Source organism: Salvia miltiorrhiza, unplaced genomic scaffold (genome assembly GCF_028751815.1).
Source record: "Salvia miltiorrhiza cultivar Shanhuang (shh) unplaced genomic scaffold, IMPLAD_Smil_shh original_scaffold_233, whole genome shotgun sequence".
Classification (NCBI taxonomy): Eukaryota; Viridiplantae; Streptophyta; class Magnoliopsida; order Lamiales; family Lamiaceae; genus Salvia; species Salvia miltiorrhiza.
In genome coordinates this window covers 116,020-187,266 of record NW_026651507.1, presented here as the reverse complement: position 1 = coordinate 187,266, position 71,247 = coordinate 116,020, and the positions used below count along the sequence as shown (strand labels likewise).

The window sequence follows — 71,247 nt, the reverse complement described above, 5'->3', positions numbered from 1 at the left end:
CCTCTCTCTCTGACTCCGACGTTGGCTGCAGCAGCACCGCTGCCGCCGTGCCCCAACCCGACATCCACTTTGATTTCAGGCGACGATGATCCCCCGCCGCCACCGTGAATCCCTAATCGACCTCTCTTTCTCCTCCAACTCCCGGTGAGCAGCGGCGAAATTGCCACCGCCGGTCCACCTCTCTCTTTCCGCCGGATGGACAGAAGCGCCGTGCCACCGCCATCGACACCAGACTCATACCCGATGTTGGGTATCTTCGCCTTGCCGGGATTACTCCTCTTGTTTCCCGAACCTCCGGTCCTTCTCACTCGACACTCTAGTGCCAGGATCCGCTTCACGTTCCTTCTTCTTCTTCGTCTTCACTCCTCTTGTACCTGTACCTGTAGAACACCAATAAACCAACAAGTAAACTGATACAAAGTGAAGAAAAGCAAAATGAGACAGAAGAGCAGGAAAGTGCAGAAATGATTGAAGTGGGAAAATGTGTCCTCGGGACACTTTGGCTCAGATTTTCCCACGGTAGACTCGACTTCTTCCGGCAGCGTTAATGATCAAGGCTTCAAGGGAACAGGGAGATCTAATCGGCACTCAAATCTCAGTTGAACAGCAACCAACAGCAGGAATCCTAAGGACAGGAATTCCGATGGCTTTACAATCAACCAGAGTATCACCAAACAGGAATCCGGTGGGCAGGAATCCGGTGATAACTCTCACAGCAACAGAGAAGGTCTCGTTCACACACAGGAGAGAGAAACACGAAGGAATAGCAGAGCCTTCAACGTTGTGTACCTCTTGAACGGAACTTCCCACAATCGAGTGCTTTATAACCAAGCTGGGGACAGATCAGGGAGGTGAAGGGAGGCATCGGGAAGGGGGGGAGAATTAAAGGCGGAAGGAGAACCGAGGGGTCGGGCGGCGGAGGGAACTGGAAGGGCGCAGATGGGAGAGAGAGATAATAGAGCGGCGCAAGGGAAGTGAGGGATTAAGGGTTTGGCTGAAAAAGGGGGGTGGGATAAATAAGGGGATGGGCTTGGGCTTGGATAAAAGAAAAGGTTTAAAGGGAAGATGGGCTTACGGGGTTTTGGGCTTGAGCTGAAAAATAAAGAGTATTGGGCCAACAATCCACATATCCACCTTTGGCACAATAGTCTTTATGTCACCAGGGAGTGTGTGCCTTTGATACGAGCTTATCATCACAGCCATTTTTACTATCATCCTATCACAAAGACAAGATAATAGAGGGTGAGAAAAATATTATACATATTTAACTCAATCTCAAACCACAGAGACCAACCCAGGGAAATCACCATTTCTCAAACCCAAGGGGTTATCATTGAAGACACAACAGACACACACACACATGCACTCAAGCAACATCACACAAGACACACACAGAAGGGACAAACATACCAGAGCAGAGCTCACAACAGATCAGACACTCAGAGCAAAAGAAACCACATGCAGAACACACAAACATAGGACAAAGCAACAGTCTCAACACAAAACACATGCAACAAACAAGGAGACAACAAAAGAAAGGAAAGCAAGCAGCCACAGAGGCTGATCTTGCCACACACACAAGCACAGAGACTGAACTTTAACCATGATCATAAAACACAACAGGAGCAGAAACCACATTGCAATCAAGGCCTTCTTTCTTAGTAAATCCCTTAACAACAAGCCTAGTTTTATATCTGACATTTTCAGTATCATGCTTGACCTTAAACAACAATATGGACTCAATAACATAACAATCTGTAGGCTGTTCCACAAGAATCCAAGTTTCTTCAGTAGGTTCATTTATAATAGGCTCAAGCAAATTTTTTTGGTTCAACATGCATGTTGGGTTGAGGATCCACCTCAAAAGGAACAGTGGGGGTAAACTCATTCTTGTTTTGATCAACAATATTCAGATTCTCCACCTCACTTGGAGCAGCAGATTGTGAGGATTCAAGCAGGCAAGGGACTGACTCAGCACAAACGGCATATAAATCACCTTTTCTTGGTGCAGAAAAGTACACCACATAATCCTTCTCAAATTGAAATCTCAAGTGATTCACAGAGCCATTTAACATTTTGTCAGCAAGTTTAGACACAGATAGCAGGCTGAACTCCAATTTTGGCACATATCTGACATCATTTAAGGTAAGTGAACTCCCATTTTCAAATTTCAGACAGACATCTCCTTTTCCCAAGATATCACATTTTTGGCCATCAGCTAAAGCCACATGACCAGAATTGGCAGACTCCAGATTGTGAAACATGTGTTTGAAAGGAGTGACATGAAAAGTGCAGCCAGAGTCAATCAACCACTCATTAGATTTAACAGATTTTGACACATCATTGGAGTAGTTTAAGAACTGAAAATCATGCTCATGCACCATATAAACTCCATCATCTTCAAACACATTATTAGCATGCTGTTCAGGTTCATTAAGAACAAAACTCTTGTTTTTCTTAGGCTGTTTACACCTATTTGAAAAATGACCAGGTTTTCCACAATTCCAACAAAGCTTTTTAGGCTTTTGATCAAACCCCTTTTTATCTTTGTTAACAAACATGACCTCACCATGCAATGGTTTTGATTTAAGAATCTTCAGTTCACTTTCTTTAGCCTTTAAGCCATTCACAATCATATCACATGTTACTTTAGACCCTCCATACTTTAATGCAGACTTAACTTCAGCAAATGACTCAGGAATGGAACTTAACAAAATTTGAGGAGCATATTTCTCAATATTGTCATCACCAGAAAGTTTCAAATCATGCAGCAGTTTGTTAAAATCATCCATGTTGGTGTCAATATCCTTAGAGGAGTCCATTTGAAAAGTCATGAACTGATTTTGCAAAGACCATGCAGAAGTTTCAGATGATGCAGAGTACAAAGAATTCAGCTCATCCCATAAATCCTTAGCACCTAGGTGATGAGACACTTTCCTAACCACAGTACTGCCCAGATTTAACAAAATGGTGGCCCTAGCATTATCATTCATATCATGCAGCTTTTCATCAGTCACAGACTTGTCAATTTTAGTTAATAAAGCCTTATTAACCTTCTCCTTAACAAGAATGCATTCTATTTTGGTTTTCCAGTCCTGAAAATCATCCCGGCCATTGAATGGCACCAAATGCATGTTGTTCATGGTGAATGCAGATGCAGCACTTAAGCAAACACACTTTTCACAGAAAACCACAACAACCACACCAGAGTAGAGTAACAGAGTAACAGGTCAGTCAGACCACAGATCAAGTAACACCACAACAAAAGGTCACTAGGACCTCAAGGAAGGGAACTTCTGGAGTTCAGGAGCAGGGAAGAGCCCAGATCTCAGCACAGATTGATCTGTGGAGCAAGGTTTCACACTGGTCCCTCCAAAGGTTCCAACAGGACTTAACCAAGTCCAAAAAACTCTCAATCCCAGGGAGTTTTTCAGGGCAAACGGAAACACCAGAGAAAAAAAAAAAAGAAATGACAGCAGAAACAGTAAGGAACCAAATCACATACAGCCTATCTAGATAGCCCCCTTTCTCCCTTGATTTCCAGGGTACTCGCACGAGGAGACTCCTTTAAAGGAGAATCCAGACGAACTGGACCAAATGCAAGGGAGAATCTCACTTGGCTTTGAAATGCCAGGGGTATATCGAGATGACAAGGCAACACGCGGAAGCAAAAAGGGTAATAGGATCGCAAGATACCAGACAAAAACAGGTAAAAGAACAAAAAACAGCAGGCAACCCAATCCTAATGACTAGGAGTTTTAGTGATTAAGCCAATTTACCAGAGCCGACTTCCCAGGTAGGGGAAGAGTCGGTCTTACCAAAAACCTTGCTCGTCGGGAGCGAGTCGGCGCAGCCAAAGGGCGACGGGGTGAGAGGGATGTGTTCGGGGGGAGCCCCGGCAAGGTCCCCGTGGCTCTGATACCACCGTTGGGTATCTTCGCCTTGCCGGGATTACTCCTCTTGTTTCCCGAACCTCTGGTCCGTCTCACTTCGTGCTCAGGCACTTCTTCTTCTACTGTTTTTCTCCTTCACAGCTTCTGCTTCCTATTCTTCCTGCTAGTACCTGCAAATCAACAGAAAAGCAGCAAGTTAACAGTTCAAAGAAAGAAACTAAAGAAATCAGAAAAGTAAGAGAGTCCAGAGAAGATTCAAGGTGGGAAAAGTGTGCCCTTTCGGACACAGAGGCTCAGATTTTCCCACAAAGCACTACACTCCGGCAGCTCAAAGACCAAGGCTCAAAGGTGGAAGCGGAACACAAATCGGAGCCCAACTCAGTTAATCTCAGCCGCCCAAACTCAGGAATCCGATGGACAGGACTCCGGCGACTCAAAGAACACAGCTCCGTCACCAAACAGGAAACCTTCTCAGGAATCCGGCGACACAGGGAACTCAACAATATCACCAAGCAGGAGACCTTCTCAGGAATCCGATGATAATGCTCTCAATAGCAGGAAGCCCGCTCCTCACAGCCACAACACCGGCGATCAGACCGGAAACACGAAGGAATAGCAGAGCCTTCAACGTTGTGTACCTCTTGAACGGAACTTCCCACAATCGAGTGCTTTATAACCAAGCTGGGGACAGATCAGGGAGGTGTAGGGAGGCATCGGGAAGGGGGGGAGAATTAAAGGCGGAAGGAGAACCGAGGGGTCGGGCGGCGGAGGGAACTGGAAGGGCGCAGATGGGAGAGAGAGATAATAGAGCGGCGCAATGGAAGTGAGGGATTAAGGGTTTGGCTGAAAAAGGGGGGTGGGATAAATAAGGGGATGGGCTTGGGCTTGGATAAAAGAAAAGGTTTAAAGGGAAGATGGGCTTACGGGGTTTTGGGCTTGAGCTGAAAAATAAAGAGTATTGGGCCAACAATCCACACCCGACACCCCTACCCTGACTCTGGCTTCGACGGACAGCAGCGCCGCCGTCGAAACACTCTCATCCTCCTCAACTCTCACCCTCTGTTTCGACTCAACAGCAGCCACGCTCACCCGATTCAACTCGGTAGCCACCGACTCAGTTCGACTCAAGCATCACGAAATAGAGTTGAAAAGCTAAAATCCAGATTATTCAAGTTAAAGTTCTTTTCTTTAAAACTATTTGTGAAATTGTCAAATCTTTGTTCTGCTATACACAAATTATACATATATGCAATTGTTATTCATGTATGTGTAGACAATTAAATTTGTCGTCGAATTAAATCGTGCCACGTGTAAATTCATGAATTAAATATTCAATTATATTTTCTATTTTATTAAATGGGATTTTATTCCTAATTAAATAGATATATATGATTAATATTTAATAAAATGAATTAATGGGCTTATTGGCCACTTAAGGCCCTAAGGCCCATGCATGAAGGCCCAAAGCTCATAAAGCCCATGAAGCCCATCTCTAAAATCTATAAATAGAGGTGTTGGGGTGCTCGTTATCACGACTGGAAGGGGTGGAAGATCGAAGAGCATAAAGAATCCTCTCTAGTATCGTAAGTTGAAGTGGAAGATTGGGGAGTTCAAAGAATTCTATCAAGTATCAAAGTGAAGTCTTGCAAGAATTGAAGAGCTTCAAGCATCTCTAAGAATTCTATTCAAAGCTTCAAGTATTCTTCAAGTGTCTTCAAGAATTCTATCAAAGCTTCAAGTATTCTTCAAGTGTCTTCAAGAATTCTATCAAGTCTTCAAGTATTCTTCAAGTATCTTCAAGTGATCAAACCTTCAAATCTTCAAGTGATCAAGATCTTCAAATCTCCAAGATCGAAAGCTTCAAGGTGTTCTTACAAAATTCTAAGGACGTTCTTCTCCAAATCAAATCAACTTCGACGTACAATTCAAATCATGGCTTGAAGCCCTTTGGATTTATCGTCATCAAATCAAGTATTTCAAGAACCTTCGAGTTTGTTCAAGAATCAAATGGAAGAGAAGAATCAGAGGATTAACTAGAGATTGCAACTCGCATAAATCTATCTTCAAATCTATCAAATTATCTTTGTAACGCATTTTGTATTTTATCAAATTGAAATACAAAATTTGTGTTTACAAATTTTGGCACGCCCAGTGGGACCTCTCTACCTCTCATCTCTACTCTTCACCAAAAATCTTGAACGATGTCTACTCAATCAAATGCAGCTGCTCCAGCTTCATCCAAAGCTTCTTCGGCAAGCGTGGGTATGATCACGCGAAGCAAATCGAAATCGATGCAAGGAGTGTCCAAGCCGATCTTCCATCTTCCATCTATCCATGAAAAAGATAACAACTCTGAGAGAAGCTTCACATTCCCCACTGAAAATTATCAACTCCATGCAAGTGTCATGATGACAAACACTTCCACCATGGAGGAACAACTCTTGAACTTGACAAAGATGGTTGAATCTCTAACTAAGCACATCCAAGAGCAAGATGCCCAGATTGCAAAGCTCAAAGGAGAAAAGAGAGAAAAAAGAGATTCAAGCCACGCCAACAACGATAGGGAAGACGAAGAAAGCGAAGAAGATGGAGAGAATAATGATGACGAAGCCTCCAAGGACAAATCAAAGAGTGATGGAAAAAGGCCTTCAGGAAAAGACACTCTCTTCTCATCTGGTGGCCTCATTCCCATTGACCAACTCAAAGAGTTCATCGAAGCAACAATGAAGAATAACTCCGGTGGAAGCTCCAAGTCATCGTTAACTTACTCCAAGCCATATACTCGGCGAATTGACAGCATGAGGATGCCTCTTGGTTATCAACCACCAAAATTTCAACAATTTGACGGCAAAGGAAATCCAAGACAACATGTGGCTCACTTCGTTGAAACATGCAACAACGCTGGTACTTATGGAGATCACCTAGTTAAGCAGTTTGTTCGCTCATTGAAAGGTAATGCCTTTGATTGGTACACCGACTTGGAGCCAAACTCGATTGACAGTTGGGAGCAATTGGAATATGAATTCCTCAACCGTTTCTACAGTACTAGAAGAATTGTCAGCATGGTTGAGCTCACCAGTTCGCGCCAATTTAAAGAGGAGCCAGTTATTGACTATATTAACCGGTGGAGAAACTTTTGCCTCAATTGTAAGGATCGGTTGTCTGAGTCATCTGCTATCGAAATGTGTATCCAAGGAATGCACTGGGGATTGCAATATATTCTGCGAGGAATCCAGCCAAGAACATTCGAGGAACTAGCCACTAGAGCTCATGATATGGAGTTGAGCATGATGGCAAGCGGGATCGAAGGACCACCAATCCAGGAGTCTAGCAAATTCAAGCCAGAATTCAAGAAAGGAGGAAAACCATATGACAAAGCACCAAAGAAGGAATCTATGGCAGTAAAAGCAACTTCTGTGAAATTTCTAAAGAAAGAAGCTAGTCAGGAAGGCAACCAGAACACTTCACAAGACAATCAGAACTCTTCCCGAGACTTGGGGCAAAGAAGACCTACCTTGAAAGAAATGCAACAAAAACAATATCCATTCTTAGACTCTGATGTTTCAGGAATTTTTGATGACCTGCTCAAGGAAAAGCTTATCGAGTTACCAGAAATGAAGCGACCAAATGAAGCAGGGAGGACAGACGATCCAAGTTACTGCAAATACCATCGTCTGGTTGGGCACCCCATACATGATTGCTTCATCTTCAAAGACAGGGTCATGCGTTTAGCTCGAGAAGGAAAGATATCTCTTGAAGAAGACGTTGCTGCTATAAATATGGTCTCCGCCGACTTGAATGACATCATAGAAGGTATTGAAGCTCTGTATGATACATCCAACCAAGTAGATGAAGAACCTGAGATCAACATGGATGAAGACAATGATGCATTGGCAATCACATTCTCCAATGAAGACTTGCAGCTTGGATTCGAACCTCATAACAGGCCATTGTTCGTGAGTTGTTATACACAGGAGCAGAAGGTCAATCGAATTCTCATCGATGGAGGCTCGGCAGTCAATATCTTGCCACTAAGGACTTTGAAGCAATTGGGAATCCAAGCAGAAGAGCTGTCAAACAGTCGATTGATGATTCAAGGTTTCAACCATGAAGGGCAAAGAGCTCTTGGAACTATAAGGCTGCGATTGCAGATGCAGGACATGGAGTCCACAGCGTTGCTTCATGTGATTGATGCAAGAACATCCTACAACATGCTTCTGGGTCGACCATGGCTTCATGAAAATGGTGTTATTCCTTCTACATTGCACCAATGCTTCAAATACTATCAAAATGGCACCATAAGAAAAGTGGTTGGTGATCACAAACCTTTCACAGAAGCAGAGTCACATTTCGCCGATGCTCAATTCTATTTGGGAAGAACTAAAGCAACAATGGTGGAAAGGGATGTACCACAGGAGGAGTCAGGATCCCGACAAGAGAAAGAATCTCGCCCAGAGATGGAAGGTTTCACCATCCCTTTGACTAAGATTGATGCCAAAAAGCCCATTCCCCAGCCACTCAAAGATTTTGTCCGACCAAAGCAAAGTGGCGCCACAGAACATGGAGATCTCTTAGACAAAGAACTCTCAAAACACTTTGGTCCGAAGGCATACAAACTCCTTGTGAATGCTGGATATAATCCCCAAGAAAGCTCCACGTCAAAGTCTCATGTGAGAAAAATTGCTAACACAAGCCAAAATCCCAAAGCAGGCTTGGGATACATGGTGCAAAGCCCCATTCGTATTGCCATCAAGAGAGCCACTGCTAACTATGCTAGCACCAAGCAAATCCCGGAATCTTCAAGCAATCGGAGAACCCAAAGGGTTTCTGTTTTCAAAAGATTGGGTGAAAGAAAAGCTCAACGAATATCTGTCTTTAAAAGACTTGGCACAGGCAAGTCATGGAAAAAAAACGTGGCAAAAAGGGCCAATGAATTTGGCATGACAGAAAAGCTAAGGAGCTCGATTCCTTCTCGTATGAAGAGGTGTACCACTTTGCTCATATCATGTGGAAAAGAATTGAAGGCCAAAATGAAGACAGTCATCTTTACACGGGATACCGAAGACGATGAAGATAGAGAGAGTATGGCTTCATCTTACTACATTACTGATGGTGCTAACAATCCAATTTCTCATACTACTCAAGGTCAAGTGCGTCGCGAAGATGTTGTTACATCAAACCATATCACCTCATGTGAAGAAGTGGTTGTCGAAGAGGAAGACGCTGAAATAGCTCCTCAACAGTTTGAAGAAGGAGTTAAGGCTACTGTTGATGAATTGAGAGAAATTAATTTGGGCACTATTGAAGATCCACGACCCACTTACATCAGCGCGTTGTTGACTGTTGATGAGGAATACTCATATATCGAATTGCTCAAAGAATTCAAAGACATCTTTGCATGGTCTTATAAGGAAATGCCGGGGTTGAGCTCCAAGATAGCTGTTCATCATTTAGCCGTTAGAAAGGATGCACGACCAGTCAAGCAGGCCCAGCGCCGATTCCGACCAGAATTAGTTCCTCTAATTGAGGCTGAAGTGAACAAACTCATCAATGTGGGGTTTATTAGAGAAGTCAAATACCCAACATGGATTTCAAGCATTGTTCCAGTGAGAAAGAAAAATGGGCAAATTCGTGTATGTGTTGACTTCAGGGACTTGAATGAAGCATGCCCCAAGGATGACTTTCCATTCCAATTGCCGAATTGATGATCGATGCCACAACTGGGCATGAAGCATTAACCTTCATGGATGGATCTTCCGGTTACAATCAAATTCGCATGTCACCAAATGATGAAGAGTTAACAGCATTTCGAACCCCGAAAAGAATCTATTGCTACAAAGTGATGCCATTTGGGTTGAAGAACGCCGGTGCCACTTACCAAAGAGCCATGCAGAAGATATTTGATGATATACTTCACAAAAATGTTGAGTGCTATGTAGATGATTTGGTGGTTAAGTCTAAGAAACAAAGTAATCACCTACAAGATCTACGAATGGTTTTTGAGCGATTGAGAAAACATCAGTTGAAGATGAATCCACTAAAATGCGCATTTGGTGTCAAGTCTGGCAAATTTCTTGGGTTCATCGTTCGCCATCAAGGGATAGAAATTGAACAAGCAAAGATTGATGCCATACTAAAAATGCCCGAACCTCGAAATATCCATGACCTGAAAAGTTTGCAAGGGAAGTTAGCATACTTACGAAGGTTTATTTCAAATTTAGCTGGAAGGTGTCAACCATTTAGCCGAATTATGAAGAAGGGTATACCATTCGAGTGGGATGAGTCATGTAGAAATGCTTTCAAGAATATCAAATCTTACTTGATGCAGCCTCCTGTATTAGCAGCACCTGTGCCAGGACGCCCCTTGATTTTGTATATTGCTGCTCAAGAACGATCCCTGGGAGCTCTGCTTGCGCAAGAGAATGAAGGTGGAAAAGAGAATGCATTATACTACTTGAGCAGAACAATGACACCAAATGAGTTGAAATATGCTCCAATTGAGAAGCTGTGTTTGGCATTGATTTTCTCCATCCAAAAGCTTAAGCATTATTTCCAAGCTCACACTGTCCACCTTATATCCAAGGCAAACCCTTTAAAGTTTGTGATGTCAAGACCTGTTTTATCTGACAGGCTTGCACGTTGGTACCTTCAACTTCAACAATTTGAGATTGTGTATGTTCCCCAAAAGGCTGTGAAAGGACAAGTGTTGGCAGACTTTTTAGCAGACCACCCAATTCCAGCTGAATGGGAGTTAAGTGATGACCTCCCGGATGAAGATGCACTTGTAATCGATGTCGCCCTACCATGGTGGATGGTTTTCGATGGAGCATCTCATAGAGAAGGTGCTGGTGCCGGGGTCGTGTTCGTGACACCAGAACGTCAAGTGCTGCCATTTTCTTTCACTCTAACTGAGAATTGCTCTAACAATGTAGCAGAATATCAAGCTCTGATCCTTGGTTTGGAAATGACGTTGAATATGCAACAATCTCACCTCAAGGTATATGGTGATTCTAAATTGGTGGTTAATCAAATACTTGGATTGTATGAAGTAAAGAAACCTGAATTATTGCCATACGTCAAGTATGCTCGAAAGATCATTGAGTGGCTCGGAGATGTGGAGATTGAGCATATTTCAAGAAGTGAAAACAAGCAGGCAGATGCCTTGGCCAAACTTGCATCCACTATAGCTATGATCAGTGGTGAAACTCAAATCCCAGTATGCGAAAGATGGGTCATACCACCCATTTTCGAAGAAGAAAAAGACGAAGAAATCGAAAGCCATCTTGTTGAAGTCTTTGAGATTGAGGAGGAAGATTGGCGCCAACTGTTGGTCGATTACCTCAAATATGATAAATTACCAAGTAATCCACGCCGAAGGGTTGACATCCGACGACGCGCCACTCGCTTCATATTTTTCAAAGGAATACTTTATAGAAGGTCTTTTGATGGAGTATTTCTAAGATGCTTAAGCAATGAAGAAGCCGCCAAAGCTATGGAAGAAGCGCATTCTGGCGTGTGTGGTGCTCACCAATCGGGACCAAAGCTGCATTTTCGAATCAAGAGGATGGGCTGCTACTGGCCAACTATGGTGAAAGATTGTTTGGATTATGCGCAAAGATGTCAAGCCTGCCAATTTCATGCGAATCTGATTCATCCAGCCGGCGAACCAAAAAACTCGAGCGAATTGCCATGAAGAAGCATTGCTCAATCTCTCTTGTATTTTCACCATCGACATAGAAAATGTCATCTTCCTTGGTGAATGTGGTACAATTCCAACGAATCGAGTTGTACGACTGAATTCGTTCGCGGCACGCAACAGGCAGATAATACTTCGCAGCTCCTTCGCCTGAGTATAGAGTCATCTTGGCGACACCAAGGCTTCTTGGAAGGGGAATGTGAGTGTTGAAATAGAGCGCTATCCAACCATATATGAAATGAAAGGGTAGCATCACCGGGACAAGAGAAGGCTCCATAGAACTAGAAATAGTGTTCAACCCTTTGTAGATGTTGGCTAGAACTGGAGCTGTAAGGGCAACTTTCTGTTTGCACGCCATCAAACTTGCCATTTTGAAAGAGGTTGGTCTAATCGACATGGCATCACCATCTGGAAAAACAAAGATACACAACCAGCAAGCTATATGAGCTGCCAAGTACATAGTGGTGTGATACTTGTCACTAGCATCAAGCTCGATGAATGGAGCTCTTTCTTCAGAAGACCATGGTTGATGCGCTTCAAATGAACCACTCGGATTATGAGTCGATTTGGGGCGTTGAGATTTCTTTGCCCTGCGAGCAGGAGGATGAGAATACTTTGAAGCTTTCTTCGACCAAAATTTGATCCATTCATCGATAGAAACTGAGCTCTTAGGATCCTTGCCATCACGATGCTTAAGAGAATAGTAAGCAGAGAGTAAATATCCACAACTCAAGGGAATGAACGGGTTGCCAAACTGATCTTTGCCAAGAATCTCTTTCGCGCAGGGTACAACCTCATCATACAGTGTCCCGGTACACGGAAGCCCGGATAGATACTGTAAATCCCATAGAGAAATAGACATCTCGCCAGATGAAGTGAGAATGGTGTTCGTCGCAGGACACCAAGCTTCACAGAACGCTTTAACCATCTCGGGCTGGCAATCATAAGTGAAAAGAGAGGCATAAACTGCATCATAGATACCAACAACTCGGAGTTCATTCCCGCAGCGGCTAAGGATATCTTCAGTCCACTCCCAATAGCTTTCAAAGAAATGAAATTCCCCACGAAAGCTTGTAACCCTTCCCCATTTGGCATCTTTATCGATGATTCTTCGCCTCAAAGTCAATAGAAAATTGGACTCTTTGCTTCGCCAAGGACGAGCCGGATGCAATGTGTGAGCCCTCGACACTTTGTTCAAACTAATCTCGCTAGTCCACTCCGACTGATATAGAGAATTCAAAAGTTTGGGCCAAGGTTTCACATAGTGGCCTATCAATGCCGGAAATACTCTTAGATGCGTGCCCATTTCCGTCTCTTGCTCATCATCACTCAAGATTAGCAAATAGTCTTGACCATTGACCACAATATCTTTGAAGACCACCATCGTGACACTGCAAGGAAGCAACACATCCAGACTTAGAAATTTATTTGCATTTAAATAAAATGTGAATTAAATTCTAGTCAAGATAAAAGTAGACGAGCATGAGCAAGCAAGATGTCTAAAAAGCAATATTATAAAGAGAAAGCAAAGATGAAAGACAATGCAGTAAGCTCAAGAAATAATCACATGGATGGGCCCAATCTGCAAGATGTCTAAAAAGCAATATTATAAAGAGAAAGCAAAGGTGAAAGGCAATGCAGCAAGCTCAAGAAATAATCACATGGATGGGCCCAATCTGCTCTACTTTGGACATATTGTAAGAAATCAAATAAATACCATGTTGATTGAGCATGCCAAGCAGAGAAACAAAAGAAATCCGCTCTCGCTCTCTCTCGGTTCACACAGGGACAGCCGCCGACCTTCTTCCCCGGTGGAAACAGCCGCCGGAGGGCCGCCTCCTCCGTTTCCCTCACCCTCTTCTCTATCTCTCTCACTCCGATCATCAACGGCCGCCGCGCCAACTGCAACCTCGCCGGCCACGGCGGCTGCCGCTGCACCTTCCCATCACCGTCGCCACCGCCGCTGCAACCATGGGCTCAGCCGCAGCATATTACTACACCGGATGCGAGCACGACTACCAACCGCACTTCCTCGATTCTTGCTCGCTCTGCCGCAGACCGCTCAGCCAAAACAGCGACATCTTCATGTACAGAGGGAATACGCCGTTCTGTAGCCAAGAGTGCAGACAGGAACAGATAGAGATGGATGAGGCGACGGGTAAGAAATGGAAGATGTCGTCGTCTTCCTTGTCGTCTTCGTCGAAGAGATCGAGCGCTGTGAGATAGACCTCCGATTCCGCCAAGGAATCCGACACGAATAAAGCTGTACAGAGGGGAACAGTGGCCGTGGCTTGACTCTTGAGATTAAAGTTAACTGCAAATAAGTATATATATATTGTATTTGAGAAGAAATTACTGATCACTTCCTCGATGAATTTCGCAAGAACTGGAGTTTGATCTGTAGAGAGAGATGGGTGCAGAAGAACTGGGCGACGTGATTCGGCAATACTTGAAGACCGCGAGAAAGCCGACAAACGGCGCTGAGCTTCGGAGGTACGGTGGTGAACGTGAAGCCGTCGCCGGTGGCGGAGAAGCCCGCTGCCCCGGAGAAGGACGTGCCCCCGTAGCCCGAGCCCGAGCCGGAAAAGGTAGCGACGCCGGCGAAGGAGGAGGAGAAAAAGGAAGAAGCAGAAGCAAAACCAGAAGATAAGAAAGATAAAAGAAAGAGATGAAGTAAAGGAGTATTTGCTGCTGCTAAAAAGAAGGAAGAGCTACTCTATTTATAAGCAAACTTTTCACCAAATCTCTAAACTTAGCCGCCCAGTGTACGAAGAGTGGAGTTCCAGCTGTTCTTCCAGCTATGAATGGCCCTTCAAAACAAGCTGTCAAAGCTTAAAAGGGACTACATTTAATGTAGCAAAGGACTGTGTTTGTGTTGGCACGTACGAAATTTGCCTTAAAAAAAAGAGGTGTTGTTAAAAGAAGAATGAAAATGGCATATATGTTAGCTGAAAGTAGAATTCAATACTTGTAGTGACTGAAACTGCTTGAGAGAATCAGTGAACATTGAGCTGGACGGTGGTGATTTAAGCTTACCAGATGAACGATGAGGATGGAGAAAAGATTGTGAGCTGGAGAATCGTGCTTTTTCTTTGTTGGGTTTTCATTTAATGGCTGAGTGGTGATGGGCCACTCATCTTTAAATTGGAGGAAAATTGTTGGATCATTTTCTAAAAGTCTGGAAGAAAGGGAATTGGCCGAAAAAAAAAAATTATATGGCTTTAAAAAAAAAAACGTGAAGTTTGGAATTATAGCTATGATTTTGCCCACTTCAAGTGAAGCATTAATTAATAGGCTGCAATGTCTAAAGTTGCGCCAAGAATTTGTAGCCAATTCACAAAGTTCATGAAATTCAAACACTCCTGAATACGAGTATAAACTATTTACAAATTCAAATTCAAATCAAGCACTCCTAAATACGAGTATAAACTATTTAAAATTCCAAAATTCAATTCAAAAACTCCTAAATACGAGTATAAACTATTTAAAATTTCAAAATCAAATGAAGAACTCCTAAATATGAGTATAAACTATTTATAAATTCAAAGAAAATGAAGAACTCCTAAATACGAGTATAAACTATTTACAAAATTCAAAATCAAGAACTCCGCGATAAGAGTTTAAACTATCAAGATATATTTCGAGACTCGTCTATTACCAAAGGCATTTCGTCTATAAACAAGTCTCGATGGGGCAATTTGTAGACAATTAAATTTGTCGTCGAATTAAATCGTGCCACGTGTAAATTCATGAATTAAATATTCAATTATATTTTCTATTTTATTAAATGGGATTTTATTCCTAATTAAATAGATATATATGATTAATATTTAATAAAATGAATTAATGGGCTTATTGGCCACTTAAGGCCCTAAGGCCCATGCATGAAGGCCCAAAGCTCATAAAGCCCATGAAGCCCATCTCTAAAATCTATAAATAGAGGTGTTGGGGTGCTCGTTATCACGACTGGAAGGGGTGGAAGATTGAAGAGCATAAAGAATCCTCTCTAGTATCGTAAGTTGAAGTGGAAGATTGAGGAGTTCAAAGAATTCTATCAAGTATCAAAGTGAAGTCTTGCAAGAATTGAAGAGCTTCAAGCATCTCTAAGAATTCTATTCAAAGCTTCAAGTATTCTTCAAGTGTCTTCAAGAATTCTATCAAAGCTTCAAGTATTCTTCAAGTGTCTTCAAGAATTCTATCAAGTCTTCAAGTATTCTTCAAGTATCTTCAAGTGATCAAACCTTCAAATCTTCAAGTGATCAAGATCTTCAAATCTCCAAGATCGAAAGCTTCAAGGTGTTCTTACAAAATTCTAAGGACGTTCTTCTCCAAATCAAATCAACTTCGACGTACAATTCAAATCATGGCTTGAAGCCCTTTGGATTTATCGTCATCAAATCAAGTATTTCAAGAACCTTCGAGTTTGTTCAAGAATCAAATGGAAGAGAAGAATCAGAGGATTAACTAGAGATTGCAACTCGCATAAATCTATCTTCAAATCTATCAAATTATCTTTGTAACGCATTTTGTATTTTATCAAATTGAAATACAAAATTTGTGTTTACAGTATGGCATTTTGGTTTCATTTGAAATATACATGTATATATATATCAAGATGAATGTATGTGTGCGATAGTTAAAATTAGAACTAAAGTAACAGAAATTTAATAGCCGAAAACCTTTTGAAGGTATGCTGATGGTTGGTTTGCTTGAAATTTGGTGGAGGCTTGAATTAGCTCAGCACTTGAAACTTCTCTTGCTTGCGAAATGAAGTGATAATTTATTGAATGAATTTGTGAGAAATGAAGAAGGATGGATTGATTTTGCAGAGAATGTTTTGATATCTTAGTTGGTGGAGAGTAAAGGGTGATGGTTAGTTTGGAGTGTGAGGAAAATGAGGAAGGTGATTTGACGATTAAAATCCCTCAGGGTTTGAATTATCGGACTTGAATTAATTCCTCATGGTTCATTAAATAAATGATTAATTACGCCAAAAATCATGAACTATACCCCAATTTCATGGTTCATTAAATAAAGGATTAATTACGCCAAAAACCATGAACTATACTCCAATTTCTAATTTTTCCATGAACTTTTTTTTAATAAAAAATTCCCTGAACATAATGTGTTGAACAATTTTTCCATAACTTTCAAGAATCCCCAAATTCATAGCTCACATGGCATGTTTTAAGTGATCGGATATATGATATGGCATCGCTGGCGGAGAATTGAAACGAAGTCGTTTAATTGGAGGTAAACGACGTCGTTTAACATCAACCCCCCTTTCTGAGCCTAATTTCGACGGAGGCGAAGGCGGAGGATCAGTGCCGGAGATGCAGTGCAATGGCGTGCTGGTTTGCAGCAGCGACCCCGCGCGGTGCTGGTTTGCTATTGCCCATTCTCGTGCGGCGCCGGAGGCTAACCTTATCGCAACAATTGATGTCTCTTCGATTTTGGATAGAGGGTGGATCTGAGGGGGTGGGCGGCGGCAGGGGCGCCAGATCTGGTGCGGCGGCGGGTGGAAGGAGGTGAAATTAGGGTTTGGGGGTGGGGGAAACGGGGGAGATGAAATTAAGGTTGGGGCGCCGGATCTGCTTTCGCCCTCTCTCTTCCCTCCTTTCTCGCTCTCTCGGTCGGACGACCATCGGCGAAGAGCCAACGCCGCTCTATTATGCTCAGCTCTGCTCTACTATGCTCTATTATACTCTGCTCTGCTCTACTGTGCTCTATTCTGCTCTACTATGCTATACTCTGCTCTACTCTTCTATACTCTGCTCTACTCTACTCTGCTCTGATCTACTATGTTCTGCTCTACTCTACTCTGCTCTGCCATGCTGTAAACCCTATCCCCTCTCCTCGAACTCCGGCGACTGCACAGCATAGGGCTGTCGCCGCAGAGCTCCAGATCCCCCACCTTCTTACGCCTCCTCTGCGCTTCGATTGGACAACAACCTGACAACCACCGTGCAAACGAAGAGAATACATGTGTAACTGTTTCTAACATGGATGAGGAGTTCGCCGGACATGGAGGAGGGAAGACGGTGCGGTGGAGAGAGAGAGGGCGGTGGATCTGGTGGGGCGGTGGTGTTCGCCGGACATGGAAGGGGGGGAAGAGAAAGAGAATGGTTTTTTTTTTTCTAAGTGTCAATTTTTAGTCCAAATAGACGCACGTCAGCTCGATATTACTACGTAGGCGACAAGTCAGCCCGGAGCTTCACCGGAGAAAAAAGTATGAAAAAATTGTTCAACACATTAAGTTCAGGGAATTTTTGATAAAAAAAAAAGTTCATGGAAAAGTTGAAAATTGGGGTATAATTCATGGTTTTGGCGTAATTAACCCTTAAATAAATAGTTCGTGTAAATGCTCAATGCTTAATTCAAATAAATATGCAATGCATATGAATTCAAATAATTAAACAAATTTCTCAAAAGTTTTATAAATTATTTTTGTTGGAATTTAAAATAAACTCGGTTTTTTTATTCTCCGACATGAATCGTCACATACTTCTAAGTTCAAAATTACTCTAAACTTAGCTAGGGAAAAACGGGGTATTACAAGACTAAAAAGCCCTTAGTTGACTAGGTTGATTTTGGTCCTCACTTCCTACCCCAATTTATCCTCACTTCCTACCCCAATTTATCTAAATTCATACAGACACTCTATGTCTTGCAAAAACTCTCTCTCTCTCTCTCTCTTGCTCTCTCCCTCTCTCTCTCTCATAAATTGTCGTTGGAAAATTCTTCAGAGCCACCGCTAGGAAGTTGATAGCCTTGATCGTCCCATCACCACTGAGTGTTGTCACTGTCGCACTGTCGCCACTGAGAACTCATCCAGCCATCCAAGAATATTTTCCTGAGTCCAAGAGAAGAGATGGGAAATCATGCAGTTAGACTCATTTTGATTGTTTAATCCTGGTTAGACTTAGGGATGGCAACAGGGCGAGGATTGCTTTTCCACCCCCATACCCGTCTCCATGCCCATTTAAATTGGATTTTAAACTGATTTAGTATTGTTTCCAATAGTCTGCGAAACTACATGATAGAAACCGATAGTAAAACACCGATTTCTATCAGCGTACTTTTTTTTAAATAGAAACCGGTTATATCTATGAAACCGATTTTTTAAGTTACGAAATCGATTTTTTGGCAAAAATCGATTTCTATTCGGTGGTTTCTATTAGAGTTTTTGTTGTAGTGGCTATAGAACTTATGTTTTTATGAAAAATGGTCATATGTGGTAAAATTAATTGTGGGAATAATTAATTTTGACACTTTAAATAATCATAACTTATTTATTTCAAATTTATATTTTATAAATTTTACATCGAATTAAAGATCTTCTCATAATATTTAATACTCCCTCCCTCCACAAAAAAATAGTCAATTTTTGTCATTTTGGGATATCCACGAAAGTTAGTCATTTTCTATTTTTAGAAACTATCTATCATATGGTGAGTCATATTCTCCACTCACGATACAATTAATTATCATTATAAATACTACTATTTAAGTGGGTCCTTTCTCCACTCACAATACAATAACAATTTCTATTAAAATCCGTGCCGCCCACCTTTAGGATTATTTTTGGTGGACAGAGGAAGTATAAAATTCATATTGAATATTTTTTTCATGTGGAATTAAATATGCCACATAATGAAAGAGAGTTAATTATATTTAACGATTTATATATAATGAAAATGTGGAGTTAAATATGATTAATCAACTCTCTTTCTTACGTGGCATTGTCATATCATTTGTGGGCATATTAACGCGTGCTCATGATGGTTTGGTTAGGTGAACAGAACTGTCTATATATAATAAGTTATGATAGTTTAAAGTGTTACAATTAATTTTTATTCGCTCTCATTTATCATACTCCTTTTCCATTTTAATTTCGTTCGTTGGTGAAAATAAAATAAGTAGATGCCATTTTTTGTAACTCAAGTTCTTCAAATTAAATTATGGCAGCTTTCATCTATCTTTGATGTATACATATATATTTATTATTTGAATTAGTAACTTTATTAACGAGGTGAGAATGGACCTATGTGATCTTAATCCGACTTGACTCTAGTTAAGGATATCATCCTTGATTTTTACGACTTAGAGCATCTCCAATGCTTGTGTCTTAGAGGGGTGTCTTAGGAGTGGGTCCCACCTAAGACACACCCCTCTCCAATGCATTGTGTCTTAGGTGGGTGCTTAGATCCCCATTTCCACAAAATTCACATTTCTACACTTTTAATTTTAAATTTCAAATTTCATCAAAATTAAAATTCAACATTACAATAATTAAAATAAAAATTAAAGACACAATTAAAATACGATAATAAAATAAAATTACGATAATTTCCTAGGGCTCAATCGGACAAAAACGAGACCAACCCACCCTCTTCGTCTTCGATGATCATGTTGTGTAAAATAATGCACGTGAAAAGCTAAAATAAAATATAGAATTTTAAAATTAAAAATATTACAACAATTAAAAATTAGGTGAAAATTTAAAAAAATCAAATAAAAAATTGGGATTTTAAAAGACAAAAAAAAATCAAAAACAAAAATTAAAATTAAAATCAAAAGCAAACCAAAAACGAAAATTTTAAAAGCTTACCCCACCCAGCCGACATCCCCTCTTCTTCCCCAACCCACCTTTTTTTTCTCATCTTTCCCCCATTGTTGCACTGCTTCTTTTTCTTTCTTCTTCTTTTTTCGCACTCTTCATTTATTTATTTTAAAACGAAAATAAATCGGCACGTGTAGCGCATGATTTCGCCAAAATCCGCCAACGACCCGCGTTTTGCCTTCGACGCCGCGTCTCCAGTGCGGCACACCCGTCTTCGCCCCGCGTCGACCCAGCGCTCGACACGAGCGCTGGGGATGCTCTTAGCATTAGATATAACAACTTGGTGACGTCTTATTTTTTAATTTAGAAGCTAGTATTTAAACCAAAACAAAGATTATAGTATTCCACATCACTATCGTAATCATCATCTCCACATCACTATCGTAATATTGTATGAATCGCCTCAGCCATCATCACGCCCATTTCCTATACTACAAATATTGTGATGGATCACAATACATTATTAAGACTCGGGCAAACACGGCAATCCAATATATAATCCTTACCAATTTTAATATTCTTATCTATACATATATAAAAGTACAGTCACTTGAAAAAATAATAAGTTATATTTTCTCATCAAAAATCACCTTATTATTTTTGAAAATAATTTTTGTTTTTAATTTTTTTTATTTATTTCGTCTACTCTAGATTATACATATATTTTTTTGTTATAATTTTTTCTACTGGTACAATTTATCACATTTTCATAATTTTTACCGTGTAGTTCTTATTAAAAATGAAATTGTAGCTTAACACTTGTTGGAACACAAAATGATATATCCAACCTCCTGATTTTGATGATACCAAAACTATTAGAAAGCTTTTCTAGTTTGATTTTCTCCTTTATAGACTTAAGTGTTTTAGTCCTCACCAGTTTAGACTGAAGCGGCAAAAACTGAAGACTTCAACTGAAGGCACCAGACTGAAGAAAGAAAGATGTTGACTGAAGCAGAAGATTAAAGACACATGATCAGCATAGCCGACTAAAGGAACGACACTGAAGACTACATATACTCTGATTTATACTTAAGAAAAGCATCAGTCCTTTCATCTAGAAGCTGAAGTAGTAAACCGCTGTACTTGGCGCAATCAATGCTAAGGACAAAAGCATTAATTACCAAAGATAGGAGATTGTCCTTCCTGACACAAAGCCTCATCTACTGTGCCACATCGGCCTGCAACACCATTTCCAAGAAAGAAGACTTTACTTCTTTTTGACTCAAGGAGATAAGAAGATTGAAGACTTGAGCTCAAATTAAATATTATCTCACAACGGCAAAATCCTGAAGACAATCTCCACCAACGGATCTATTCAAGATTATGCCTATAAATAGGTTCAACGTCCAAGTTCAATATTCACCGATTCAACACACCTTGTTGAACCTTTATCAAATTCACAAGTCAGCTCACTCATTCTTATCCATAGCTTGAATCGAAGAAGAGAATACACAAAGCTAAAAGATCAGTTATCTGATTATGTATATTCTCTTAGAACCTCTAGGCATTTCCTTTGTAAATTCTAAGCTTAGATCTCAATTACAGAGAGCCAGTTCTCTGTAATCTAGTTGGTAGTACAAACTCTCTTTTCAATCGAGCGAAAAGAGTGTTTGAGAGTTGGAGTTTTAGACAGTTGTCTAAACTCAAGAGTTCTTAGCCCCAGCAAGCAAGACGAATGAAGTCTTAGCAAAGCCTGCGAGATTGAGAAAAGAGACGAGAAGTCCAACCCAGTGTGTTGGCATTGAAACGGTTGTTTCAGTTGTAAGGTTTGTTGTGCACCCATTAGCACAAGCCTAGTGGTTGTCAGTCTAACTAGCTGACCGTGGATGTAGGATGTTTATCCGAACCACGTAAAATTCTCTGTGTTCTTTATTGCTTTCAGTTGCCACCTTTACTTTTGTGCTCAATTGTTATTTCAACTTAAACTGGTTTAAGTAAAGAGAGAATTTTGTAAACTGACAACCCAACCTTCAAAAATGTTATTTTGTAAAAGACCGTTTTTCCGCTGCGTGTGTTATTGATTGAACTGACAAATCTTTGATTCGTTCGTGAGATTCGTTACAGCTTGTACTTTAACTCACACTAGACTGAAGTCTAAAATAGGATCAATTGTGTATTGATCCGTGTCTTGAACAGAATCTTCTTAAATTCTAATCTAGTGCTCACTCTCAAACTTGAAACGCCTTGACTGAAATTTTGTGTCGTCTTTGCTCACTATCAGTCAAGACTACATACAGTTTATGAGAGTGAGTTTTTCAAAGAAGCTTTAATTATTTTAAAAGTCAAAATTAGCCTTCTGGTGTATTCCCCCCTATACACCAGTTTCATAACCCTCATGGACCCAACAACACTATCTTATATAACCAATATTGCATGTTTATTTAATGAAATATGTATCAACATATTTTTTTTTTATCTAAAATGATCATAAATATTCAATTAATGCATATACAATATTTAGTTACCTGTATATTTAATGAAACATGTAATCACATATTTTTGTCTAAAATAGTCATAAAATATTTTCAGAGCAAATATACAATATTAAGTTCCATGTTTATTTAAGGGTTAATGGCACCAAAATATACGAACTTTAATCACTTTTCATTCTGCACATGAACTTTGAAATTTACATTTTTAATCATGATTATTGCAAGTATTTCCAATTTCACATAAAATTGAACTTCGACTGCGTGAAAACCGACGTGTCATTGTAGATGCCACGCATATATAACACATGTCAATTTTAAATCAATGTGTCATTACTAAAACGACGTCGTTTGACGAGTGGTCCTCTAAAATACACCGTTTTATTGAAGACGACGTCGTTTGGCTTCATTTTTACGTCTGCAAATTTTAGGGCTAAAGGGAATTAGGGCAATTTCCGATCTGTTGCTGTGAAGGCTTGTCCTTGTCTCTGGTCTGTTGCGGGTGGTGATCCTCCCATCGAAGGGGACGACGACGACGACAGTTTCACAAAGGAGAAGGGCAGTGCCGAACATTTCAGTGAGAAAACAAGGGATTAGGGTGCGGCTTCTGTAGAGAAGGGCAAGGGTGGAATGACGATCTGTTGGAGGAGAGCCGACGACTCGCCGAAAATTGCAGGGTGGCGACGGCGATTTCTAGGAAGAAACTAGGGCTCGACTTTGATTCTTTGAGTGTAGAATTTGGATTTTGAAGATAGAGAGAGACATAGACGAAGGGAACGTCGCCGGGCACGAAGGTGACAGCCCTGCATCGCCGGAGATGAAGGGATGATGACGACCACTCAGTGGCGGCAGAGGCGGCAACGATTTTGATAGTAGAAGCTAGGGCTTAGTTTGTGAATCTATGCTTCCTGGAATTTGGGGATTAAGAGGAGGAATTCAGAAAGAGTAAGATGAAGGAGAGGAAGAGTTGGAGGCGAGGCGCACCTCGCTAGAATTTCAGGGCAGTGGCCACACAAATGAGAGAATGAAGAAAATGGATAATCAAAGAAACCCTAGAAATACGGATTTGAAATTTAAACCTAATTTCGTGATTTCAACCAAACGACGTTGTTTACAGCTAAAAAAACAACGTCGTTCGATGTACCGAACGATGAAATAAGTGGCACACTTTCGACTACCACATAGGATCCACATCATAATCAAATTGGGGGAAACTCAATTTTAAGGAAAAATTGAAATACTTGCAAAGTTCATGATTAAAAATGTAAATTTCAAAGTTCATGTGCAGAATGAGAAAGTGACTAAAGTTTATGTATTTTGGCATCTTCAGTTAATGTATATATGATAATTAGTAAACCTAAATAATATTATTAAAATATTAACATTGATCAAGATTTATGATTTTACATGAACTTTTAACAAATTATTTATTTATTCTTTCTTTCTTTCACGAACATTCAGTTAGCAAGTACAAAATAAATGAACATTTAAGATTAATCCGGCCACTATAGTTGTGTTATGATCCTTGATCGTATATTTTAGGATAATTGTTGCTAGGTTGTATTTGTTATTATTTTATCAAAATACAAATTTTAAAATTAAACTATATATTCATTAAATATAAAAAAGTATATATAGATATAATATATTAACACTCACACACACACACACATATATATATATATATATATATATGTATACATATGTATACATTTTAGTTGTGTATACATTTCAGTACAAATTTTGTGTAAATTATTTTAATATAATGTGTATATATTATATTAACTCTATATTATATCATCTTTAATTTTTTCTTGTATGTTTTGATTTGGACGAAATTAAAATCCAAGGCAAGTTTCGAAATGGACTAAAGTTTATGTATTTATATTACAACTTTATATTGTAGAAAAAAAATACCAAAATTAATTAATAGTTTGTGGACTTACAGTCAATTAATGCCTAAAAAAATATGTTGTGAAATGCAAATTAGTACGTAAAAAGTAATTAAAAGTTCCAAAAACACTTTCAAGACTAATAGAAAATTTGAAAGAAAAGTATGTGGATATTTTGTTGGAAATTTTAAATAGATAATAATAATCATTAGATAAAAAGATTTTGTCAAAATCTTGGTTATTCATTTGATAAGCCTCCAACTATAAGATGATTTCATCTTCATTTTAATCATACTATCTTTATTATAGCTATTATATAATAATATAAGTAACTTACAGAATTTTATTTTTAAAATATAATATTTTTTAAAATATACTCCCTCCGTCCACTAATTGTTGGCCTAGGAGGCAAAACACGGATTTTAAGAAAAGTGTAGTGAGTGGAGAAAGTAACCCACAAAATATATTGTTTATTAGTTGAGTGGAGAAAGGGACCCACAAAGTGTATTGTTTATTAGTTGAGTAGAGAAAAAGTGTATTGTTTATTGGGACCCACCAATTAAAAAATTATAAAGACTTACTATAAATGGGTAGGACATAAATTGGTGGACGGACCAAAAAGGAAAGTAGGCCAACAATTAGTGGACGGAGGGAGTAATATTTTTTAAAAAATAATTTTTTTACTATTTTAATAAAGTAGGTATTACCGTGCACCGCACAGGAGTAATACTAATTATATATAATGATGCAAAACAAGCAAATTTTTTACCAAAATCTTTCAAGAAATCAAGAAAATACGTACGATGGTTTTTTTTTTTTTACAAAAATCTTTTAAGAAATCAATAAAATATAGATCAAACCTGCAATCGTAGATGGGCAAATATGGAGCATGTCTCCGGACTATATATGATTGTAGATGAGTCCGCTCCATCGTAGATGGGCCCGTGTAACATCAACAGCTCATCATTCAAGAAATGAAGTCCGGACTATCACTACAACAAAAAAGATATATTGAGGCACTTAGGTAGAGACACTTTTTTATCAAGTGCCTCTAAATATATTTTTGGACACTTATTAAATATTAATTAGATATAGAGGCACATAGTTAATAATTTCACTAATTAAAATCTTTTGGCGGAAGGATTCGCGCACTCCAGTTTTCTCTCTCATTTTGGCGGAAGAACTCCCACGTCTTAAATCTCTTTCAATTTCACTCAAAACCTACCAATTGCCCTATCTCACACTCGACTCTCTACATTATCACACTAATTTTCCAATCTACGTTAGCATAAAAATACAAAATCTGAAAATCCTTTGAATTTTTCACCATTGTGCCGCCGATATCTCCTGGAGCAGCACATCTCTTGCGCCAACCGACATCCCGCAGCTGCGCTGTTGTCACTGCTGAGCGGCCGATTTCTGCCGACGTGCGCTGCCGATATCCAACATCTGCTTTCAGCCACCGTTGCGATTTGCAGTATCCCCAAATTAAAAGCGTCTTCTACGGTGAAGAGCAATCGCACAATCGTCACCTGTTAGTGTTTTACCCTCTTTAATTCTGTCTATTTAGTTTTGTGAAGTCCCCAATCACATTATTCCCACGTTATGGTTGAACTCTGATTTTACCACTTATTTGTCAAATCTTTTCCCTCTCATAACTCATGACTTTGTTAAGTGTGTTGCCTATGTGTGATTGGTCAGTTTGGTGTTAGTTCGGAAGCATTGGTGAATATCAAAAGCTATTGTTTATAGTGAATATTGCTCTAGAACCTTAATTTGATAATAACAGTATACCATTTTGAATTTAAGACTTTGGTGGACTTGATAGGGCCTGATGAATAGATGATCTGTTAGAATATTTTGCTTGATATGGTTGTTCGTTTATAATGCAGCTGAGAATAGTTTGTTTACTTTCATCTTCATTTTTGGTTGGTTTCAGATAGATCTTCGGGACAAGCCTGCACTTGAGACGCCTTTTGCTTCTCAAAAGTAAGTCTTCTTAAGTTATGTGGTTTAGTTGTGACCCTCTTCTTCAAGATTATTGTCCACAGACTACAATGATCATATTGATTTTTAATGTGTATATTTGCATCCATGAGTTTTCTATGTAACAGCTTCACACCTCATTCACACATGATGTTGTATATTATGTTTTATGCTATTGGTGTTTATGAATTATGCTCTTGGGGTTATTATCTTGATGAATTCAGTTTATGTTCTGTGTGAATACCACTATTGAATTTGCAATCAACAAGTCATGGTTTTATTTTCCATTATATTTGCTCTAAATTATTTGATCTTAGATTGTTGCTGAGTGCGTTTTGTTTAGCCTAATTTACTTTCTGATCTGTTCATGGTTACAATGCTCCATTTATGAAGTTTCTAATCATGTCTTTTATTTTCATGTTTTTAGTAACATATATCATGACGAAATGTATAATTTATTTATACACGGAAAATGTGAAACATGAGAGGGAGGAGAAAATATTTATATACATATATGATCTACTGTTATATATATGTTTTTTTTTGTTTCTCAGCTGATATATTGTTTCTCATCCATACCCATAGAAAGCTTCTAAAATTGGTATGCTCGATTTCTATTTAACCATGCTCAAAGTGGCAAACTTTAGAAACCTAACTTTTTTTTTTGTTTTATTTTGAAGCTACAGTTCTTTCACAAGAGTGACTATCCTTCCATGGCTCGGCTGCTGTTCCTGATAACGGATTTGGAAGGAGGCCTAATCCTTCTGCAATACTAAGAAATGAAACTACTGCATCTATACCTGGCTGGACAGAGAAACCCTTGTAGAATACCAATTTTTCGCATACAACTCGAAAAAGAGATGAGAAGGCAGTACCTGCCTTATTGGCTTATTTTTTTTTATAGTCTACTGTTTAAAGCAGTAAAAGATTTTAATCATCTATTCAGGTAATTATCAATTCCAATTCCAGTACTGATAAGATGGTCAATCATATTTTTATGAAATCCGCATAAAAAAAAAGTTAATGAAGTTCAAACTCGTCATATTTTATGTGCTGTAATTTTTGCTTGTGATAGTGGTCATCTTGAGGTGTATGTATACTGCACTATACTTGCTTCTGCTTTTCATACTTCTAGCTAATGTGCACCTGCAGGCTAATTTGATATTTGAATCTGGTTTTCTTGCTTATCTACTTCTACTTTAGCCTTGTTACGTATTACATGCTTCACTCTGCCGTCTGCAATCTTGCTGGATTACATTAACCTTTCTCTTTTGTCCAAGCTATACTGTAATTTTTAGTCTACACTGGTATCTGACCTATTACTGTCTTATTGCTTTAAAGGATATACTAACCTCTATTTTTTTTTCTGAATGCAGTTCTCCCTGATTTTGGTCAAGTGTACAGTTTCATAGGCAGTGTCTTTGACCCAAATGTGACTGGCCATTTGCATAAATTGAAGAAGATGGACCCAATTGATATTGAGACAGTATGCTTTCTAAACTTGATTCTTCTGATCCATTTGTAGCTGCAAAATTCCTCTAGAAGTTAAGGATTAGAAACCTCTTTAGAAGTCGAATGGATTTGATCACCTAATCAAAACTATGACCTGATTTAGTCAGTGAAACAAGAAGCAGAGGTTTTAATAGCGTATAATCGACAAGTATGTGAGATGCTTTTCTTAATGAAATGTGTGTAGGTAATTTACCTTGTGAAGACGAAGGTCACTTTTGCACATTCCTTTAGAGCTGTAGTGTATCTTCACTAGTTTCAGCCCTGTCTTTCTTGAATGCTCTATGAAAGCGTGCAATGGTGCTTTGCTCTATGTTGTCCACTTGTCACTAGTTTACTGTATTTTCTGTTATTGAGTTATTGTTGGTTTTCATCTAAACTAATTTTTGGTTGATTATACTATCTAATCCTTAACAATCATCTCAGATATTTTGTATCTTAGTTATATGTGTTCTTTTATTTGGCACTTAGCAGCCTATCTGCATCTAATATGATTAACAAAGTAGAATATTGAAGTTCAAGTTTGAGTTTGTGGGATTCTCTGTTGGTAATTCTAATTAGTAACTATAATTGTCACAACGCTAAACATGGCACCTTCCTCTCTCCCTCATGCATCTCAGCGGCAAATGCAGTGTTACTTTTACTTTGATCAAAGAAATCCAGTTCTCTTCTCTGAATTGACATTTAAATATCGTAAGTGTAAGCTCATAACATCTCATGATCTCTGTCTTTCTCTTAAACAGGTACTATTGTTGATGAGAAATCTCTCGAGCAATTTGGCTAGTAGTGATTTTGAGGATCATGTAAGTGCAAAATTACCATGAGCATTAAACTATTTGTTCAAGGGCAAATTTCTGGTTTGCTCATACTCAGTCTATGACTCTCTGCATTCCCTATATATTATTCGCCTAATTTATTGTGCTATTTTATGTTATGATCAATTATTACTTTGTCAATATCATATCTGTCTTGATTTTAATTGAAGCTGTGAAATGTATTTTGACTACATGTCATTTAACCTATCAATTATACCATTGTTGCAGAGAAGGCTGCTTTCATCATATGAGACTGACCTCGAGAAGGATGATGCTTTTGATGTAACTGATTCTATCCTTTGTAGCCAATCTGAAGGTGCAGGCTAACTTTGTGTACTATTGTAGCCAAAAGAATATGATATGATTGTATTTGTACAATAAGTGTCTTTTTTACACTTATTTATATAATAATTTTAGAGCATACATTTTTAATACTACGGATAATAGTGTCTCTAATTTCTTTTGAATGTCAAAATAAGTGCCTCATGTGTTCATCTTAAGACACATAAGTGTCTCATAATATTGATCTCGAGACATAAAATGAATTATGGAGGATACATATTTTGTGTCGTGTCAATATATGAATCTAGCCTATTTCATATAGTAAACTTAAAAATTGGCCAGTCAAATAAAAACTTTAAAATTTGGCTATTTTTTGTGTAAAAGTACAAAATTACCCCTCACTTCAAAATTTAAAAAAATGGCCACTCATTTCTCCTTCTCTCTCTCCCTCTTCCTCTCCTTCTCGTCTGCCCCCCACCACCACCGCTGCACAGTTGCCCCCCACCACCACCGCTACACTGCTGTTCTCGTCCTCGCCGCCGCTTCACAGTCGCCGGCCACCGCCTCCGCCTCCGCCGGCCACCGCATCCTCTCCTCTCTCTCTCTCTCCACCGATCTATCTCCACCGATCTCCATCGAGAAACGCCGCCTTCATCTCCATCGATGTCGCCGTCTATCTTCACCGCCTTCATCTCCATCGCCGCCGCCGTCAATCTTGTCGTGAGTTTCTACCGTCGATCCTGACATTTTTCTTCTATTTGCAACTCAATTCTTGCTGCCTCTTTTTTTTTTTTTTAATAAGGAGGAAGGTGTGAGGTGGATGATGATTTCTCCTTATTTCAAGCCATCTGGCTCTTTATCATCATAAACGTGGCAGATCCCAAATTAACCTGCCTACTTCTTACATAGATATATTTTGTGTGTGTTACTTGCTAGGTTTCTTTATGTATTGTTGTATTTTGATTTTGGGGAATTGTTGTATTTTGAATAATTTTGATTGTATTTTGATTGTAGATTGAATTGATTCGGATAATATTTTGTTATATTTTGATAGTTGATTTAGAGGAATTGATGTATTTTGATGGTAGATTGAGTTGTTGTATTTTGGTGTTGTACAACAATTTTTTTAATGTTCTTAAATTCACAACCAAATTTATGAATTCACAATTTAATGTTCTTGAATTCACGACCACATTTATGAATTCACAACTAGATTTAAGAATACATTTATGAATTCACAACTAGATTTAAGAATTCACAACCAAGTCGATGAATTCACAATTTAATGTTCTTGAATTCACAACTAGCTCGATGAATTCACAACTTAATATTCTTAAATTTACAAACAAATCTATAAATTCACAATCAAAATAAATTACAGTTTTAATTGTGAATTCAAACTTTAAAAACTCAAATTCACAACTACTTGAATTCACAACCAAAATAAATTCTAATTGTGAATTAAATTCAGGTTGTGAATTCGACTGATTGTGAATTCACAACCAACATAAATCTGGTTGTGAATTAAATTTTGGTTGTGAATTCGTTTGGTTGTGAATTCACAACCAAAAAATTCTAGCTGTGAATTAAATTTTGGTTGTGAATTCGACTGGTTGTGAATTAAATTTTGGCTGTGAATTCGACTAGTTGTGAATTCACAAACAAAAAATTCTGATTGTGAATTCGACTGATTGTGAATTCTCAATTCACAACCAGTGTGAATTCACAACCAAAAAATTTTGGTTGTGAATTCACACTGGTTGTGAATTGCGGGATTTTTTAAAGGGGTGATGTAAAGTGGACATTTTTTTAATTTTTAATGTGGAAGGGTATTTTGGTAACAGTGGCCATTTTTTTATGTTTTTATTTTAGTGGACAATTTTTAAGTTTACTATATCAAAGTGGCTATTTTCAAAATCCACTCTTTTGTGTCCCGATATTTAAGCAAAAGACACAAATAAGTGCCCTATAACATTAATTTGGGGACATAAAATAAATTTTGAGCCTACACATTTTTTGTCCCGATACATAATCAAAAGACACAATAAGTGTCCCATAACATTGATTTGGGGACAAAAAATAAATTTAAAGATACACATTTTTTTATCCCAATAAATAATCAAAGGACACAATAAGTGCCCCAATATTTCTTTTGAAGGCACAAATAAATATCCCTATAAACTTAACAATAGGATTCGAAATATTTTAAAGGGCACTTTTATGTGCCTCTACAAATCAATCTTGGGGCATATTAAATTGTCGGGTAATCTATTGATATCGAGGCACATAAAAAGTGCCCCTAACCCTATTGGGACACGATACTTGGAGGCACATGTACTAAGTGCCCCGAAAATAAGAAGTGCCCCAATAGAGCACATATTGGGGCACTTTTTGGTGTCCGGAAAACCATTTTTTGTTGTAGTGTATATATGATTGTAGATGAGCCCGCTCCATCGTAGATGGGCCCGTGTAACATCAACAGCTCATCATTCAAGAAATGAAGTATGCCTATACGATCGTAGATGAGCCCGGGTAACATCAGCAGTGGAAGTGAGGTGGGCTTCAGCCCCGCATAAAAAAAAGAGGCAAAATTTAAAGTGCCCTTTCTCTTATGAATAATTTGAAAAATGCCCACCCTTATCATGCAAAGCACTACATGCCCTAAATAAGTGAAGAACCGAAAATGCCCTTTGAATGTGATGGATGTGCATTGTTTTCCGCAAAAGTACTTACACATCTATGACAAAAGTTGTTAAAGTGTAAGAAAAACATCAATTCATCAATTTAAACATTGAAATCGGTCAAATATGTGTTGGAACATGTGAAATACTGACAGAGAAAATAATATTTATTTATTTTTGAATTAAAATCGAAGGTTTTACAAGTAAATCGTAGGCTAATTAATCAATGGAAAATAAATACTAAAAATTAACACAATCGATATTAGCACTCAAAACACACATTGGAAAAAAAAAACAAGCGTCCGACCGGGAAAAACAAGTGTCCGACCGGACACAAGGTTTCACCGGGCGGACACATATATGTTCCGGTCGGATAGATGTTTTTTTGGTTCCTATGTGTGTTTTGAGTGCTAATATGGATTGTGTTAATTTTTTGTATTTATATTCCATCGATTAATTAGCCTTCAATTAAGGGACATAATTTTTTTTTTTAAATTGATGATAAACGACAAATATGATGTGAAATAGCTTTGTCAGTAAAGTATTCATGTCAAACACTCTAATTTCATTGAAATTCACGTGAAATGAAGGAATCTTTGTTTATATATGAGTGAATTCTCTCATTCTCTCATCCTCTCATCCGAACACTCAAAGTGAAAAAACACTCAAACTCATTAGAAATTCTAATATTTTCCAAGTGGTGAAGCTATTATTTGTGAATTCTCTCATCCGAACGTTTAAAGGTATGTCATTTTACGTTTGAAATGTAATTTAAGTTGGTTATTGTTTATTTTCAATGTTTTGTTTGATCCTATATGCTTATGTGAATTATTAGCATATTATAGCATACTATGATTTAAAGCCACGTTTGAAGGAAATACATGTGAATTAGAGCAAATTCTATCATGTTTTAAAGTATTAATTAGTAATTATTAGTTGCATTTTAGTTCTATACATATATATTGCTACATAACTCATGTTATTATGCTCGAAAATTATGTATCCGCCCGGACAAGTGTCCTTGAAAATGTGTCCGGCCGTGTGTAATTATATATCATGTAATACACGGCCGGACACATTTCCTCGGCTACTTCCCCGGGCGGATAGATGTTTTTCGAGTGTATTAACATGTTATATGTTGTATTTTAACATTGTATTCCATTTACATCATATATTTATTTATTTATTATTTTTTCTGTAGATGAATGAATATGGGAGATACTTTGTGGTTAATTATGGAGGTGCCTTCAATGGTTATGAGTACATCGGCGGCTCTTCTAAGAATTTGCATATTTTCGGAGACACAATGGCCAGTACGGTGTACATGATAAATTACCTGATGATGGAGAATTCATTGAGCACTAATTACAGCTTGTATTATTTGACGAAGAGATTAAATGGCAGGGTATACAGTAAAAATATTCTTGCCGATGACAATGATTTGCTTCAGTTGCTGGCGTCCCAGCCACATTTTCCTGAGATTTATGTTGTCGAAGACGATTACAGTGGAGGAGTGTATGTTCCTTCGTTCGATCTCCCTCAATCTTCCGGGTATGGAGGTGAATCCAGTGCACAATTCGAAGGTGGGGACGGATTGGAAGCAATCCAAAGATATGCTTATTTAGACCTATCAGCCGGAGATTCACCGGCGCAACAAAGTGTTGAACCGTCGGTCACTTGGGGGTAATGATCAGTCAACGGGTTGGACTTCATGGGATGAGCCAAATCCGTACAAGTACGATCGCCCAACAACTGATCGCTGTTGGGGTCCAGCTGATGATCAATATACGTACGAGCCTCAGTTTGTGGAGGATGCTGGTAATGTAGATGAAGATTATGTTCCATCGTCTGAAGCCGAGACTGATACAAGCGCCTCTGAAGACTTGTCGGAGCCAGAGAACGTGAGAAGGGCGGGGATTGAATATGCAGGTTGGCAGAATTTGCAGATCGACGAGGATGATGACGAACAGGTTCCTGGAGCAGATGAACTAACTAATTGGTTAGTTCCGGTTATCCCGTTGGACGCCGCAGCGGCACTTGTGGATATTGAAGATTATCAGCTATTGCCTCGGGAGTTGTCAAAGAATATGTATTTCAATAGCAAAGATGATCTGATCGTTGCAATCGGTCTGTGGAACATGAAGCAGGGCAAGGAATTTTCTGTCAGCAAATCAGACAGCAGACGAGTCTACGTCAAATGCAAGCATTCAGATACGTGCCCCTTCAAGCTCCATGCATCGTCACAAGATGGAGTCATTTGGGGAGTGTATAAGTTCACCAATGAGCACTCATGCGACGGTGAGCTAGGGCGCGTAGTGCGAATAAAGGCCCCCGCAAAAGTCATCGCAGCATATTTAGCACAGAAGATACACGACGATTGCGAGATCTTGAAGCCGAAGGCCATCCAGCTGGAGCTGCGACGTGAGTTTGGCGTACAGATCAAGTACGATGTTGCATTGCGAGCCCGTAATCGAGCCACTGAGATGGTTTATGGTCGACATGATCAGTCCTTCGAGATGCTGCCCAAGTACTTATACATGTTGAGACAATCCAATCTCGGTTCGAGGGTGGAGTGGGAAGTTGACGATGATGGCCGATTCAAACACTTATTTGTTGCTCTTGCAGCTTCGGCTACCCCTTTCATGTTCAGCTTACGGCCAGTGATTGTCGTCGATGGCACACACTTGAAGGGCAAGAATAGGGGTATTTTGTTTGTTGCAGTGACGAAGGACGGCAACGAGAGTTTGTTCCCACTCGCGTATGGTGTTGGCCCGAAAGAAAACGATGAATCGTGGAGTTATTTCATGTCACGCATTCGACGTGTTTATGGCCAAGCCGATCCACTTTTGATTGTCTCTGATCAGCATATCTCCATTGCCAATGCTATCAGAAATGAGTTACCAAATGCAACCCACGGCCTATGTTACTACCATTTGCAAAATAACCTGAAGCATTACGGTAAGGCAGTGGTCGAGGTGTATCGACAAGCTGCATTTGCGTACGAGAAGTCCGACTTCAATAGGGCTATGAACTCCCTGAAGGTTATGAAGAGAGCCGCGTACGATAAGCTAACGGGGATTGGGCCGGAGAAGTGGGCTCGTTCGATGTGTCCTATGCCTGTGCGACGCTACAGTTTTATGACATCAAATGCTGCTGAAGCTTTTAATTCCAGATTGTTGTGGGCAAGAAGACTTCCTATATGCTCGATGTTAGAGGCAATCAGAATTGTTATTGAGAAATGGTTCAGCGAGCGACTAAGGGCTGCACAACAAATCGAGCAAGGCTTGACTGTTGAGGCTGGTAAAAGGGTAGCTATTGAAGTCCAAAAAAGTCGTCGATACACTGCACAAAGGTTGAGTGGCATGAAGTATAAGGTGCAAACTGCTGACAGAAGCTTCAAGGTAGATCTAGAGAAGAAAAAATGCGAATGTCGAGTATTTCAGCTAGACCAACTGCCCTGTTCTCATTCAATCGCTGCAATAAGGTACGATCATGAAATGATTACTGTCGGGTTCATTGAAATGTAAATATGTTCTAATGTTCGTTATATTGATTACTATCGGAGTTTGTTTGTTTTTATAGTGAAGCCGGTGATACGATCGCGGAGTATGTAGACTCGTACTACACGAATGACTTTCTTATCGATACTTACTCTCGCGAAGTTAATAATCTCCCGCCGAGACGCCAGTGGTTGGTTCCCGAGCACATCGCTGAGCAGGTTGTATTACCTCTGATTGTAAAAGGTCAAGCGGGGCGCCCAAAAGAAGGTAGACATCGAGGTGGTGGTGAAGGCACCAGCACACAAGCCGACGAGTCTTCTAGTATCAGGCGTCGTAAACCAAAGAAGTGCAGCATCTGCCATGAAGAAGGACACAGCAAGAGAACGTGCGCTGGCAGGGCGACTGAGCCCAGGGAGTAGTGGGATGTATTTGTGTGCTGTAACAGTTAATGATATTGATTGAATTATCTTATTATTCGATAAGGTGGAATGATTTACAGGAAATAATGCTCGTTGAATAACCAAATAGAAGCACACATTAATGTAACAATATACAAAACTATGCAAAACCAAGTCTAGTGATACGGGCTTTCCTAGTTTCACACAGCGAAAATATAGATCTAGCAATCTTGGCTCTGTATGCCGCCACGTTGTGGTTACCCCACTCAATGGATGGAGAGCCAGATATCAGTCGTTCTGCATACATGCAGACGAAAGGCCCGCAGCTGACAGAGTCCTGCTGGTGAAATTGAACCTCCGCTGGAGCAAACACCGCTGTCATAAGTGGGTACTTCTCCTTTGCCACTGTCGAATCAATGGATGTGTCGTCTAGCCACCTCGCCAACTGAAGGACAATTGGCAACAATCTCAGTAAAGGCAGTAGTTCACCAACTCGACCATCCTGCTGTCGAGGTGATAGCTTGTGGAATACTGGGTCATAGACCTCGCAAACCAATTCTCCTAACCGGATCCGACATAGGACAAAATGGTGGCCAATTATGACTGGCATGAGAACCTATGACAAACCACAATGAATTGATAAGAAACAACATATAAAGCACAAATGACTAATGACAAATAATTGTTTAACTGATTACCTGTGTGGCATCCATCCATCCTATATGACCAGGAGGAAGTTCATGGCCCTTAACGGCTTTTCCACGTATTTGGCAGAGCCAGTCTATCCGGGGCTGCCAACCATCAGCTACTGCTCCATGCGTCAATATATGATACTCCTCTGGAGTAAACTCACTTCTTGCCCACTTCTCCAATAGAGCGTCCCACTCGCCCTGGAGGTATATCTACAGATCAATAGAAGTAATTAATAATTTATATTCGCACCAATGAAAACATACAAATAATGAAAGTTTACTTACAAACCAATCCGTATCTAATATGATTGTGTTATTCATATCTACGTCATCCAGTAAATCTGCTGAAGCTCGAAGTCTATTTCTCAAGCTTAAGAAATACAAGTCAATATCCTGCAACAAAGTTAAAATCAATAAGTTAGTAGAAAGTAATTTAACAATGTTAAAATCAATAGATTATTTACCCCAGTTGTGAATTGCTGGCTGACATTATCCACCCGCGCGAAGTCGTCGTACTCCCGCAAACCACCACTTGCCTTGACATAAATCTCACTACCCCTACCCTCTCGACACCTAGCCATCCACTTCTCATAATGGTCACTGCAGACTTGTGTCACTGGACGTGGCATTTGGCTATTAACCCAAGGCGATCGCTGATAGTTAGACGGACGCCTCACCCTCTCACTGCGACGCGGGGGCTCTGCTGGCGGCTGCTCTGCCGGCGGCTGCTCTAGGTGCTGCAGCAGCAGTACCTGTGGCTGCTCTGCCTGTGGCTCAGGCTCCTCCGTCTGAGCCTGTCCTGTCGAACTGGACTGTCCCCACTCATGTGGTGCAATAGAAGTGAGCGGTTCAGCAAAGAATATCGGGGTCTCTGTTCTATACTGCGGCTTCAGGAATGGGGAAGACCAATGAGGGTAGACCTGGGTCGACCAGTCAAAAGTCTGCTCCGCCGGTGTGTAGTCGCCCTGAACAGACTGATTCATAGCCCGCCACTGCTCGTCGTAATCCTGGGTCTCTGGATGGCGTGGTTCCTCACCGCGGGGGTCGTTGTCGCAGGAACGTGAAACGCTTGGCCCTGAAGCGTCGGGCCCTGAAGCACTGGGTGGAGGAGACCGTCGCTGTGGAGGAGACCGTGGCTGTGGAGGATCAGGGGACCGTCGCTGGTCATCATCATCAGGGGAGTCGGGCACTCGGAAATGTTTGCTCTTCTTGCACCTATCCTTTTTACCCTTGCTCTTCAGTTTCTCCACGAATTTGCCGAAGGCCTTCTTAATCTCCTGACGGATCGTCTTCTTCACCCACTTACGATCCACCTCACCCTCGCTGGGACTGGATACAGTCCGAGATCCGCTCGACGATGAAGAAGTATGCGGCGCTGGGCGCTTGCCCGGATCTACTGAATGACGAGCCGGCTCGTGGGGTCGAGCATCCCTCACAGGGCGCGAGCCCGGATCTACTGAATGACGAGCCGGCTCGTGCTGTCGAGCATCCCTCACAGGGCCCCGGACACTGTGACTGCGAGTCGTACGAGGCTGTCTAGGTACATCCTCCTCGTCCCCGCGCTCCTCCACAACACGGGCTCCGGTGCCCTGTGGAAATTGGACACCCCGAGCTAATGGGTTGTCGGGGGGCCTGAAGCTCACCGAGAGTTCGCCCGGTGTCAGCGCTGATATGAAGTAGTGACTCGACAGATCGTCAGCATCGGGGTCCAGGGGCATGACACCACCCTAGAAAGCAACAAAGATAATATATTAGAACATAAGTAAAACCAGTAACGGTGTGGAGGATAATCTTAAATAACTGATTACCTGTCCCTCGAATAGATCGCGCAGACCGTGAAGCTTCGGCTTACCCCTGAAAGTCCATCTCAAACACCGAGGGTGCGCTGTCGGATCACCGCTAGATGCTGCGACCATGTGTCCGAAGCCCGGGACGCGCTCCAATGCCCAGACATATAAAGCCCACGAAGGACCGTAGAAGTGATACTTCTCGCCCTTTCCTGTCTCTCTCGTATAATGGCATAACATCTTATACGAATACGCGCCCCAGGGGAATCTATCAAATGCAGCCAGATCATCCACCAACACCCAAAGCCACGGCTGTACCCGCGCATCCAACCCAAGAACGAGGGTGTGAGCCACACACACGAGGACAGCACGAAGGTACAGGCTCCCATCCTCATCATCCACTCGACGATCCAAATCGCACACGCGTTTGATGAGCGCCTGTATGGTCATGCTTCGCGCACCGCAGAATCGTCGGTATGCCTCCACGCGACTGCAGTCGTGCTGTAATGTCGCATCGAACCTCGATCCCCCGAAATTGAGCCCAGTCACTAATGCGTAGTCCGCAGGGGAAAATCTGACTCGTGCTCCGCACAGAAAGAAGCACATCTCATTTTCTTCTGACACAATCTGCCTCGATACAATCTGGTGTAATGCTTTATTGCTCTTCGCGCCGGGCCTCCAATCAGTGAAATGCCCAAAACATGATGCTCTAAATCTTCCCAATAAATCTGAATTGCACTGTTCGCCGACCACATTTAAAGTTTCAACCAGCTCCGGAAAATGTGAATCCCTATAGTAGGTGCTGATAGCAACCTCCGTTTGGTCTATAGTGTCGCGACGAAGATATGGGACATTCGCCTATTCATTTACAAAATGAATACCATATTAAATTCAGTAAAAAAATTAAAAATAATACAAATAGGCATAATTAAATAACTACAATTTAATCAATACCAACCAATTTAATTAAACTGCAATTTAATACTAAATTCAGTAAAATTCAGTAATATTAAACTGCAATTAAATTCCGCAAAATATTAAAATTCAATAATTCAGTAAAATACTAAAATTCGAGAAAAATAGTCAAATTCAGTAAAATATTAAAATAGTAATTCAGTAATATTAAACTGCAATTAAATTCAGTAAAATTCAGCAATTTAATATTAAATTCAGTAAAATTAGTAATTCAGCAATTTAATATTAAATTCAGTAAAAATTCAGTAAAATATTAAACTGCAATTAATACCAAGCAATTTAATTAAATTCAGTAAAATATTAAAAAACGGCAATTTAATTAATACCAAAAAATAACAGTTTCATTAATTAATAATTCAACAATTATAATTAAATTAAATTCAGTAAAATAGTAATAATTAACGTAAACATACAGATACATGGAAAAAAGTATTTTATACCTAAATAACAACTATCCGGCCGGCGAAGTGTCCGGTAAAATGAATCCGGCCGGGTACATTTCAGATTGAAACTGTCCCGGCCGGACTCATTATTCCGGGCATAGTGCCGGCCGGGTAGTTGTTCTATCGGCATAAAATACTTTAATTTATCAAATCGCACAAAGCCCACATACACAATGCAATTATAATTACTTAAACAAATATTTCAGATTGAAACAAATTCAGTAATACCCAGCAAAACTCGCAATAATAATTACTTAACCAAATATAATTAAATTAAATTCAGTAAATTACTAACTGATTAATATAAACATACAACTAATTAAAATGGAATAATTTATGCTAAAACACGATCGGTCCGGCTGGTGAAGTGGCCGGATAAATCAATCCGGCCGTATGTTTCATTTAAATAATGTTCTCGGCCGGATCGATTTATCCGGCCACTTCACCGGCCGGACCGATCGTGTTTTAGCATACATTATTCTATTCAATTTCATGAAAATTAAAAATAAATACCTGTGAAGAAGATGCCATGGATGAATCCGAGTGTGCTTCAATCTTTTGAACTCTCTGTGCTTCAATCTTTTGAACTCTCTCTCTCGGTGGGTAAAAGTGAAGAAACCGATAGAGGTGTGTGGTGGAGTAAAAAACCCTAGTATTTTAAAGTAAGTAGGTAAAAGTGAAGAAGCCGATTGTATCGGCTTTATGTCTATCAAAAGGGAATCAAATTTTGAAGAAAGATATTTTTACCTTTATGTATCGGTAACATGCATGATTTTTTTGGGTAACAAGCATGCATTTATTTGGGACGGATATTGAGTATATTTTAAATTTAAAGATATCAATTGATTTACACGATATATATAGTGTTATATAGTACTATATATCAACATTCAAGAATAACACAATATATATATATATATATATATATATTTTATATATATAAATATATATATATATATATATATACAAATAATTTCAAAGAATATATGTATTGAAATTAAGATATTAAAGGGAAAAAAATAAAAAATTTAAGATAGATACGCATGGATATATATTATTAGCGTCTTGATTTTTTTTTTTTTTATGAAATTGAATAAAATAGAATATTTTATGCCTAAATATCATCGATCCGGCCGGTAATTGTCAAGGAAAAATGTATCCGGCCGGGTCATTTGTAAATTGAAATGTACCCGGTCGGATACATTTCTCTGGCCATTTTACCGGCCGGATCGATGATATATCGACATAAAAGTTTGTATTCTATCTATTTGTATCTTTATATTAATTTTTACTATTTTGCTGAATTTAATTTAATATATTGTTTAAGTGTTAATTAGTGTCCGGTCGATATATTTACAATTTAAAGATATGAACACTATATATATATATATATACAGTGACTTACAAAATCATTGCATGCACAGATTGAAATCATTTCGGTCATTATTGTAAAGAAATGCATTGAAACTCAAAAATGTGTAAGATTGTGTAAGAGAACCGAAATCATTACATTTGATGTTGACCCACTTAAGGGTTAATTAGTAATTTAGGGCATGGGTAGCTTTGCATGATAAGGGTGGGCATTTTTCAAAATATGAATAAGGAATGGGGCACTTTTGCCTATTAACACTAAAAAAAAACTCATCCAAACTTTTTCTTCGCAATAGTCTAATTAACTAACATGGTCAACAAAATTTTATTAAAGTATGTTTTTTAATATATAATATGTTCTAGTCTAATTCGGAACTAATTCAAAATTATCGGTGGTCTAGGTAGCTAATTAATTAGATACACTGTATGAAAACAATTATATATAATTCCCCGGCAATAAATTGATTCAATGACAAAGGTAAGAGATTAAACAACAATTAAGCCCATTTCAAGCTTAAGTGTGCAAAACCCTAGAAACCTCAATCAACATCACCTGAATAAAAGCATCATTAAACAATTTCGATCATCTCAACAAGAATCCACACCACCTGATTAAAAGCATCATTTAAACAATTTCGATCATCTCAACAAGAATCCAAACAATGCTCTTGGATATCACCGCACCTCATAAACAAGAAAAATTGTCCACACACATTCAATTCCCACTATATATACATATACATATATAAAAAAACACACACACCCACATTGCATATCAAATTCCATATACATATATAAAAAAAACACACACACACATTGCAAAAAAAATCCAATGGCTGAGATCAACAACCCTAGATTCCCGGACATCCGCCGGTGCGAATCCGACCACCGCGAAGGCCACACCGTGGTGGCCGACATGGACGGCACGTTGCTGATCGGGCGGAGCTCGTTCCCCTACTTCGCGGTGGCCGCATTCGAGCTCGGCGGCGTGTTGAGGCTGCTGCTGCTGGTCCTAGCCTCCCCTCTCGCCGGACTGCTCTACTACTGCATCTCGGAATCCGCCGGCATCCGCGTGCTGATCTTCGCGGCGTTGGCCGGGGCTAGGGTTTCGGACGTGGAGTGCGTGGCGCGTGCGGTCCTGCCCAAATTCTACTCCGGGGACGTCCACCCGGAGGCGTGGCGCGTGTTCTCCGCCTGCGGGCGGAGGTGCGTGCTCACGGCGAACCCGAGGGTGATGGTGGAGCCGTTTCTCAAGGAGTATTTGGGGGCGGATTTGGTGATTGGGACTGAGATTTGTGCCATGGGAGGTAGAGCAACTGGGCTTGTTTCGAGCCCTGGGATTCTTGTTGGGATCAATAAAGCTCGAGCACTTGAAAAAGTGTTTGCTGAGGCGCAGCCGGAAATTGGGATTGGAGATAGGAAGACAGATTTTGATTTCATGAGGCTCTGCAAGGTTTGATATATTTTTCCATATATACTCCCCACTCTTGCATGCTTTTTATCTTATTTTGTGAGTTCGACATCACTTTTTAAACGTTGCACCACTTTTTTTTTTTTTTTCAATTACAAACTAAAAATTTTAAAGACACCAGACTTGAACCCAAAATATTTAATTTTATGCATTAATCATTCTACTGCTAAGTGAATATGCGCACATATTGCTAGGTGAATTTGTGCACATCTTCGTAGTCGTAATTTTTCGGGATGTGTAAATAGGAATAGGCATTGGTGAAAAGCCTTGGGATGTGTTTAATTGATAAAATTTAAAATTAAAAAAAATAATATCGTATTTTTAAATTTATCAACCCTAATTAAAAGTGAAACTAAACGATAAACAATAATTATTATATTCTAAGTGAATAGTAATCATAAAATTAATTTAAAGTGTGTATATATATATATATATTCAACTAAAATTGAAGAAAAAAAATATGTAAACTAAAAAAAGATGGAGAACATTGAAAATGGAGTATTTAATTTACTAAATTTAAAGTGGTGTAAATGATGATATTCTAAAAATCGTGCCTAATTATTCTTCAAAAAAAAAAAAAAATCGTGCCTAATTTATAAAATAGGACAAAAGTTGGCAATTACCGTACGTGGATTTAATTGTGATTATTCGATCAATATAGGAAAGCTACTTGGTTTCGAGGAGCCACGAGCCGGTTCAACCCGTTAGCCCGGACAAGTTGTTGAAGCCGGTTGTGTTCCACGACGGCCGTCTCGTTCAAAAGCCAAGCCCCGTAATGGCGCTATTGATTGTTTTGTGGTTTCCGATTGGCTTCATCCTCGCGGTTCTACGCATAGCCGCCGGCTCTCTCCTCCCGATGCCGGTGGTATACTATGCTTTTTGGGCACTGGGAGTTAGGGTGGCCGTTAAGGGCACCCCACCTCCACGTGCCCAAAAATCATTAGGTCAAACAGGGGTGCTCTTCATATGCTCCCATAGGACTCTACTTGACCCCATTTTCCTCTCTACAGCCCTGGGCCGCCCCATCCCGGCTGTCACCTACTCACTCTCCCGCTTATCGGAGATCATATCTCCGATTAAAACGGTCCGGTTGAACCGGGATCGGGTCAAGGATGCCGACATGATCAAGAAACTTCTCCAAGAAGGCGACCTAGCCATTTGCCCCGAGGGGACGACGTGCAGAGAGGCGTTCCTGCTTAGATTTTCTGCCCTTTTCGCGGAGCTGACCGACGATCTGGTGCCCGTGGCGATGGCGAACCGGATGAGCATGTTTCATGGGACGACGGCGCGTGGGTGGAAGGGGATGGACCCGTTTTACTTCTTCATGAACCCGAGCCCGGCTTACGAGGTCACGTTTTTGAATAAGTTGCCTTACGACCTAACATGTGGAGCGGGGAAATCTAGCCATGACGTGGCGAATTATATACAGAGAGCGATTGCGGCGACTTTGTCGTACGAGTGCACTAGTTTTACTAGGAAGGATAAGTATAGAGCATTGGCCGGAAATGATGGGAATGTTGGAGACAAGCCTAGGATCACACCTCATAAACTTATGGGCAGCTGAGCTGCAAACTGGAGTAATAATAATAATTAAAAATATTAATTATAATGAAAAAATAGTAATCATCATTCATATTGTTGTTATTATTGTATTCATTCCTTATTATTCATATTCATTTGTTCCTTGCAAGATCAGCCATATAAGAATTCAAAGTAGTAACAATAGTATTTAATGAACATGACAATTGTAATTATGGAAGTTTGTGGACTAGTGATAGTTGTGCAGCTACGTGGTACAAGATATTTTTTGTCACATTTTTGAATTACATTTATATTTTTCTATTATTAATTTAAGCGTAAATATAATTTAATATTATTAAATGGGGTTATTGCCGGAAAATATATATAGTTTGTCAATTTTCTGATTTATAACATGACCTTATAATTTGATCAGAAAATACATCAATTTTCAATTTAATCGCAATTATAACATGACCTTATAGTCTGACTAGAAAATACACCAAATTTCAATTTAATCTCAATTATAGCATGAACTTATTTAGATTATTGTTCATCATAGATGTATTAATATTTATTGTAATTTCATATTAAATTGTTATGTATAAATATTGTTAATTGACTGATTTATTTTTTATAAAAATTAAGTTAGATGATTATATATATATATATATATATATATATATATTATTTATGGTTCTTTCTTGAACCTCTCCCTATATATATATATATATATATATATATATATATTTCTACATTTTCAACACACAAATGCACATATATATATATACATATATATATATATATATAAGGATTAGATATAACGGTAAATATTACTTTAAACCCCAAATTATGTTCACACAATCAATTATATCTTGAACTATTGAAAAATATTTTTTTAGACTTAAACTATCGATTTTGTATTAATTGTACCCTTCATTCATTTTTCACTCTTTAAATTTTCAATTAATAAAGCATATAATGATGTTATTTTATGGAGTATAAAGCATGTTAAAAAATGATTGATTTTGAATAATCATAGCATCCGGCGAGCCACGTCAAATTTTTAGAGCCAAAAAAAATAGACGAGTGGTGCAATTGATACAAAATTAATAATTCAAGGTTTGTAAAAAAAATCTATAATTATGGATATAATTGATAGTGTAAAAATAATTTAAGGTTTAAAGTAATACTAGCATTTGCACACCGTGCAATGCACGGGAAACTTTAAACTTTTATATTTATATAAAATTGATATCAACTCAATTATCATATTTATAAATATAATTAAAAAATAGTTTTAACTTAATATATTTGAAATGCATATTGAAAAAATAAAAAAATTACAATAATAAAAATTGATATAATGAAAAGAAAAAAAATTACAATATACTCCCTCCGTCCCATGAAGCAAAATCAAGTTTCCTTTTTGGTCTGTCCCACGAAGCAAGACCAGTTTCTAAAAGTAGCAAAAAATTTACTCTTTATTCATTTTTTCACTTTTTCACCTACCATACTTAACACAAAAAATACCAATTTCTTAATTCACGTGCCGAAAAGAACTTGGTCTTGCTTCATGGGACGGAGGGAGTATATTGCATACTGCATTCAATCCAGAAATTTTTAAGGATAGAGATATATTGGAGTAACTAACGAGATGATTATTCGTGTAAATTTTGTCGAGATTATTAACCAATTATTGATTTATATTTTATTTATTTATATACATATTTTATAAATTTAAATAAATTCAAGAAATTAATTGGTATTATACACACACACACACACACACACACACACACACATATATATATATATATATATATATATAATCTTGCGGTCCAGATTATATTTTGATTATTTGATCGGTTCAAGATATAAGACACTGTGAATCATACATAAAATCACGGACAAGGATATTTTGGTCAAAAAAATGGCTGATTATCTTCATCAACCTCCCTCCGAAAATAGCGTCCCATTTAATTGGAAATTAAATTACCATATCATTTCTCTGCGAACTGAAAGGATCTGATTTGATCAAACAAATCTTTGATAATTATTGCCATAGCTACAATTTGGTGTCTATAATTAATAAAATATTATTTTTAAGTGTATGAATTAGAAGTTGGAGGGTTTTAATTTCGAGCTCTCTTATTTCAGCATTTGCGGCGGCGATACAAGTTTCATACTAAGGTTCTAGTGTTTTTTTTACAAATATCTATTTTCCTCATTTCCTGTGGCGCAGCGATTCATACTAAGATTTCTACGATTTTCTTGGGTTTGCGCAGGGAGAGGGCGATTCACATTGAACTATCGAATACCAAATAAACCCCAGGATCTTACATATTTAATGGCGATTACCAAATCAAAGAGAGCTGGTATGTAGATATTGATGTTGTGGTTCGTTTGTTATCGGCATTTTTTTTTCCGATGCGACTTGGTTATGAACACTGGAATGTGTTTTCCGATTGCAAAATATATGAATCAGTATTGATAGGTGTCGTTATAAAGGGAAACGGTTGCGCAAGGAGCCCGCGCGCCCAACTCGGTGGCAGAGCTGTCTCTGGCAGAGTCGGCAGAGCTGAGTCGGGCAGAGTCGGTAGAGCTATCTCGAGCAGAGTCGGCAGAGCTGGCAAGGCTGGATCTAGAGTCGGCAGAGCTGAGTTGGGCAAAGAATATCAGCTCTGGCATAGAATGTCAGATCTGGCACGACAAAGTCAGCCCTGGCATGGCATGGTCAGCTCTGGATTCAATTTTCAAAAGCGCACGCCAACTATACAATTGCGAGAGTAATAGAATATGAGGCTAGGAATAATATGCGTGTAAATTCATTCGCAATAATCATGATGAATCGTCAAGGCGAATGAATGAACCACGTATCTATAAATACTTATTCAAAACTAGAATAACATGAGTGTAAATTCATTCGCAGTATAAAGAATGAATCAGAAAGGCAACTATATGAATCATCGCATTTTCCTTAATTACATAAACAATAATTCATGCACTCCTGATATGAACCAATAGGTCACAAAGTACGACCCATATGCAACACGATGTGGACTGCTAAAATATTTTATTGAAGCCACACTAACTCATGCGAAGATTATACTAACTGTGTGTATGACTTAATGCAATACAGATGTAAGAAATCAAAAGAAAAATAACCATCGAATTGCATTCCAGCATATCTTTTTTTATTATAACAAGGACACCATATATAAAAACATATTAATTGGGTATACATACCGGACGACTCCATCTGGATATTCAAGCCACATGAAAAATGAAGTACAGAGGGTGATTTTCTGCGTTTTCAGACTATAGAAAACCAACGAAGGTATCAGTGACGTATTGCCTTAATCAGTGAAACTGAATTAGGTTTAATGCGTGAAACTGGATTAGGTTAAGTGGTAGGAAAAGAAGATTTGGTTTGATACGGAAAGATAATGCTAGTAAATATACAAATCATATTACACGTTGGAATGGTGATAAAAATTACATCAATATCCTCACTTATATTAAACGTGTATATTAAGGCTGAAAATCTGGACGAAATCTAGCCATCAGATTTCTAAGAATCAAAGGTTGATATGTGTTTCTATTTTCTACAAAAAAAACTGTTTTTATTATAGCCCAACTCTATATATATGTATGTATATATATGGGTTTGGGACGATAATAATATTAATATCATCACATATATAATTAAAAAATGAAATACTCCTATGTAGCATCACCATTGCATTTTTATCTATCCTATTTCTAAAAAAAAAATAAAAATTATATTTATTAATTCTTATTTATCTAAATCTTCTCATCCCACATTGATTTTTTTAATGAAAATTTGCCAATTGAAATACTAAATAAATTGATATAATATAATTTGAATCTCGTATCAATTTTTTTAATCCTTAGACGAGATGATTCTTAAAACTTAGTTATGTCTTTCAAATTTCAAACAAGATGATGCTTACTAGCCAGTTTTATTCTTTCAAACTCCAAACGAAATGATGCTTGAAATTCAGTTATTCTATTTTAAGCTCCAAATGAGATAATGCACATAACTATGTTATGGTTTTTCAAGCTCCATACAAGATGATGTTTAGAAGTTAGTTATGGTATTTTAAACTCCAAAGATGATGCACATAATCATGTTATGGTTTTTCAAGCTCCATACAAGATGATATTTAAAAGTTAGTTATGATCTTATAAGCTTCAGATTGTATAATCTCACAAATCAGTCCTGGTCTTTCAAGTTCATAATGAAAATAATGTTTAGAAGTAAGTTATGATATTTAAAGTATCAAATAGTGATGTTCAAACGATAAAAACATAAAAGTCAGATATATTTTTTCAGGGTCCAGACGAGATAATCCTCAAAAGTTTGGCGTTCAAAAGTTAAATATTGTCTTTCGAGTTCTTGATGATCCTCTGGTCTTATAGAGTTGAGATGAGATGAGATGATGCTTATATGCCATATGAAATCTTAAATTAATTTTATCCGTCAATATAAAAAAATTGTACAAAATTTATATAAAAGAGTATTTTTATTATTCTAGCAAAAAATGAACATTTAATTGACGAATATAGTTGAATTAATACAACGTAAACTCTATTACATCAAGTTAAATTAATTAAAAATAATATAAATAATTTAAATCAAAATTTAAAGTCCCGTCGAATTTCGATGGGTTATACACTAGTTTTCACTAATAGCGCATGAGATGTAGATGTATGAAATGCCAACAGAAAGAACGAATTGCAGTTCTGTGGCGTGTTAATTCGAAGAATTTTTCTAGTTATATATTATATCACATTTGTAGATATTTTTTACTATTATAATAATCTTTAGACTTATAAAATCTATAAAAATAGAGATAAATCAATCTAACAGAATCTCCTAAACTCTAAATAGAATTAAACAATTCATGGAATTTAGTAGAATCCACGGATTATAAAAAATCTATCAAAATCTTTTAAATTCTGAATTGAATACACCCCCTTAAAGTGATGAGATATACATTTTTTTAAGGGTCAGTTTGATAGGGTGTATTAGAGTTGTTAATTAGTATTTCTATAGTTATTTGAGTGTTTGATAGGATTTATTAATAGTGGCCTTGGCCCGCAAAAAAGCCAAGGCCCGCTGCTATTCACTATTCCTCTTGCATTCTGTATCCACCACTTCCCCCAAGTTAAATTATATTGATTTGTATAGTAACATGGATTACTTTCATTGCTGACAAAACTATCCCCTCACCCGCCCCAATTCATCTCTCTTTCTTCCTCATTTCTTCTTCCTATTGGAGAATCACACACAACGCCCACCACCATCGCATCCACACACACAGTCGCAAAAATCACCCCCAAAAATCACACCACCACCACCATCCACAAAAATCACAACCCCCAAAATCGCCCCCAAAAATCACACTTTTTCCCACAATCGCCATACCCGACTCTGTTTCCCCACCACCACCGCATCCATTTCCTCCGCCGTCTCCCGCAGGGGAACCCTAAACCCCCACCGAAAATTGGCGAGCATGAGATCTAGAAAATTGGCGTCGCCGGTAAAAGTAGCATTAGAGTAGAGAAGAAGAAGGCTTTAGAATGAAGTAACAGCCGAATTAAACCCAGATCTAAGCAATTGGAGCCATTAATATAGTTTTCTTGTGAAAACGTGGATTTTTTTGTTTTTGGAAAAACTCATCGCAGAGAAGGGACTGTGAAATTATGATGGAGAGCTGCTGGGTTACTTGATTTTGGGGGTGGAAGAATTGATGGGGAGGATTTAGTAGTCTGTCGTGTGTGGGGGAGGGGAGGGGTTGGGGTTGGTGTGGGGTGGGGGGAATGTTATGGAAGAAGAAGAGTTTTGTACGGTGGGGGCGACTGGTGGGATGGTGTTGGGGTTGGGATTAGATAATTATTTTTTTATTTTTCTTTTGTTTAATTTATTTATTTAAATATAAGGTTAAAATTATAATTTACTCTTTAATATATATTTGTGTCTTTTGTATCAAACAATAATATTAGTTATCTTAGTATTTATATCTTATTTATCAAAGACCTATAAAATAGTAATAATCTCACTCAATCTATATTATTTAACTTGATTTTATTTATCATCCCTTATCTCATTTCAGCTATCAAACACACCCTAAGGGTTAAATTTGTCTATTTATGAAAACATGTCACTTATAGTGAGACAGATAAAAATGAAATATATGTCACTTTTAATGGGACAGAGGGAATATAATTTTAGGTTTACTAACTTCCTCATAATGTTTTGTTTACGGTAATTAGTTAATTTTTTGTTTATTAAATTCAGGTGTTAGAGTTAAATTTTTGTTTAATGGCCTTATTAATATTGTTGTTATTATTATTATTGTCTCCGTTCATAAGAGTATGCATTTTTTGTTATTGAGGTACGTCTCATATGAATGTGCATTTTTTATTTTTGAACATTATCATATTATATAACACTATAATAGAATGGATATTTTTCTCAAATCACAACATACTCACCTAATATTTGTTAAAACGTATATCGTTAAAAGTGTTGCATACTCTTAGAATTATTATTAAAGGACATATGAGTATTTTTTTTAAATATATTTTGCACAACTATTTTCAAATATGCATGAAATTATTCAAGTACTCCATATCCGTCTCACGAATCTTGACACGTTTTTTTTTTGGGCCATCCCACGAATCTTGACACATTTCTAAATAAGATAATAATTATTACATTTTCTCTTACTTTATCATTTTTATTACATTCTCTCTCCTACTTTATCACTTTTATTATCTTCTCTTTCTTATTTTATCACTTTTATATTTTATTAACTACACACTTAAAACACTAATCTACAATTGCTTAATTCACGTACAGAAACCAAACGTGTCAAGATTCGTAAGACGGAGGGAGTATAATTTTATTTATTTTACTATTATCTTATCTATTTTTTGATCATATTTAATGCTAAAATGGTTGTCTGAAATTTTATGTATTCAAATTCGTCGATTATTAAAACAACGTTAGTTTACAAAGATAACACGATTACTTTAATACTAAGTTTGATCGAAAAATGATTAAAATAACAAATGAAAAAATTAATAATCCAATAGTTTTAAAACAAATTTTAAAAATTAATGTGTAAAATGAGATGTTTAGTAATTTATATATAATCAACCACCCTTATTATCATAATTATTATTCATTGAAACAGTATTTTTTGTTTTTTTAGCAGTTACGAGGTATAAATAAAGAAACTTCGAGAAAAAGACTAACTGGGTGCGAAATCCAGTAGGCGGAACCCCTATGTAAGAAATTCTTGAATTCCAACGGCGAATAAATACCACTGCCGCATTGTAGAAACTCAGACCCAGTCCAAGTCGTTTTCTTGAATTTCAGCTCCAAATTTTAATAACCCTACCAGAATTTTGCCTAATTCCCCCAAATAAACTGAGAATTCAGAAAATAAGATAAAAGATTCAAGCTTTTCCCCTTTGATGGACCCAAGATTATTTCTATTAATTTCTCTGTGTTTTCTTGTTCAATCCTCCCATGGGTATGTTCATCTCTCTGCAGACTGTAGTGTGTGCAATTCTTGATTGTTAATTGAATGTAGATCATGGCTGATTTGGCTTTCCCACCCTTATTTTTTTAGCTCTGACTCTTCTCCCCCATTTTTTTGATTTCTAATCAGAAAAGAGTCATCGTTAAAATTGACAACCGGTGTTTCTTCGGCGGCGCTTGACCCGACCCGGGTCACCCAAATCTCGTGGAGTCCCAGGTTCTATTTTTAATTCATGGATTTTATATGAATGTTTGAGTGAAATTATGTGTTTGATTAATTTCTTTGGTGATTGTTGATATCCGATTGGTGTTATTTTGTATTTTACAGGGCTTTTTTGTACAGAGGGTTTTTGACTGATGAAGAGTGTGATCATTTCATTGATCTGGTTAGCCCATTTCCCCTTTCCATTGATGCTTAAAGATATATGTAGGAATGAAATTTCTGTAGATATTACTATTATCTTTGCATTATTCAAAAGACTCTATTCTTCTTGTTCTATTGCATTCTGCCGTTATCTTTAGGAATGGCTGGAATTGTTTAATTAATATTTGGTGTGTGGAAAATTTTGATGGGATGGTTGCTGATTTGTGGAAATTGTGTGAGTAGGCTAAAGATAAGCTGGAGAAATCTATGGTAGCTGACAATGATTCTGGCAAGAGTATAGAGAGCGAGGTCCGGACGAGTTCTGGCATGTTCTTGAAGAAGGCCCAGGTTAGTGAAATCAATTATTGTTTGCACTCAATTCAAAGAAAATGTCGTTGATGAATTCTTGAACAGCTTAATCACATACCACCAATATCTACTTGATTATAAAAAAATGTAAGCCCTTTATCACTTTCTTGCAATGGTGCTTGCAGTTATAAAATATTGTTACATGCTAGTATGTTTTAGATGAACTCCGGGAGACTTTTCTACATTCATTAGCTAGCGTGCTTTATGATCTTAGACAGATAATGGATGTTTTCAGAGACTTGTTGTGTGATAATCTTCTCAAATGGTGCAATTCTTGCTCTTCCTAACATTGATTGACTGGCAGTCTCCTACATTTTGGTCTTTCAGATCTATGTATGTTGTATACCGATTCATTTTCTGCTGTCACAGACTCACAATATACATATTCATGATATGATGAAATTCAGCATTTTTCTCATCCTTGACTCAACTTAAATCATATGTATAAGATGTCTTCAATGTGGCCTATAAGTCCTCATGTAGAAACTTTCACGATTTCTGAAAATTGCATCCATATGTCTATTGATCAGCTTCCATGTCCTGTGAGATCTTTGGTTAGCATGCGTTTGTGTAGAACTTCATGTTATCTCATTAAGTATTCGATCATAGCTTAGTTAGAGCTCCTTGTATTCAGAACTTCCACTTCTTGGCTGTTGGAAGACGAAATATAAGTTTTGATTCGAGCATAATGTAGTTTTCAATATCTCCATATGATGCGTCATGCGTGTGAATCTTTTTTCGTGAAGGATGCAATAGTAGCTGGTGTCGAGGAGAAAATTGCCGCATGGACTTTCCTCCCTGTAGGTAATGTCGTAACAGCTTCTTTAGTATACCCTTTGTATTTCCCCATTCAGTTGAGACTTGATCTTTGTTATCACAAAATCTGTTATGTAGAAAATGGAGAGGCTATGCAGATTTTGCATTATGAGCATGGCCAAAAGTACGAGCCACATTTTGATTTTTTTCATGACAAGGCTAATCTAGAATTGGGCGGTCACCGAATCGCTACTGTGCTCATGTATTTATCGGATGTGGCAAAGGGCGGAGAAACAGTTTTTCCTAATTCTGAAGTGAGTAGTACTTCTAGAATTTGCTGCTTTTCCATTTTTCTCATTTTATAGGCCCTTAACCTCTCTAATTTCTACTGTAAATGCAGATTTCATTTAAACAGAAAAAGGGCAATGACTTGTCTGATTGCGCCAAACAAGGGTACTCAGGTAAACCCATTGTAAACAGTGACCTTGTCGTTACAAAAATTATATGAAAGAAACATTCTTTCCGGTGCATATGATCGTGCTGCTCAAGAACTTGCCTAATGAAATGAAAAATTGAATAAAAAACTTTGATTTTTCTTTATTCCGTTCTCACTTCAGCTGTCATTGAGTTTTTGCTCCTTTATCTGCACTCAAAAGTATACGACGTCACTCTGTGTTTGAGAGAGGTTTGCGCTTAGCCCGTAGATGTGAAAAACGCGATTCAAATTTTTTTTGACTTGGTTTCTTGTTTAATTGCTCCGCTGGACAGTGAAACCTAGGAAAGGCGACGCATTGTTGTTCTTCAGTCTCCACCCGGACGCCACCACTGACAACGCGAGCTTGCACGGGAGCTGCCCTGTCATTGAAGGCGAGAAATGGTCCGCAACCAAGTGGATCCACGTCCGGTCCTTCGAAGCTGCACCGACCAGGTCAAAGAGTGATTGTGCCGACGAGGATCCCAACTGCACAGCGTGGGCTCTCAAAGGGGAATGTGAGAAGAACCCGTTGTACATGGTCGGATCCGAGGATAACGCCGGTTATTGCCGGAAGAGCTGCAAGGTCTGCTCCTCTTAGTAAAAAGGGTTTCTTGAGCTGATTTTTCAGACCAAAATCTGAAGAAGTTTGCAATTTGTATACATGAGAAAGAAGCTACATGTAGATGAAGGAATACAATCAAACGTTTGTAGTGCTATTGACTCATTGTTTTGAGCAATTTTTATATATTGAGAAAACTATGATTAAACTTTGTGCCTTGAGTTTTTGGATTATGCCTCAGTCTTGCCTCAAGAAGTGTTGAGATTTGTTACTGAAATAATAGGGAAAATACTGATAGAGTGGAGATGGAATAATGAGAATAAGAACTGCGATTGAATGATAATCCTCAAAGAGGCCGCAGAGTGAAACTCTGTCACTAATAATATTCTGGATGCCCTAATTTGTTGAGAAGAAGGAAATAAATATTTAATTCCTACTAAGGCCCATGCATAAGGCATAAAGCCCGTACAACCCAAAAATAAAAATAAAAATGAATAAATAAAATATTCATGCGTCCTGTTATGCTATGTTGATGTCTTCTTAAAGCGGCGTCGGGTATCCACCTTTAATCCACCCGGAGTTGCTCCATCAATTGCTCCCGGCGACAAAGCAGCCTTGACCTCAAGGCTGAAGTCGGGAAATTATCCCCGCAAATCTGCCACATCCACCCAACTACTCTCCTCGACGCCCAAACCCAACCACTGAATGAGAGCTTGCTCCACTGTAATGCCATCACAAAGCACAGAATGACACTCCAACACACCGCTCGGAACAAATGGGTAAACAATTGCAAGTAGTTCGTCGGGTAGAGTAGTTGTTCCACGTCCGCTTGCTCACGAGTGGTTCGCGACCCGCCATTCTTAGCACACATCATGTCTGGCCCATCCATAACCCCTAACCAAACCTTGTCTTCAGGCTCAAAAGGACTAAGTTCAGTGCGAGCATAAGCTTTACGGGTTAGCGATGGGTCACCACGTAAGCACACTTTCTTGCCAGCAACCTCGAATTCCATAGTGAGCCTAGCCCAATTGGTCGTCACGTCTCCCAGTTGAGCTAGCCATGAAACTCTCAATGTAACATCAACACTGCGGAGAGCAAAGACGTAGCAAGTAATATGAAATATTTGATCAGAGATGAGAAAAGGTACTACCTTACAAACTCCGCGACTGCGCACCGTCGTGCCATCCTCGAGAACTACAGAAAAAGTCGTGGTATGTTCCACCTTTAGTTTCAGATTTTGGGCGACATGTTCCGCAATGAAACAATGGCTAGCGCCACTATCTACCATTGTTAGCAGTCATTGTTCTCCCACTTTACTAAAGAACTCCAGAGTTTGGGCTCCATCAAACCAATTGGACGATAATTTGAAAAGTTGTAGTTGTTGCAATTCTGCCCAAGTACCCCTACCTTCGTCTTCCTCACTTTCCTGCTGCTCCATATCGACTTCCATATTTTCCATGTCATTCTCTTCCGCTTCCAAAATCACCATGAGTGATTTGGCTGCACACATGTGCGTGGGGCTGTAGCGTTCCCCACATTTAAAGCACTTTAGCTATATATTCTTTCTATTGTTTCGGACTGAGTCGCGAGTTTCGGCTTCCTCGGGGACCAGATGAGGCTGACGAAGAGAATTAGGGTCGGTTTCCAAATTGTTGTGACTGATTCCAAGTCGTTGATGGGTTGTGGTAGGATGAAACTGATCGCGCGAATGTCCCTGTAGTGAATACGGACTTTGATGGTGTGGTGGAAGTACTTTGTGATCGTGCAATCCTGCGCGCCGCTCTAATGGCAGCAAACACGTCGGTCATCTCCAAGTTTGGGATGCGATCTCTGATGGATTGATTCAAGCCACCAAGGAACATGCCCAACTGTTGCTCAGGGGGCAGAGATGGCAGTTGGGCGATTCGCTCCTCAAATAAGGCTAAGTAATCTTCCAATGACCCCGTCTGACACGTTACATGCATGGCCTCATAGGCGTTAATAGCCGAATTGTTGCCAAAACGCTCTATTAATTCCTGCGTAAATTGATTCCATGGTATAGTTGCGGAGCGACGCAGTACCCACTGCGCCCAAAACATCTAAGCGTCCCGACATGGCGATGAGCGCCAATTGCACTTTTTGTTCTGTTGGAACGCGCTGCACTAGAAAATATTGTTCCGCCTGTGCTAGCCACGCAATGGGGTTCGTCCCATCAAACAACGGTAGATCCATTTGTGGTGATGTTGTGTCTGAAGTTTGCTGCTAACCCGATTCCCCGTTACTATCCGAGCTGCTTGAACTTTCCTTGTTTGGTAGTTTAATCAAAATAGCGGCTAGGGTTTTCTGCATGGTCGCCATTGAAATCTCCAATCTGCAAACTGTCGTCTGCACTTTCTCTACTGTCTTTTCTACCTGTTCAATTCGTTCCTTATTCGTCGCCATAGAATTCCATGTTCACCACACCAAATTGATAGAGTGAAGACGAAATAATGAGAATAAGAACTGCGATTGAATAATAATCCTCAAAGAGGCCGCAGAGTGAAACTTTACGCTAACAATAATAATATTCTGGATGCCCTAATTTACTGAGAAGAAGGAAATAAATACTTAATTCCTACTAAGGCCCATGCATAAGGCATAAAGCCCGTACAACCCAAAAAGAAAAGAAAAAAATGAATAAATAAAATATTCCTGCGTCCTGTTATGCTATGTTGTTGTCTTCTTAAAGCGGCGCCCCGGGTATCCACCTTTAATCCACCCGGCGCTGCTCCATCAAATACATTGATTTAACCTTCTAAATTCGTTTAACCATCTCGAAGTTAAACAATTTTAGCTCAAAGTTCGGCCCAAAGATGGGTAAATATGTAAAATGAGGAAAAAAAATTGAGTAATTTTAATAAAAAATTTAAAGTTCATGTATGAAATGAGAATTTGTTAAAAGTTCAATAATTTATATGCAATTAACCCTTAATACTATATTATTCAAGCCTCGTAAATTGATCTAGTGGTAATTTAGCTCTTATGATCAATTTATGGGGTTAAACGAGTTTATTTTCTTGAAATAGTATTAGATCTCTTAAGATCAATTGAATTTCTTTGCAAGAAACTCAATTAATTGTAAGACAAATTTTAGGAGATTGGAACACAATTTAAACTAATAGATCCCATAAGCAGAAAGAACTCCAGAATCTGGTACTCAATATGACTGAAACTGGTTGCAATTATTCTCAATATTCAGTATCTATAGTCACACACACACACACACAAGGAGAGGGAGAGAGAGAGAGAGAAGGGGGGGATTGCATGCTTAATATTTCATATCATGTCAAACAGTACTCTTTTTCATAGACAAAGCTCATGCAATTGTTGTTAATTGATGATAGTTTCATGCAGTTCATGCCTTGTTAAATTGTACTGTATTAATATTCCCTTGAGAAAAAAAAACTTAATCTTGAATTCACATCACCATCACCATCACCATTTTGAAGAAGAGCAGAGATGGGGAGGCCCCCTTGCTGCGACAAAGCCAACGTGAAACGAGGGCCGTGGACGCCTGAGGAAGACGCCAAGATCCTCGCCTACGTAGCCAGCCACGGCATTGGCAACTGGACCTTAGTCCCTCAGAAAGCAGGTACACATATCTTCCCTTTTCCCTACATGCTTGTTTTTCTCTGTTTTGATGTTTCTGATGATGTCTGTATCCATTAGGCCTTAATAGATGTGGCAAGAGCTGCAGACTTAGATGGACTAACTATCTCCGCCCCGATCTCAAACACGACGGCTTCACCCCCGAAGAGGAAGACTGCATTCTTGAAATGCACAAGACCATTGGCAGCAGGTAGATTGATTTGAGTTTCCACAATGTTTTCCCAAATTTTCTTGTTTGATTTTGAAGGTTATGGTGTTGTTTGGACATATATGTTTAGGTGGTCTCTGATAGCTAGGCGGCTTCCCGGGAGAACAGACAACGACGTGAAGAACTACTGGAACACGAAGCTGAAGAAGAAGCTGACCAAGATGGGGATTGATCCCATCACACACAAGCCTTTCTCTCAGCTGTTTAGTGAGTATGGGAGGATCAGTGGCTCCCCCATCACCAGGAACAGGAACCCTTTTCTCCAGACCCAAACGGGCCGTTGGGTCCAAGGGAACAACGAGCCTCAGAAGATCGATCACTTCACCAGCTACGACGTTGTGTTTGCTCAAGAAAATGTTGTGCAGCCATGTGTGTTCAATGAGGCCTCCTCCTCTGCCTCTGCCTCTGCTGCTGCTCTGTTTTCTTCGAGTTTCTCGTGTGAGGCCTCCCGGGCTCCAACCGTGCCCGCCTCTCCGTTTTCGTGCAACGAGGAATACATTGTGGAGTGCAAGAATGTGGAGATGCTGGGATTAGGTTTAGGTAATGAGGGTGTTGCATTGCAAGAAGATGGGAATCTTGTTAGTGAGAATGAGGTTTGTGTTGACAAGAGTGAATCTGCTGCAGATACATTTGTTGAAGACATGTTGGCACGTGACATGGAGATTAGGCTGCAGTTTCCTGAGATTTTTGATGAAAACTATGATTATTGATCTTGTGAAAAAAGGTTTGGTACAAAATTTGCATGATTAGGAAACACATAGAGAGTTTCAATTTGATGATGGTGTAGACAAGTGGTTCTGCATATAGGATATGAGGCTGTTTTGCATTTTGCATTTTGCATTTTGCATTTCTACTTTATTGTTACATGTCACGTGTATAAGATGATATTGTGAATAAATGAATGGTGTGAATTTTAAGTGTCTAGAGAGAGACACAATTTGCATCGGAAGAATCCCAATGTATCATATTTGCTGTTCCATTTCTATTTTATTTTGTTCATAATTTTTCTCCAAATTTAATTTTGTATGATTTAGTTTAATTTTATGATTATTACTAAGGTTTATTACATTCAGTTAAGTATGTAATTATTTTTATCGTTCAATTTCACTTTTATTAATTAATAATAGATTGATAAATTCAAAGTTAGGATGTGCAATTTTTTAAAAGTTTAAGTTTTGAAATAAAAATTAATTATAATTTATAGTAATACTTCATCCATCCCATAAAAATATGCATAGTATGAGACAACACGGATTTTAAAAAATCAAATAAAATGTAAGGTGGGTTGAGAAATGGTTCCACATTGATTGTGATGTTTAATGAGACAATTATTAGTATAAATAGGGTATGCATATTTTTATGGGACGAACGAAAAAAAAACTTATGCATATTTTTATAGGATAAATGGAGTATTATAATAAATTTTATTTTTATCAAAAATATTACTACTATTAAAATAATAAATACTCCCTCCGTCCCAGCCAAGACGATACATTTCTTTCCGGCACGTAATTTAAGAAGTTGTAGATTAGTGTTTTAAGTGTGTAATATAAAAGTGATCAAGTAGGAGAGGGAATGTAATAAAGTGATAAAATAGGAGAGAGAAGGTAATAAGGGAGTGATTAATTAGTTGTAATTCTGCAATTAAAATCCCTTATTTTTTCCATATTTAGAAATATAGCATCTTCATTGGGACGGCTCAAAAAGAAATATGTAGCATCTTCGTTAGGACGGAGAGAGTATAATAATAAAATATAATAATATACACAAAATTAAGATACACTGAATCTGGTTCCCTATTTGATAGCATGTTTTGCAAATGATTCAATTTTTCCACTTGTGTTAGCCCTTGGGATCCATCTCCCATTATGTTACAACTTACATTTTCTTTTTCCTTCAACTTCATTTTTTTCCTTTTTAGGTTTAGTTTATTTTTGTATTTGTTACTCAAGGATTTTATCAAACCCGATTAAGTTATATAGTCATTGTTTAACATTTAATTTATTTTATTAGTTTTGTTTTAGGCAAATTTATTTTATTAGTTAATAATTATTATTAGGATTTACAATTTTCACTTTAATTTTTAGTAATATGTGTATTAATTATGATTCATTAAATTAAAACAATTTTTTATTTTTGTAGTGAAAAACGAGATTCGAACAATTTTAGAGGTGAAAATATTTATTTCCAAGTCGAAGCCATATCCCACCAACACAAATAAAAAGAAGAAAAAGAACTCACATATATAGAGAGCCCTAAAAAAACAAATGCTACTTTATGTCTCATTCTAATACCATCAATACAAATGAAGTGAACATCAATAGTTTTATTTTGCGCACACAAAACGTATATTGATACTATCATAATGAAAAATAAATGCCATATATAAATGTCATTTAATACATGTAACACGTTATAATACAAGAGAACTATTTGCAATAAATAAAGGATAAGATCAACTCAACCAAGTCAGATGGCCGTTATATTCGTTGCAAGAGACACGCAAAAAAACCATTTAAGGGGAGTAAAAAAAATAGTAAGTAACAAATTATATAGATAGACAAAAACTCAAAAAAATAATAAAAAACAAAAAAAAACAAAAAAAAAAATAAAACATTAGATGCCCATGAACACGTTACAAAGATCTTCATATTCATTCAGGAGACAAGGATCTTCAGGCAGAATATGGGATTACAACGTTGTTCGCATCCCTGAAATAAAGCATCCGGCGCCGGTCGGAGAAAACTCTGGCAAATTCGGGTTCCAATGTCGTTCCATCGCGGATTCCGACTTTTCGAGTGCTTCCGAGCACCGCCCGATGATGCCACGCCCTCCCCCGCCCTCCACGTCGGAACGCAAGCTCCACAGGTGCGGTTTTTTCTCAATTTTCGGCCGGTGCACCCGGTCGCCGGCAGCCTAAAGGCTTATACCATCAATTGGCTCTAAATATTTATGACATAGATGCATGTCACACTTTTCTTTCCCCTTTTATTTTTATCTTGTTTTTGGCAATTTGTTGTAGATATAATGCTGAAAATATTAGGCATCTAGTTTGTGAATTTTGATGCAAGAATGGAACATTATGTTCCTCCATGTAAATATTTGTAAATAAAAGGAATTGTTACTTCGATCCTCATCTTCCGATGAGTCGGATCGGTACATTGATGAAATAAAATACGAGATAGAACGACAAAAAATATAGGATCCCGAAGGGTCCTTTGTCTTTTTCTTATTCATGGGAACTACAAGAAGACAATGTGATCAAAGCTCAACCTAGGAATATGAATGATAATACAAGAATTACAACATAAATACCCAAACCTAGAATTAGGAGGGTGTAATTCTTCATAAAATTTGAACAAAACTATATTGTAAATACATTACAATATATATCTGTACACTTAGACATCAGGCACCTGCAGCAGTTGAACAGACACCAAAATCTTGAGATTCAGCCATCGGAAATACAAGAAAAACTCGTCCGAGAATAGGGTTTTGCGCCTTATAGCTCAATCAATGTCACGGAATTGAGGCACACGTTACCTCGTCAGAAGCTAAGTTGGCAGTAGTTAGAGTAGTCGATTTCTTTCAACCGTAGACAGCATAACATGCACTCTGGTAGATCTTCTGGTTTGTTTCCCTGCACCACGTTGCACGTAGACGTGAAGAACTGTGCATTTTATTTTTTATAAATTATAGGTTCGATTAGGATGGATTCGAGTATCTAACCTGAACTGTCAGACCAAAGTCGAATACACAGTGCTTGAGTCTGTCTTGGAACGTTTCAAATCCTTTCCGTGCAATGTAGCTGAATCTGTGGATATCCAAGTCGATCTCTAAGTAGTTTTCTCCCTGCAAAGATTGCGCTTGATCAGATCTCGTGGTTAGAGAAACACAGACACAATCATTTATGTAGCTTAGATCGAACCCCTCAAGTAGTCTGAAATTACATTTGAATCATTATTCGAGTCTTTTTCACTTTCATTCGTAAGTTTGGATTTATAAGAATCCCACTTGATCCATATACTACGATGGATGGAAATCGTGGGATATACAAATAGAAATCGGCACTTACGATTGCAACACGAGTCGAGCACATATTGACCAAACTATCCTCAAAAATTGGTACCCCGACAATCGTGACAAGTTTAATTTTAGTATGAGACATCCTAATCCTAATAGTCATGCTTCAAAGTAAATACAATGTTCGATATATATATATATATATATATATATATAAGGCAAAAATCCATAAATTTCATGAAATGTAGTAGATGAGTGATTGATGTATTAATTTAAACCTAGAAGTAAACGAGGTCATATCAATATATCAACAAAAAAGACTACTTTACCAAGTAAAACTCGTGTTGAGGACGCGAAAGAACTGGCTTCTCGTTGTAAGCATGCATAAGTTTCCTCTCTGCTGAACTCAACTGAAGGTCATCAACGTTCATGACTCGGCCTAAGATCTTTAATCTTTCCCTGAATGGTGCATTCGTGTCTATGGCAAAACCCTTAATCTTCTCAGTCTCGTTGGCAATTATTTTCTGCTCAACACGAAGAAGGGAAAGCAGATTCAACCTTTTGCTTCCATAACACGAGTTTGAGGCTCGTAGAAATTAAGGCTGTAGGCAAGCAAAATAAAAGTTACTGGTACGAGAGTCGGAGATGCCTCCTCCTTACCTTGATATTTTCCCGAAAATGAAGTGGAAGATCTTGCGAATAGTTCTCCGAAAGCTTGCAATAGATAACGAAATTCATCCCTGCCCCGTCATATTCATTTTGGAAAAGTGTTGCAGGGTAAAGCGGAATCTGACAGAGCCATACATAAGATGCAAAAAGTGAGCAAAACACGAATGATCTCAGATTCAATACTGTGCAGACGTTTCTTATTTGAGGCCGATATATACAGACAGGTAATAGTTACAATAGATATATATACCTGAAGGTTCACAACAAGAATAGTGGGGATTTCTCCATGTGAGTCGACAGCTGGGAGTTCTACAAATCGGGCGACATGATCAATTTTCCGAGGAGATAAAAAGACATCCACTCCAAAAGGAACATATGCAGCATAATTTGCAGCAGGTTCTTTCTTTTTGTCCCTGCCAAACACAAAAAATGGCGATTTTCGGATTACCTGATCAGTAGATTTTCAACAAAGATTCAAAAACGGGGTAAGGGAAAACGTGTTCTCACCTCATGTAGTTTCGTCCACGGACTCTAAAGGTATTTGGCTCGATCCTTGACCAAGATTCTGACATCTTCTTCTCTAATGGCGAACAAATAATCTGTGAGCCGGCTATTGGTCTTTGTATAACGGGCTTTCCCAGCGCTGAGACAGTCAGATTGATCACGACACAGAAACACTTTCAAATCTTACACTAACTATACTAAGTCACTTCATAGATCATTTTCTCGAGTCAAACGAAGCTAGAAAGTAGACATTTTCAACAAAATTGCAGAGATCACATCATCTCGTAATATAGCAATCAAGATTCAAGAAAAGGTTCTTACATAAGACTGCATTTTCGTGTCCTTCTCTCCATTTAAAAGACTGAGTGAAAGACATCTTTTTCTTCGTGCTCGAGCCTGCCGCACTTGCCAATTTCTTCTTCCCTTCCACGGGCTCATCTAATTTCTTCCTCCCGTCAAAGGACTCATCACAGGCGAGGCAAGGGAGCAAGGCGTTCGATATGAACCCACAGCTATGCATCACTCCCTCCTCGCTCCTCCTGCCACTCTCGTCCGCATTTTGAGGATCATCGGAGCTCAGCTGCGAATCAATGGCGTTGCCCTGCATCACTTGGTTGGAAAACCTCGGAGTAACCACATTTGATAAGGATCCAGTTTGAGATACATCTGCAACATCTCAAATCAAATCAACAATGTATAACAACAGAAATGAACACAATTTCAATTAGATTATATTTTTGGATCAAAAAAGGTGAAAATGGCTAAAAACTAACCGTCTTGAACACTATAAAATTCATCTTCTCCATCTGAATCAATCAATCCATCAGGATCGAACCATGCCTCACTGCTTCCTATTCAATAAAAATTCACAAAAATTAAGTAACTATGAAAAAAAATTAAAAATCTGAAGAATCAAATATCAATCCCAGAAAAAGCACAATTATAAAATTGCATTTATATTCGTAAAAACTAAATCTCAAAATTCAAACATTTCCCAGTTGGAGAAAAGGAACAACATAGAAATTTGAGCACAAAAGGATCAACAAATTCAAAATTTGGGATTCCCGCAAACACCCAAACAATCAACCCCCAAAAAGCAGAAAATTAAGCAACTAAATCAGAACCTTGAAATGCAGGATTGGTGAAGGAAACATCCTTCTGATTTGAGGGTTCAACGCGATGTCGATTATTCGCAGAATGCGCCTTCTTAACTCTTCCCGTTCTCTGCTTCTTGCGCTTCTTCTGCAAATTCAACTTCCCCTTCATCCCCACACACCCTTTCGGCTTCGACCCACAAACGCCCATCCTCGCAATTTCACAAACGGATCGCGAACAAACTTGAAAAGGTGTTCTTCTTCAAAGCTCAAAATCGGATTTTTTTTGGTGTATATATAGGGTATTTGGGTGTGATTAACTACAGTTCTTAGCTGAAAAAGCAAAAAACAAATACCAAACAAAAAAGGTGCCGTGGCTCAACCTCATTGAATTGCTCGAGTCTTTGTTCAATAATTTAGAATTATTCTAAGCAAAAATACAGATAAAAATACAGTATAAAATTGTTGAAGTAGTAAAAGGGAATCTGGAGGAAGAGGACTAGAGATTAGTCAAATGAAAACGTAGGAGTTGCTGCTGTTGACTTGTAAATTTGTAAATAGTTTTTTGGTCGGGTGATTCTTGGAAGAACATAGCAAGATTTGATTTTTATTTTTAGTTTTATTATGAGTATAATTTATTTATAATGAAGGTATAATATTTTTGCAAATTCCTGTGTGCTCCATGGAGCACCATGCTCCATAACGTTAACACTATCTTGAAATGACACTAACACTATTTTGTTTTATAAATGACATTATCATGTTATAGTGTTAGTGTCATTTCGCGACAATGTTATTTATATAATATGATAGTGTTATTTGTAAAACAGAATATTGTTAGTGTCATTTCAAGATAGTGTTAGTGTTAGTGTCATTTGTAAAATAAAATAGTGTTAGTGTCATTTAATGCAATAGTGTCATTTATAAAACAAAATAGTGTTAGTGTTAGTGTTAGTGTTAGTGTCATTTAATGCAAGTGTTAGTGTTATGGAGCACACAAGAATGCCTCTAATATTTTTTGTACAAATATTCGTGTGGGACAATTGGGATTGTCCAATTCCAACACGGGATTTTTTTTTTTTTTGGTAGAAATTCCAACACAATATTTTATTTGAGTTATAATCAAAATCTTTGTTGATATATGAGGTTTTTATGATTGGTAATGTAGCAAATTTGGTACTTTACTAGGTATTTATTTATTATTATCATTATTGTTTTTATTTTTAATATATATATATATATATATATAATTAAATCAGTCACTACATCGCACGCAAGCGCGACTTCTAAACCACACCAATTATCATTATTAGTTATACAAATGATTAATGTATTTAAATATTTTTATCAATATGCAATACATGATGCATGTTATAGATGCTCGTAATCAAAATTTTGTGCAGTGATATTATTGTATCTAATATATAGCAGTCGTTCACTTGTTATGTAAATCGTGTTATTAACTAGGAAATATAGAATATAACGTGTCTTCGAAAGAAAAAAAAAATCAAACCTTCAAATGGAGTTAAATGTGATCGGTTCAATTAGTGACATTTTTCATTGTAAAAATACTTATATTGTATTGGGTTTGAGGTTTCTGAAATCATATAAAATTTGTGATTATATTGAATATATTGGCTAGCAACTTTATGTGAGAACTATGTATTAATTTAGTGTAGGATAATCAAATTCTACATCACATGACAATGAATATCTTTATAGTTCATTTAACCACAAAATAGGATGAAATAGCTTTCATTTTTATTTTATTTTTGGAAGGGGCGGGGGGGTGGGTTGAAATTAATAGGTCGTAGTTTTGTAATTTTTTCAAATATTGTTCTAGTTAGTCATAAAGTATCATTATTATATTCTACATGTATAAAGTATAGTTAGATATTACTCATATCTTTGAAGTTTCATTTGACTCTTGAGAAAATTGAATACATAAGCAATACTCATGTTGTTAAATATTAGCTGTCTATCTGTTTTTATTTTACGACGATTTCAAAAGATGGAGTAGGTTTATCGAAATGATTATTGTTGGGTAAGATTATCATCTTTGAAAATGATGTTTGAACTATTAATTAATGCCAAGATGGCAGGATGATTACGTTGATCTTTTTAGCTTAGTTTATTTATTATATCACTACTAATTAAAATATTAACAAAATGTATTCATTTAATTAGGTTTCTTGTTTGTCTTCTCGCAAAAAAGTGTTCCTTGTTTGTCATTATTCTAATTTGTGTTTATTTGGTCATCAACTTCAATACCTCGCCTCAAAAATATATATGTACATATAGACACAGTTTTGTTTAGTGTGTGGCTTTTTTTTTTTTAAATACCTAAACAGTAACTCTCTTAGAAATTTAGCATGTTATCCACAAATTTTACCATAATTCCAATCAATTAATAAGATCAAATAACACTTTGACATTTAAACTGAGAATAATAATGACACTATATAATAATAATTTATAAAATCCAACATAATTTAAATAATCAAATGTTAAAAAACTGCATTTGAAGGCATAAATTTTAGAGCAATCACACTATAGTTGACAGAGCAGGTACGGGCCCGATTCGTACGAGCAGCATATTAGTATTACTGGGGGAGAGGCTAGGAGTTGAGGTGCGACTTTGCACGCCAAGCGTGGAGGTAGGGCGTCTCAGCCACGTGGTTGCACTACCAAAAGACTTAGGGCGAGCCAGGTGCGAAGATTTCTCTTACTGCTACAGAGTCTATTGGCTCGGACTGAAAGACCGAAGACCCACCCACAAATTAGAGATGGAGTTCAACAGTTGCGGATGCTCTTAAACAAATAAATTACAATTATAACACCATTTCCAAACTTTAACAACGCAATATTGATATTTTGATTTGTTGCAATTAAGATCATATTTTAAATTGGTCTATCTGTCATACTTTTAAATTCAAACAATTTTTATTTTCGTTAGAGTCTTTAATTAATTCCAAAAATCAAAGACTGAATTGTAATGAACTCACGAAGAGAAACATTTTGACATGTGATTTGATATTCATTTACTTGCTAAAAAAATTAGGTAAGATTGTCGTTATATATATGAATATATTATTTCATATGGTTTTCAATACGTTTAATGTTAAGTTTTTATACGAAAATACTGTAGAGAGAAAATTGTAAAAAATTCATAATATAGGAAATAGTTTTTTTTTTGTTTTAAAAATAAAAACAAAGAGATATACTTGTGAAAATAATGAGTTGATATTTGCAGGTGTAAAATGGAGTTTGAAGCGTGTTTGGCGAGTAATTAAATAATAGGAAGTGGACTAATGTAAACGCGTTTGTGCGATTAGGTGAGCGTGGCTTCACGATGTTTGAATTACTATTTTGATAAATACTAAATAGTATACCAACTTATTATATATACGCGTCGACCATGGATACTATGTGGGTGCACGTGTGATTTTGTCTATTACCAAACCAATCCATGTAATTTAGGGTTGTTATGATTGAGAGGTCTTCTTGTAATTTTATTATAACTTGGAGCATTCATAATGAGGCTCGATCGAGAGGTTGGAGCCACGTCTTGATGAGCCTTATGGCTTGGTCGGAGGCTAAAAGAGATGAGCTCGATTCAAAGATTGAAACAATGAGCGTGTGTGTAACACCATGTTTATCAGCAACCATCCAACCACCCAACCATCCAACCATTTTTAATATTTAATTAATTTCTCTCTTTTCCACATCACTAATATTCATCCCAACCCAACCACCTCTATTTTTGTTCATTTATCAATGACCACCCCAACCATCCAACCACCCAACCACAACATAATTTTATAATTATTTTATTATTATTTTTATTCGTAATAATTTTAATAATATTAAATATAAATTAAAATATTATAAAAAACTAAAATACAAAAAATAACAAACTAATAAAAATTTAAATTACGACAAACTAAAAATATAAATTACAACAATCCAAACTCGAAATAGAAAAAAAAAACAATACATACTACGCATTTAATTATCATCTCCAAACTTTTGCCATATATGCTCAATCCATTGAAAAATAGAAAAAAGAAACACTAGATGTTATATGTAGAGAATGAAAATAGAAGAACTTGAAGGTGTGTTGAAATATAGCAAGAGTAGTCTCTATTTAAAGAGAACGAAAAAATATAAATTTTGGTATAATTATTATTATTTTTTAATATTTTATATAAAAGATATAATAGTTTTTATCAATTATCTAAATAAAATCTATTGAACCAATTATATGTTGACAAGTGTCATGTTCTCAATGGATGAGATAAGGGGAGAGAGAGAGAGACCAAGGGAGGTCGGTTTTTTGCCCAGGTCGACCACCTCCCTTTTGCCACTTTTAATTCTTATTTTCCTTTTCTCCACTTTTAATGACATGGCATGAGACCAGGTTGATTTTTTTCAACCGATAAACTTGGTCTAAGCATGCACCTACTTGAAAAAATATACATATATAATTCTGATTTTTTATTATTTCAATTTTAATTTTTGATGTTTTTAGTGTGATTTTTTATTTTATTTTTTTTATTTTAAAATTCTAATTTTTAAAAATAAATTTACCCATTTTTGAATTTCTAATGTACTAATTTTCTATTTTAAATATTATGATTCCTAAATTTAAATTTGAAATTATATTTTTAAAAATGAGATGAAAAAGTTATCGAACCACCTTATAAAGCCCCCCAGATGTTGAGGGGGTGGCTCTTCAGAGCTCTTTCAGGTTCTAAGAGCATCTCCAGTCCAAAGACTCTAAAAATGGTAGGTTCTAAGGAGGTGGGCCCCAACTTACAGCTTTCACTCTTCAGCCCAAAGGCTCTAAAAATGGCTCTAATCATTTAATTTCCATATTAACTCTTCTATTTTCAAATCAACATTTCATTAAAATCAAATTTCAACATTACATTAACTAAAATACAATACAATACAATACTTAAAATGAAATACAATAATTAAATTAAAATTATACTAATTTAATTATGACTAGATCGGACCAAATTGAGCACAAATGTGCTCGATCAAATATGAGTTGAGGCGATTGTGAAGTTGGCGGTTGCGAATGGAGAATTATCGAGCCAAATACTGTCGAAATTTCGGCAGAGCTCCGATTACGAGGACGAGATGCGGTCGAGCTATTTAAAGCCTCGTCATTGCCCTCATTTTCCCATTCTGATGCATACGCGCCTTCGTCTTCTATGATTTGTGCAAAATTATGCACGTAAATATAATGTCACTCAATTGTTCCTTCTTCCAAAGCCGAGTTGGTCCTTTGATGATTGCCCAACGTGTTTGAAGGACGCCGAAAGCTCGTTTGATGTCCTTCTGAGCCGCTTCTTGCATCAACTTGAATCTCCTTCTCTTCTCGTCCGACGGAAATGGAGGACTCTTCACGAAAGTGGGCCAATCGGGGTAGATGTCGTCGATCAAGTAATATCTCATCGTGTAGTAGGAGTCATTGGCTTGAAATGTGATCGGTGGAGCCCTTCTTTTAAGAACTTCATTAAACAACGACGATGCGTTGAGCATGAAAGTTTGAGGACATAGCCGTTCAATGTAAATTTTTTTAACATATATATTTTTGAAAATAGACGTTACCAGCTTTTTAAAATTCAATTTTTTTAATACGGTGCACACACCTTTTATAACAGCCATAAAGCCCAACGCTTAATTTCGAACCCCCCCTTGATCCCCTCTTTTCGCCAGCCCGACAGCGGCTCTAGCCGCACAGCTCGATCCAACGCTAGAGTCGCGCGCTGGAGGTGCACTAACACCACTAATTACATATGGAAACATTTGATTGGTTAATTACTAAATGAAAGCTTGGTTGTTCTCTCTACATTTTTGTTTAACTAGTGAAATCCACAGTTATATCCTACCATGTGTTTTAAGTAAACTCCATTCTCCATGTTAATATGGAGTAGTTTGCTTATGACTATTTGATGACTAAACATTTAGAAAAGGGAAGTCGTCGGCATAATTTAAAACGAACGTAATTTATGTTACTAGGCTCATAATTCTTGTTACAATACCTTTCCAAAAGTGGAACGAGAATTCGAATTGAAGCAATAACATAAGTAGTTATGGGCCTAAATTCTTTTTGTTTTCAAGCCTTTTCGCCAATTTTATTATCCTAGTTGATTTTTTATATTTTGTTTCTTTTATAAATTTGAGTTTATTTTATGCCTATAAATAAGGAGGTTTGAATATATTAAGAGGCATATTATGATAATTTTTTAATTAATAATATTATTCTTTTTTCTCATACGAAAAGTATTTATCTTCTACTTTATATTGTTTTGTGTCGTATCGTATGTGCAGTAGTCTGCAAACATCGCCATCTTTGATCCGTTTTGAGATCAAGTGCAATGGCATTACTTGAATTTGAAATATTAAATCTCGAAAATACACACACTACCGCTAGATATTCTTCAATTGAACTGTTTTTTTTTTTGTTCTATTAAATTGTAGTATTATATTTTTATGTTAGGTGTGTTTTTAAAGATACATCAATTTAGCAACTGAACTAGTTGCAAAGCTTTACGTGTGAATACAAACTTCTCCCAATTCTCTAGACATGTTGAAAACGACTTTGAATTATTGGATCGACATTCAAGTTATCACCCCCGAGTAAAATGGTGAATCATTATTGATTTTCTGTTGAAAAAATTGAGATAAATTATTATTATTATTATGATCATCATCATCATCATCATCATCATCATCATCTAGCGAAAATATAGAATAAATATGAGTGTTTTTTATTTAGGGGGGGTTTGGCTAAGCTTATTTTAAAGAGCTTAAAATTTTTTTAAGAGTTTATAATTTGTCAAACTGTTTAGATAATATAGCTTATTAAGTTAGAGAAATAATTTTTAGTTAGAGAGAAAAAAAACTTTGTTAGAAAAAAAAAATCAAAGATAAATAAAATTAGAATGATATATGGTGAAAATAAAAAAAATCATAGTTAAGTTATTGAAAATAAAGTGTTTTTTATAAGATAATGAAAAAATAAATTGGGGTTGATGAACTTAT

General features: G+C 37.7%; 6 protein-coding genes and 2 long non-coding RNA genes across 14 annotated transcripts; 6 read left to right on the top strand and 2 right to left on the bottom strand.

The window, feature by feature from the left end:
- The first annotated feature begins 13,265 nt into the window (after positions 1-13,265).
- On the top strand, positions 13,266-13,964 carry LOC131003594 (uncharacterized). The gene has a single exon (XM_057930119.1). The coding sequence runs from the start codon at positions 13,321-13,323 to the stop codon at positions 13,813-13,815; it is 495 nt and encodes a 164-aa protein (XP_057786102.1). The 5' UTR covers positions 13,266-13,320; the 3' UTR covers positions 13,816-13,964.
- Positions 13,965-25,603: 11,639 nt separating this feature from the next.
- Positions 25,604-29,296, top strand: LOC131003593 (uncharacterized). Of its 7 annotated transcripts, none has more exons than XR_009094735.1 (7): positions 25,604-26,067; positions 26,473-26,522; positions 27,074-27,120; positions 27,206-27,465; positions 27,896-28,005; positions 28,772-28,831; positions 29,072-29,296. It is a non-coding gene; the product is annotated as an uncharacterized LOC131003593 (long non-coding RNA). The 7 variants fall into 7 exon arrangements; XR_009094734.1 differs by having other exon boundaries at positions 27,200-27,465; XR_009094732.1 differs by lacking the exon at positions 27,074-27,120 and having other exon boundaries at positions 25,637-26,067.
- Positions 29,297-35,213: 5,917 nt separating this feature from the next.
- LOC131003592 (uncharacterized) lies at positions 35,214-35,788 on the top strand. Its single transcript, XR_009094730.1, has 2 exons — positions 35,214-35,290; positions 35,389-35,788. It is a non-coding gene; the product is annotated as an uncharacterized LOC131003592 (long non-coding RNA).
- Positions 35,789-36,082: 294 nt separating this feature from the next.
- Positions 36,083-40,132, bottom strand: LOC131003600 (uncharacterized). Its single transcript, XM_057930129.1, has 5 exons — positions 40,115-40,132; positions 38,205-39,041; positions 36,682-38,123; positions 36,403-36,606; positions 36,083-36,320 (listed from the first exon to the last, which is right to left on the bottom strand). The coding sequence occupies exons 1-3, from the start codon at positions 40,130-40,132 to the stop codon at positions 36,807-36,809; spliced, it is 2,172 nt and encodes a 723-aa protein (XP_057786112.1). The 3' UTR covers positions 36,083-36,320; positions 36,403-36,606; positions 36,682-36,806.
- Positions 40,133-41,738: 1,606 nt separating this feature from the next.
- On the top strand, positions 41,739-44,121 carry LOC131003591 (glycerol-3-phosphate acyltransferase RAM2-like). The gene is made up of 2 exons (XM_057930117.1): positions 41,739-42,425; positions 43,105-44,121. The coding sequence occupies exons 1-2, from the start codon at positions 41,805-41,807 to the stop codon at positions 44,005-44,007; spliced, it is 1,524 nt and encodes a 507-aa protein (XP_057786100.1). The 5' UTR covers positions 41,739-41,804; the 3' UTR covers positions 44,008-44,121.
- A 7,070-nt stretch (positions 44,122-51,191) lies between these two features.
- Positions 51,192-54,274, top strand: LOC131003590 (probable prolyl 4-hydroxylase 7). The gene is made up of 8 exons (XM_057930116.1): positions 51,192-51,532; positions 51,671-51,757; positions 51,869-51,926; positions 52,148-52,252; positions 53,020-53,077; positions 53,168-53,343; positions 53,430-53,490; positions 53,798-54,274. Exons 1-8 carry the CDS (start codon positions 51,474-51,476, stop codon positions 54,100-54,102), a joined length of 909 nt encoding a protein of 302 aa, XP_057786099.1. The 5' UTR covers positions 51,192-51,473; the 3' UTR covers positions 54,103-54,274.
- Positions 54,275-57,465: 3,191 nt separating this feature from the next.
- On the top strand, positions 57,466-58,707 carry LOC131003589 (transcription factor MYB35-like). Its single transcript, XM_057930115.1, has 3 exons — positions 57,466-57,673; positions 57,751-57,880; positions 57,969-58,707. Exons 1-3 carry the CDS (start codon positions 57,541-57,543, stop codon positions 58,606-58,608), a joined length of 903 nt encoding a protein of 300 aa, XP_057786098.1. The 5' UTR covers positions 57,466-57,540; the 3' UTR covers positions 58,609-58,707.
- A 2,375-nt stretch (positions 58,708-61,082) lies between these two features.
- LOC131003588 (uncharacterized) lies at positions 61,083-64,814 on the bottom strand. Its single transcript, XM_057930114.1, has 9 exons — positions 64,219-64,814; positions 63,868-63,945; positions 63,416-63,760; positions 63,098-63,233; positions 62,841-63,003; positions 62,582-62,710; positions 62,251-62,445; positions 61,628-61,750; positions 61,083-61,538 (listed from the first exon to the last, which is right to left on the bottom strand). Exons 1-9 carry the CDS (start codon positions 64,397-64,399, stop codon positions 61,446-61,448), a joined length of 1,443 nt encoding a protein of 480 aa, XP_057786097.1. The 5' UTR covers positions 64,400-64,814; the 3' UTR covers positions 61,083-61,445.
- Between the last annotated feature and the right edge of the window lie 6,433 nt (positions 64,815-71,247).

What these genes read in the sequence shown, in the direction of transcription:
- LOC131003591 (XM_057930117.1), top strand. Translation starts at nt 41,805, where the DNA reads ATGGCTGAGATCAACAACCCTAGATTCCCGGACATCCGCCGGTGCGAA. An exon ending in ATTTCATGAGGCTCTGCAAG is followed by an intron (nt 42,426 to 43,104) that starts GTTTGATATATT and finishes CGATCAATATAG; the next exon opens with GAAAGCTACTTGGTTTCGAG.
- LOC131003589 (XM_057930115.1), top strand. Translation starts at nt 57,541, where the DNA reads ATGGGGAGGCCCCCTTGCTGCGACAAAGCCAACGTGAAACGAGGGCCG. An exon ending in CTTAGTCCCTCAGAAAGCAG is followed by an intron (nt 57,674 to 57,750) that starts GTACACATATCT and finishes TGTATCCATTAG; the next exon opens with GCCTTAATAGATGTGGCAAG. An exon ending in CACAAGACCATTGGCAGCAG is followed by an intron (nt 57,881 to 57,968) that starts GTAGATTGATTT and finishes ATATATGTTTAG; the next exon opens with GTGGTCTCTGATAGCTAGGC.
- LOC131003594 (XM_057930119.1), top strand. Translation starts at nt 13,321, where the DNA reads ATGCCAAGCAGAGAAACAAAAGAAATCCGCTCTCGCTCTCTCTCGGTT.
- LOC131003600 (XM_057930129.1), bottom strand. An exon ending in GCGATCTATTCGAGGGACAG is followed by an intron (nt 38,124 to 38,204) that starts GTAATCAGTTAT and finishes GTTGCTTTCTAG; the next exon opens with GGTGGTGTCATGCCCCTGGA.
- LOC131003590 (XM_057930116.1), top strand. Translation starts at nt 51,474, where the DNA reads ATGGACCCAAGATTATTTCTATTAATTTCTCTGTGTTTTCTTGTTCAA. An exon ending in CTTGTTCAATCCTCCCATGG is followed by an intron (nt 51,533 to 51,670) that starts GTATGTTCATCT and finishes ATTTCTAATCAG; the next exon opens with AAAAGAGTCATCGTTAAAAT. An exon ending in CGCCAAACAAGGGTACTCAG is followed by an intron (nt 53,491 to 53,797) that starts GTAAACCCATTG and finishes TCCGCTGGACAG; the next exon opens with TGAAACCTAGGAAAGGCGAC.
- LOC131003588 (XM_057930114.1), bottom strand. Translation starts at nt 64,399, where the DNA reads ATGGGCGTTTGTGGGTCGAAGCCGAAAGGGTGTGTGGGGATGAAGGGG. An exon ending in ACACGAAAATGCAGTCTTAT is followed by an intron (nt 63,234 to 63,415) that starts GTAAGAACCTTT and finishes TGACTGTCTCAG; the next exon opens with CGCTGGGAAAGCCCGTTATA. An exon ending in ATTTTCGGGAAAATATCAAG is followed by an intron (nt 62,446 to 62,581) that starts GTAAGGAGGAGG and finishes CGTGTTGAGCAG; the next exon opens with AAAATAATTGCCAACGAGAC.